General features: G+C 38.1%; 1 protein-coding gene across 3 annotated transcripts; it reads left to right on the forward strand.

Annotated features, from left to right (window-relative positions):
- Nucleotides 1–19,181: 19,181 nt before the first annotated feature.
- pik3r1 (phosphoinositide-3-kinase, regulatory subunit 1 (alpha)) lies at nucleotides 19,182–46,806 on the forward strand. Of its 3 annotated transcripts, XM_059357591.1 has the most exons (15): nucleotides 19,182–19,385; nucleotides 20,575–21,207; nucleotides 34,126–34,218; nucleotides 34,405–34,479; nucleotides 35,406–35,537; nucleotides 36,051–36,252; nucleotides 36,583–36,665; nucleotides 41,880–42,081; nucleotides 42,174–42,354; nucleotides 42,447–42,572; nucleotides 42,660–42,802; nucleotides 42,899–43,075; nucleotides 43,182–43,256; nucleotides 43,340–43,510; nucleotides 44,041–46,806. In XM_059357591.1, exons 2-15 carry the CDS (start codon nucleotides 20,871–20,873, stop codon nucleotides 44,228–44,230), a joined length of 2,187 nt encoding a protein of 728 aa, XP_059213574.1. In that variant the 5' UTR covers nucleotides 19,182–19,385; nucleotides 20,575–20,870; the 3' UTR covers nucleotides 44,231–46,806. The 3 variants fall into 3 exon arrangements, with proteins under 3 accessions (XP_059213574.1, XP_059213575.1, XP_059213576.1); XM_059357592.1 differs by lacking the exons at nucleotides 19,182–19,385; nucleotides 20,575–21,207; nucleotides 34,126–34,218; ... (2 more) ...; nucleotides 36,051–36,252; nucleotides 36,583–36,665 and adding an exon at nucleotides 38,691–38,933 and having other exon boundaries at nucleotides 44,041–46,735; XM_059357593.1 differs by lacking the exons at nucleotides 19,182–19,385; nucleotides 20,575–21,207; nucleotides 34,126–34,218; ... (2 more) ...; nucleotides 36,051–36,252; nucleotides 36,583–36,665 and adding an exon at nucleotides 39,778–40,053 and having other exon boundaries at nucleotides 44,041–46,735.
- The last annotated feature ends 9,408 nt before the right edge of the window (nucleotides 46,807–56,214 follow it).

Genomic DNA, 56,214 nt, shown 5'->3' on the forward strand with positions numbered 1-56,214 from the left:
AAACACACATTGAAAGGGTCAAAGTTGTAAGACAAAAATACAGACTGCACTGATAGTGCACTGTCAGGTATCCACACCCTAAAGTATACCCTGCCTTATCATCTATTTTACTCTAAGTGGGGCCATAATTTACAAAATAAACATCATACTGTATCGAAGAAGACTGGAAACCAAAGATTGAGACCATAAACTAAGCAAAGATCTTTGTCCTTCGTCTTTGGGAGGGCAAGTTTTTTTTTACTTATGTGCAAAAGGAAGCAAATTCTAGGAATATAAGTACAGTTTTGTAAACACAGAGATAAAAGCCAACATGCAAGTGTTTCCAATGGATAACTAATACACATCTCATGGTTTTAGAATCACCAAAGACAAGCTGTCACAAGAGCCAGACAAATGGTTTTTCACAAAGATACATGATCTATTTAGATCAGAGGGAACCTCCAAGAGAATAAGGACACTTAAGGCCACCTCTGGTGCCATATGTTGGAGTAGTCATTCCAGGAAGTGGCTGGTACTTGGTGAGGGTCAATAGCTCAATATTTCAGCTGGGCACAACCTGAAAAACCAATGTTGGACCATGAGGTGCAGGCTCAGTTCTTTGCAAGCCCAAAAGAGACAGGTTAAATCCAGGGCAACTTACCATGCCATTGAAAACTGCCATCACTCAACAAAAACTAAGCGGATGTGGATTCGTCCACCTTAACGTAATCCATTGGTTTGTGGACTACCGTTTTGAAGCCTTGAGTTCCGTATTTTGGCTATGAAAATCCGTTGGGTTTTTTTAGCCAGAAGTAACCATATTTGGATGACAGAGTAGCTGACTGTTTTATTAATAAGTTGTGAGCATGGTCTATAGGATAATAGTAGGATTGGACAATATTTACTGTGATGTCAATCACTGGTTTGTGGACTGCCGTTTTGAAGCCTCGAGTTTGGCATCTTGGCCCCATCTTGGTTTAAGGTCATCGATGCATTGTTTTTTTTGCAACAGGGACATGCACAGAATGGTTCAGGGAATCCGGAATAAAGCTATGTCTTCTGCTAACCCTAGTGCCAGCTACCTGGCTTAATTAGCAAGGGCTAATAGTTCTTCTAAATGAACAGCCGACTCCTTAGAGTGTCCTTTAGTCCAAAGACACTGAACAACCAAAATCTTAAAAGTTACTTTGATGAAGTGAAAACACACATTGAAAGGGTCAAAGTTCTAAGATAAAAACACAGAGTGCACTGATAGTGACCTCAATCATAAGGTATCCACACCCTAAAGTATACCCTGCCTTATCATCTATTTTACTCTAAGTGTGGCCATAATTTACAAAATAAACATCATACTGTATTGAAGAAGACTGGAAACCAGAGATGGAGACCATAAACTAAGCAAAGATCTTTGTCCTTCGTCTTTGGGAGGGCAAGTTTTTTTTAACTTATGTGCAAAAGGAAGCAAATTCTAGGAATATAAGTACGGTTTTGTAAACACAGAAATAAAAGCAAACATGCAAGTGTTTCCAATGGATCACTAATACACATCTTATGCTTGTAGACTCACCAAAGGCAAGCTGTCACAAGAGCCAGAGAAATGGTTTTTCACAAAGATACATAATCTATTTAGATCAGAGGGAACCTCCCAGAGAATAAGGACACTGAAGTACTACACTTCAGTATTTCAATTCCTCAAGAGGACTATTATTATGATAGATGGTCAGTTAATGGCTGAGCATGTGACACTGGAATACAGCCAAAGCAAATTTGGAGGTCACACAATAGAGCACATTATAAACCAAATTAGCTGGAAGTATATCTAAATACTTTATGCAAGGTCACTTTCCTGAGCTATTATTGGGGACAGGAAAAAGCATAATATTTTTTATTTTACATGGAATGGAAAGAAAGCTTATGTACAGGGCAGATGTGTTTATGTTTTACCACTGAAGCTTTTAATTAAAAAGCTTGCATTGAAAGCCTTGGATGGATAGTAAAGCTAACATCTGTTATGCCACAGTCTATTTTAAAATTCTCCCTCAGATCACAGGAAGCACTCTTCTTTAATGGATGACTCATGCTGCTACTTGTTGACAAGAACATGGTCAATGTTCCCAGAGGAGTTGTACTGAAAAGCCTCCCACTCACAAAACCGTTTTAGGGTTCAATCAAGGACCAGGTAATAAAATGAGGTAAATGCCAAACTTTCCCTCAGGCACACATGCTCATTTTGTTACATGTTTTATTTTAAGAGGTACATCATGGATTCAAAAACCACACTGCAATGTGTTATCTGGGAAACAGCACACGATAAATATGTAAAGATTGATTTAGGCTTTAGGCCAGAATCATTCAGAACTATGCTAATCAGATTTTACATGGAGGCATCACTCAATGATGGTACTGGTTTTATTGATACCAACATGGACAAGCAGTCAGTAAAATACAAGGCTGCATAATACAAGACTAATACTGAAGCATTTTACACAGATGGATGCATGAAATCAGCTACAATTAACTGATTCTTTTGCTCAGCATTCCAATTAGCTGGAAAAAGAAGACACAGTTTGTTTCAGTTTGTGACAACAAAGGGTGTCTGTGTAGATTTTATGCCATTGATTTTAGAGTTGAGCCTAATCCATGGTCAGACTTATTCAATTAAATAACCCTTTATCACAAACAAAGAACTGTACTTTACTTGAGTATTTCTTTGTCATGCAATTTACATTTAGCAGATACTTTTATCTGCGACTTACAGAAAAAGGGAAACAATCAAGGACTAGTGCAATAAGAGGCGTTAGTGCAGCAATAAGTGCTAATGAGAATTCTTTAAAGAGTAGAGTTTCTGAAGAGCTGGGTCTTCAGGATTTTTTAAAGTTAGAGAGGGACGCCCCTGCTCTGGTAGGAACTGATAGTGTGTTCCAACAACAGGGAACAACAAATGCAAAGAGTTTTGATTGCCTTGAACGAACGGGTGGCAGAGCCAGGGGCCGTTCATTGGAAGAGTGCAGTGGAATCAGGGCATTTAAAGTGCAGGACCGGAGACAACTTTGTAGGCCAGCATTAGAGATTTGAATTTGATGCAGGCTTCAACAGGTATCCAGTGGAGCTCGATGAGCAGCAGTGTGTGACATGTGACTTTTTTGGCTGGTTGTAGACCAGGCGCGCCGCCGCGTTCTGGATCAACTGAAGGGGTTTCACTGTGCAGTCTGGTGGCCCGTCAGGGCATTACGAGTAGTCAAGTTTTGAGATGACGACAGCTTATGTCAGGAGTTGAGTAGTATGTTGATTTAGGTAAGGTCTGATTTTTCTGATGTTGTAAAGTGCAAAGCGGCGTGACTGGGCAACAGAGGCGACATGACTGGAAAAGGTGAGTTGGTCATCAATCATCACCCCTAAATTTCTCACCGCCCTGGTGGTGGCAAGACACAGGGAGTCAATTTTGATGTTGATGTCATGGTGTATTGTAGGTTTAGCAGGGAGGACCAGCAGTTCAGTTTTTGAGAATTTTATACCTAAACTCCAGTAGAAATATTTATTTCCTGAGAGAAATGCACAAATCACAAATATGCATGAAACAGGTGGATGAAAATGCACTCATTGAAATATTATCACCCTGTAATCTGCTATGTCATTTAGTGTCTTGTTCTATGATCATCATAGATTGTCAGTCCAATATTGACTCTCTATTTTGACTCTGCTTGGGTCTCCACCAACTACTAAGGGAAATGTCTGTCTCTTTAACTGTGTCTGTCTGCTGTTCGCTGCTAAGGAGGTAGTGTACATTGAGAGATTTAGAGTTATTTTGCTGAAAACAGCTGCCTGCTGCATCTGGAAATGCCTCTGATCAGAGCAGTGACAGTAAACCAAAACAGTGAAGTTTTTATTTGTATTTTTATAGACATAATTAGGCCTGAAACGAACATCAATATGTAGCTTTTGAAAGCTGTGTGGTTCAAAAGTTTATTAGACTGAATGTTTTGCTAAGATCAAATAACAGAGCACAGTTCAAGAGTAGAGATACATTATAATCTAGCTCCTAATATTAGAAAGGAGTTTCTTAATGAGTTTGGCAGAGAAAGAGAGTTGGAGAGATAGGATGTCTGATTCTAAACAGGGACTGGGACCCTCTAACAAACTATTACCACACTGAATCAGATACGGTACTGTCCCAAGAGGGGACCAAATCAAAGTCATTAACATCACCATGGGTCATTTAAAAGTGGACTTCATAAGGGTTTCAGGAAATAACAACATTTATAATTTGAATCTATTTATTACAAGTAATTAAATAAAGCTATATAAAGAAAAAGGATTAACCATCAAAATATGTGAAAGTTTTAAAGATTGGCCGATTTACACTTGGAAAACAGATTATATTCTGAAGTAAATGTCGCAATACCACACTCTGAAAATACTCCCTTTTAAGCAAAAAGTGCTGCATTGCATGTATTAATAGGTACAAGGCTTTTAGAAGTATACAGTAGCATAAAATGGAAGTACTCAAATGAAGTACAAGTACCTAAAATTTTTATTTAAGCATGTTTGGAAATGTGGTGGGCCAAACATGAGAAACACCTTTCACTGTACTGTAGTCTAGTTCAACACCTCAGTGCCAATCAATTCTGAACATTATTATCTTTGTGAGGCTTTAATCTATGGATGTACCTAATAAAAGTGAGTTGAGTGATTCCCAATTGCTCAGAATGATGCACTTCTATCTCATTATGCGGTGCAGATTAACACATGTAATTTCCTGCCCTGCAGTGGTCTCAGAGGCCTAAACTCTCCTGGGGAGATGTGAAATTGGTGTCGTGATCAGACTGGGAGAGTGAGCTGCAGTATTTTTTATATCACTTCCTAGAGTGATAAAATGCCTCCGAGCGATGTTCGTAAATGTCACTCATTCCCTTGCAGAGGACTGCACTGCTGAATTAATATTATGTCAAACAATGCCAGATCCAATTTTATGGGTTTGCACAGTCAGTCTGAGCCTCCAGTCATGGGGACCTGTCCTGACCTGATGCTGAAGCAAGAATACACAATAAGTGAGCCATCTAGCATTAGATATTTAGTGCATCTATTTTAGTTCAGACAATGTTTAATGGATCGCATTACTAATGCTTGAAATTTTGTCCAGAGAGCACAATGTTTTTGCAAATTATTTGTCTTTATTTCATGGAAAAACCTTAGTTCTCCTACAGACCACCAAAAAAACAACGAAACAGCTATAAATGTTGTTTGTGCAGACAGGTAATTACAACCCATATTTATGTTTCATGTTAGGCTGCAACCTCTAGTAACCAAAGCAGTTATGACATGAGCAAATGAAGAAGTTAGGTAACGTTGTAAAAAAAACAAACCCAACCGTGACAAAGTACGCTTAGGACTTTAATCCAGGAGACCCCTGTTCTCATATTTCTCTGAATTATTTAATTTACGTACGCAAGTTAACTTACACATACTTAAAAGAGCTTAACTTGTATGTAACTTTAGTTAAGTGACAAATTTAGCCATGTGTTTAAAACTGCAGTCATGACATTTTCGTATGAGGCAAGCTCTCCTGTAGGTCGTATTAGAGTGTAGGAACAAACCACCTATGTGTTCGTATGGGTTGGAGGATTTGTTAATTACTTTTATTATTGATTAATTTGTCGTTTATTTTTATTTAAAAAAAAGGGAAAATTACTCTAATGTCTGACAAACAGTCCAAAACACTAAGATATTCAGTTTACATACAATATACAAGCAGTGATTTAAAAAAAATAGTCAAAAATTGAAAAAAATTGTATTTCCAGCAGTACTATTTTTTTCTTGTTAAACAACGTAAATATAAATTAACTGATTGTTAAAGTTGTTGGTGGTTAATTTTTCTTTTCTAATCAGCACTTGAAATTCTGTTTTCAGTTTTTATGCTAAGTTAAGCAAACTAACTGACTTCATATTGGACAAATATGAGATTGCTATCAATCTTCTTGTCTAACTCTCTGTGAAAAAGGCAAATATGTGTATTTACCATAATGTTGAACTATTCCTTAAAGGTTTGGGGTCATAGTGAGGAAACAGATCGTGTTCTAGGATTCATTATATATATATATATATATATATATATATATATATATATATATATATATATATATATATATATATATATATATATATATATATATATGTGTATATATATATATATATATATATATATATATATATATATATATATATATATATATTATATATTATATTCTATAATTAGAAAGGTAACCTCTAATATGCACCTGTTCGTATCAACAGGGTAAAAAGAAAGGTAAAATACGAAAATAAAAGTCTAATATTAAAAAAAATATGCTTCCTCTGACAGAAATTGCTGTTGAACCAAACCCACAAGTCAATCTTGACAACTTCTATTCAACATCGCTTGTGTTTGTCTCGTGTGATGGACACTCCGTGGGGCCTCTCTGCTCCATGCTTTTTTTATGATGCCAGATGGTCGGCCTTATACACAAAGCAGCACTCTCTCCATCATCTTGTCCTGCACACAGATACCTAAGCTTGTGTGGTGGGAACTGGATGTGCAGTCCAGATGAAAGTAGCAGGTCATTGCTCAGACTGTTGCTTTAACTGGTCTCTAGAGTCCAGAGCCTCTCTTTCAGCACTGCATTCAAAGACTAGCTTCTCTGTTCAGTTGTCCTTCTGCCATCTTCTCGAGGTGTTTTGATTCTCTTGCCATCTGCTGTTAGTCAAGCCAAATGTATGGTGGAGCCCTTTTTTGCTTTCTCGTATCATAAAATCTTGGACTGTATAATGAAAGAAGTTATATTCCTTTAAAAAGAGGATATTATGCATTAAACCTCTTAAAACCCACCTGTGTCTTGTATATAGTTACACTATACCCAGAGTTGTGTAATATCGGATTACATGTAATCCTGATGACTTAATCAGATTACAAAAAATGAGTAACTATAATCAACCCAGATTATAGAGATTAAGATATGCATTTAAATTGCAGTTATATTGTCAGTATGGCAGTTTTAAAATTATGATTTGTTTTTTCATGATAACCTATGTAATTATAACTCGTACTGGCAGCAACAGACACAGTATACCTGTAGTTTGTGCCAGTAATATGTTTATAAGGATTCATTCATTGATTTGACGAGCTGTATGTACTGCTTTTCATTTGCACTTTAAATGTTTTGAGATGAAGCCTCATACATGCAGACCTTACAGTTCTTCTGTTCTTCATAAGCTTTTCATTTTGGGATGCCAAATAGCCACAAAATCTTCCCCCCTAAATGTGTGGGTGTTAAAAGGATAAAAGTTGACAAATACTACGCTTATCTCTGACCTTGGACTTCAACCATAACACTGCACTTCTCCCCACATGCAGGAATCTAACTGTTTATCTTTCTTGTCTTCTTTCTTGAAACACTCAAGCAGCAAGATGACATCCTACTTAATATGTTAAGATCATATGAAGACCACTGGGTTTCTCCTTTATCAGATATGAATGCATTTTTAGATGTGTTTGCTTTAATTTGATTGCATCATATGATGCAAATTTCTGATTAAACACTAACTGTTAATGTGAAATCTGTGTTTGGGATGAGTGGTAAAGGACTGTTTTGCAATACTGATAAAGACTGACTGTGCTCCAGAGAGATTTACCCATTCTTAATTCCTCTTATCAGCATATGTCTCTGAATTTTCTTCACTTCCAAAAAGATTTTATATTATGTGTGACATTCTACTGACTAATTAATGCTGTGTATGACTCACAGATTCTACTGGCTAATTAAATATTCCATTTAAATCACCTTTGAATTGACCAGAGCAATTTATCAGCTGAACATAATACCATGTTCGTTGTTGCATATGCTACTATTTTCTGATATTTTCATCTATCAATAGATCTGTCTTTTGTAACAATAAGTTCCGCTTCGCAGAAGATATTAGACTGGCAGGCATTGATTTCATGATACATTTGAATATATAAAGAACTAAACACGTGTATACAGTTAAAAAGGCTGCAGAATAGAGTCTCTCCAACAACGTATCTCACAATCTGATTGAAAATGTAACAGTGGAGCTGCAGTGCCAGTGACAGTGTAATGGATGAGTATCTACCAGGAAATTCAATTTGCAGCCAGATCTTATAGCCTGCCTCATGTAATTCAAATCGACACTTTGAGGCGCTCGCTGTGTGTTGATGACGTATTTGAAAAGCAGGTGAGAAATAGCTGGACAGATCCTCTGAGAAAAGAGCAGGACAGTGTGTGGGCCTGTGCTGAGCACTGAGGACGTCCTGGGACTATCAATTGCTATGTTTATTAGCACTCTTGTTCTTTATGGAGTATTAAATGCAACACATATCATCCACATTTTGCTCCATATGTTTCTTAACTGCAAAGAAATCCACAAAGCTAAAGGGCCAAATTCCCCAACATATTTCCAATAATGTTGTGCTTTAAACACTTGTCCTGAGGCTAACTGGCACTTACAGAAGCTAATATAGATGTCATAAGATAGATTTATGTCTGTGAGGCTGTATAGAGTAATGCTGTCTTGCCCACAAATTGAACAGCGTAGGTTGCTTCACCTGTTGTCAGACTATTGAATCTGCATTTTTCAGCATTTTTTATCATCACTTAAGTATGGACTAGTAGTACTCTTCCTTCTAGCAGGTTGTTAGGGTATTATCTGTCCATTCAATGGCCGCTTGCTTTTTTGTTACATTTTGCTTTCACTTTTGTTAAAAAAAAGGCAGCTGTTTTGTTTGGTTTAGGCCCCAAAACAACTTAAGGACTAAAAGTTCCTGGTTAGGCATTATAAATGATAGTTTAAAAAGTAAAATAAATGCATGTAAATACCAAAATTTAAGTAGTTCCGACTTAGTTATATGTAAAGATGTGAGGCACTGAAGGTAAGTGACGTTACTTCACATAACAGTGTGGCTTTTGGTTCCACACATGAACGCTGATAGTCTGGGTGAAAGTCCTGGCTTTGTTTGACCCATCCATCTTCCCTTTCGCCCACCCTTAAAATATTTTTTTCTGTTTTATATTAAGTTCCCTTACTTCCATCTTTGCCATCTTTGGATCTTTGTTATCCTGTATTTCTTTTCTTTCATCCCTGTCTCCCTGTCCTGTCCACTTCTTTGTCATATTGTATGTGTATTAAGTATATATAATATGATATGTTTGGACAGGTTGATGGTTAATTTCATTGTCCAAGTACTTGTTACTCTGTGCAATGACAATAAAGGCGATTCTTAGCCTTGGTATATATGTGGGTTTGGCATTTATCTACAGACTGTGAGTTTAAAAGCTTAGGTGTTTATTCCATTTGTAAGAGGCTTTTTGATTTTTTGGTAATGACTTATTGATAACAAAGCTAATTACGAGTCTACCCATTATCTTTTTTCGTCTCATAATATGTCCTTGGATGCAAGGGGCACCTGTTTTTTGATACCTGTATTTGTAAAGTAACACTCCTCAGCCAACATTCTGGCATCTGCTTTCTACATCTTGGCTACAAATCAGAGGTGAATGATTTCAACATATTGACCCAGGGGGAAATACTGTAAATGAACATTTGACCTGTAGGATAAAAACATTGCTGAGAACATAAAACCCCTTTGAAAGGTCTCCTTAATGAGTCATGTTAAGAGGATATTGCACTGGAGAACAGAGGACCCTGGGAACGTACGGATATGCTCCCACGTCTGCTAATTGGCATTAAACACAAAGCTCAGTTGAGGCTCATGGGAATGCCGTTAGTTTTGCAGGTATTGCATGATAAACTAAAGTATTCTAAAGAATTGATTCTATAGGTTTATGTTATGACCACTACTTCTAATTATTTCAAGAAACAATGATTTGTCTCCAATTTTGGCATGGTGAACAGCTCTAAGTACTACATTACCCATGAGTCTTTGTCCCAGTTGCTGTGAAAAGGACGCCAGTCAGATGTGTGATGCCAGAGCTGTAGTTGTCATTACAATTAAAAGCAAAAGATGGCAGCATGGTTTCTGGGTTGCCCCATAATTTAGGAGTGAATTGATTGAAGATGCAGATTGTGTTTTCAGTTTTCTTGGCACTATTATCTTTTAATGTATTCTTATGAATGACCATGTTGACTATGTCTTGATCGCTGTTTTTAACATCACTTTTGCTATTTTAAACATGTTATTAATGCGGAATAACAGTTTAGTCCCACAAACACTTCTTTAGAGTTAGGGAACAAAACTGCCATGCTAAGACTGGGAAAAAGAACAGTGTTTGGCTTAGGTAAAAGTACAAAAGAACCGGCATCAAAATGTACCTAAAGTATCAAAAGTAAAAGTACTCATTATGCAGAATGGCCCCACCCAGATTATTATATTCAGTAGTGTGCAAAAGTTTTAGGCGGGTGTAAAATATATATATTGAAAATAAGAATGCTTTCAAAAGTATAATTGTTACTAGTTTATTTTTTTTTATCAATTAACAAATGCAAAGTGAGTGAAGAGAAGAAAATTCTCAATCAAATCAATATTTGGTGTGACCACCCTTTGCTTTCAAACCAGAATCAATTCTGCTAGGCATTTTTTCCACACCTGCCTAAGGCCTGACTAAGCTGTCAGCTAAATGTATTGTAGAAGAAGTTTAAAGTTACATAACATAGAAATACTCAAGTAAAGTACAAGTACCTCAGAATTGAACTTGAAAATGTATGAAGTTACATTCCACCACTCAAAACAGTTAATAGAAAATAGTCTGGACAGTGCACAGAATTCAACCCTGCCATTGCTGGCCAAATAAATCCCCACTGAACAAAAACAATAAGTGTGGAAATATATCTTGAGGCCAAGTCAACCATATGAAATTGTCATCCGTAGTGGTTTTATAACTGTATTATTAATGTCAAAAGGAAAAGCTCATACTGCGACAAAACGTCTCTCCCGTCCTCTGACTGATGGTATGACAGGGTAACGCAGTGGGCTCGCTCTCCTCGGCCCTTTATCCATCCAATCTCTGTGAATTATTTCCTCCCTCACAGGGAGAGCGTCGTGGCAAACACATCAAACAAGATTACACTTATAGAGCAAGGGTATATTTACTCTCCTCTGAGACATATTTAATTTGCCTTGTTGCCCCGGTAACGTGAATCTCACAAAGAGTGGCTGTGGCGTTGCCTGTAATTACAGAACAGGCCTCTTCATCAGAGGCTTTAATCTGAAAAATGAATACACTCAGGCTGTCAGGCAGGCCCTGTGGCAACTCACACATGGCCTTGGACACCATGAAATAGCAGTCATAGGAATAAGGACTCATTATTGCTCTTGAACCTGTGAACTTGTGAATTGGGCATCTATGATTTTAGGCCATAAGGCAATTGATGTCACTATAGTGTAACATTAAAAGAAGACATATATTTTGACAAGAGAAAAGAAAATGAGCAGCTGAAGGGTTGCTGGGTTTACTGGTCGAGTGCTGTAGGTCAGCTTTGAAAAGCAGCCAGATGCATTTGTCTCACATTGGAGGGAAAATAAATAATTCAAAGCAGGAGAGGCATTCCCTGTACAGGCACTTAAGAAAACTACCATGAAGAAACTGAATATAGTGTGTTGCACAAAGAGGAGTGAGTCTAACTTTTAATTTTTTGTAAATTTTACAAATAAAAATTTTACAAAAATACAAAGTAGACTCCTGACACTCTAACTTGCAAGACATAGATTTATGGTTACATTTCAGGTGCTAGATCTTAATCAGGCAAAATGGAATTTTGCCCGCTCAAGTTGGACAGAGTCTTCTTTGTATTTTTGATCTACTCATCCCTCTCCTACGCACCTCTCTATGAATTAGATATGCAAAGTTTTTCCTGTTCTAAATAGGTGTTATGTCAATTCCCCCCTCACAGATAATCATTTTATGGATGTTGGAAGAGACTGATTTCATCGAGCCTAAAGTCTTATAATACAAAAATGCAAAATACTGAAGACATTCTGAGAATTGAACAAGTAGCATTGCTACAAATGTAAGCAAGCTACACACAGAGACATAGACACAGAGAAAGCAGGAGAAGACACCGGGGCTGGTATGAAGGAGAAGTATTCAGGTTCCACCCAGCAAGAATCATGTCTCGTCTCTTGGAATGGCTTCAAGCCCAAGTGCTCCAAATGAGAGGGCCCTGGAGCAAGGTTTCAATCTCTGCTCGTGAAATCACTGGCCTGTGCTCATCAGCCATAAACATGTCACTGCCGAACTAGGTCACTGTTCTCTGTGCGCGCACATCAAACAGGGGGGCCCTCCAGTGCAGCGTTAGCTGGCACCGCCACTTCTTCTGTGCTGTACCTCCACATGATGTGGCCCATTTTTTTCCACCCTTCTTTTGTTTATGTGACATGTCACCGCCTCCTGCTCCCACAGCGTGTGGTAAAGATGGGGGAGACATGGACTGAAAAGCTTTCCAGACAGGCAAGCGTTAACAAGGGAGGGGAAGAGGTAAAAAAAAATAGAGAGAGTAAAAGAGAAAGAGAGGAAGTGTGTGTGCACATAGATGTAGGAGGTGATGGCAAGAATAAAAAGAGAAGTTCAGAGGAACTGCAATAGGAAGTCTTGGGGTTTTAATGGTAGCCCTACATGAAAAATTAATGAAATGAAAGTCAGGTAGTCTGCAACATAAACCTGTTTCAAATGATAAACTAAATCAATCGATCTTTTCATTAAAGAGTGGCATCTGTTAACAGAAAACTACACTGCTTCAAATGTTTAAGAAGAGAAAAAAAAAAAGAAAGACAGGATAAGAGATGGAAAATCCGTCCAAACATTCACTTGAGATGACAGTTCAGGTTTTTATCTGTGTCACTGATTTCCCAGAAGTCTCCACTACAGCTTGCCAACATTATTCATTAATCACCTAGCAGTGCTTTGTTCCAAGGCGTCTTGTTAATGCAAGGCAGAAGTTGCTGGATTTGTGAAGCTGCAGACATGTGGTAGTTACTCCTTTTTTGTTTTTTTAATTCTTTGCATTAATATTGAATGTTTAAGTTGTGCATGTAAGATCGATGCATTTCTTTAACACATTTTACACACAAAGGCAATGCAGATTGCTTTGCATAAGCATGCAAAACAAATAAAACAATTCAAAGTCTAACATTCCTTTTAAGCTTTGTGAACATTAAAAAAATGTTTGACACAATAACATACTGCACTGCAACACTGCAGCGTGTCAACCTTTGGAATCATTGCAGTACATTTACTGTGTGTGCTGCAGGCCGTCACACAATCTTTGACTTAACGACTATCACAGCACACCTCAAGTGTACCATTATCACCACGTACTGCATCCTTAGTGTTCTATTACTTTTACAGTATCAAAAATATTATGGTAAGTATGACGGTGCATCAAAGACAAACATGCAGGAATAGCAGCTTTATGCTTCAAAGATATAAGAAGATTTAACTAGTCAAATAACAGATTTGTTCTGAGAACTTGCCACATTCACCAGTTTTCTCATATTCCAAATTTTCTCTTTGGCATGAACATAATTTATGAGTGGTTCAGACCTGTTTTAGGAGTTGTTTGCAGTTTTTTCATTCATGGAATGCATATTTCATTACTTTGAAGCGATTTTGAGATCCTATAGAAATGATAAAGTAAGACGACGAAAGTAAGGACTACAATATGAACATTTTCTTGCATGAGGTCCATTTTGTTGTATTTTAGTTTATTATATATCTTTTATCATAATATATCTTCAAAATCTTCATATTGCCCAATGTTTTTAAACAATGTCTGTATCAATACGAGTAAAAATGTTTGCTATAGAGAGCATTTAAACAAGATAAAAACAAAATACAAACAGCCACCAACAGAACGCTGTGTTGATTTACTGGTCAGTATGAACATGTCAGAATTATTTAGTTTTAATTTCATTTTCTTCACCACTTTTGTTTATTTAGTCAGTTAAAGCTGCTATAATCAGTGTTTTAATATTAACATAGATGTGTATTATAAAGATAAGTATAAACCCAACTCTGCAGTTTGTCTCAGCTCCACAGAGCGCTTCAGTGTCTTTCAATCCATAGTTTTGTTTTTACAGCCCATAACTTTACTGTTTTGGTTCACTTTCAAAGCAAAAAGCTCTAAAAAAAAACCCTGCTATGTGCTTGGCACCAAAATCCAAACACAGGGGTGCATTTAGCTGCAACAGGAATTCTTCTCAAAAATTAGCTAAAATTTGTGAAAATTGGAGTTATGTTCATTCGGTGGCCATTAATGAATGCTAATGTTGCTCTATGTCTGCTGGATGTTTAAATGGGCAACTCTTGGCTAAAATGTTTACTGTATCAGCTTGGGGATGTTGTGGCCAGTTGATAACGGATGATGGCTTGCACCATGATTAGCACTTATCATATTTAGTTGGACTGCAGATATATTGACATCATTAGTAAAAAATAATCTTCCTCATTCACAAGCACATGCAGCTCCTGTGAAAACTTTACAATTTTACAGCATGTCTTTAAAGAGTGTTGTAATTCTTGGTCCAGAAAAACACTTAAGCTGTGGCTAATATTGAAAATGAATGATTTATGGACTTGTCCAGAGAAGGAGGTCATTGTCTGCCACATCTGATGAGTTGACGGTTGAGTAGAGAGAAGTGTTTCTTCACATCGGAATAATGTTGTTAGTGACAAGCAGAGGAATCAGCAGAGGATTTCTTAGAAATGCAGGATTTGGAATTAGCTGCAGAAAATCATGAAGTAGAAAGAAATGCTGCACTAATTAACACATTACAGACAATGTGAATTACTCTTAGTGAGTCAGGAGGGGTGGCAAGTTGGAATAATTTTAGTATGTCATATCAAAAGCTACAAAAGTACTATTCTTCCATATGTAGTGGTGGAAGAAGTATTCAGATCATTGAGTGAAGTAAACTACTAATACCACACTGTAAAATACTCCACTATGAGTGAAAGTCCTGCATTCAACGCCTTATTTACTTAAAAAAAAAAGCAAAAACATATTTCAAGTATCAAAGTAAAAGTACTCATGGAGCCATAAAATGTTCCCTGTCAATGTTTTATTAATATGCTGATGTTTTTGGATTAATATTACCGTTGCATTAATGTCTATTTTGCATTTTACTGATTTAGATGTTTCTGGTTGTGCTATTTTTAACTCTTGATTTACTGGTGGGTAGTTTAATCTATAGAAATGCATCATATTCTATAAGATCGGCATATGTTTGGGAGAGGCTGTCCTGTGAAAACCATGTATCTCCAAAAGTCAAGTTTTCAGCTCTGTTTTCAGCTTCGTGACAATGCATTTTTCACTTGATCCAGGAGTGCTTTTAGAGAGTTTATTTAGCTTTAAAAGAAGGGGAATTTTCTCAACCAGGCTCTTCCCATTCACTGTTTGTAGTTAAACTGACTAAAAGTCATGCACTGTAATGGGGAAAGTACCAGTAAAAGATCAGCACTTGGCCCTCCTTCATTACAACCACTTTGAGCAAGTTGTTTACTGTGATTGCTTTTTTGTTTTTTTTGTAAAAAACACAAAATGCCTCTTGCATTTAGGTGAAGAAAAGAAAAAAATTAGTTGACATAAAAAATACTCTGGAACCTTTACAGCAATATACACAGACAAACAGATTTGTCTTTCAAACGTAGTGAAGTAAAAGAAAAAACTATAGTACTATACTCAAAAAACATACTTATGTGTAGAACTCAAGTAAATGTATCTTGGTACTGTTTGATCCTGGTTTTTGTGAGATATCATATGAACTCTTCATGAGAATATGTTCCTCAAAAACATAAGGGGAACTGAATTGAAAATCTTTCAATAATTTGTTTGGTTTCCATTTGACAGGAAGGGGATGAAAAATCTGAATAGTATCTAAAGCTGTCAGACAAATGTAGTGGAGTAAAAAGGACAATATTTGCCTCTGAGATGTATAGTGAAGTGAAACTATAAAGCTACATAAAAGGGAAACACTCAACACTAAATTTCACATACTTTGAATTTGTACTTAAACAGAACTTGACTAAATGTACCACTGGAAGCAGAACTTGTGAACAGCTCCTAATGTCTAAATTGCTTTTTCACAAAATGAAAGTCTGACTTTATGTTATTATAAGATGGTATTGAGAATGTTTTGACAAATTCCAGTTATAGGGTAATTGGCACTTGAGTATAAAAGCATAATGAAACACTGAACAAGCAAATGCACTATTATGGCAGAACTGGGTTTATTCCTGTGGTGATGGGGAACCAAAGCATAAGGAGGAAGTATTTTTCTTTTTTTTGTTTTGGTTTGATAAGCGTTGGTGGGTGATGCATTTCACAAGTTCATCTCATGTTAGTGAGCATTATGGGGTTACCCATGTGAGAATTCTCAGCTTGCTCACAAAAGTAAAAGAATCAGTGAATGAGAGAGGGTGGGGGGATAAAAAGCTGGGAGCCTCAGAGCTCTAACACACTAAAGTTAGCCATTATTAAAGCCCTGAAAACATTGCATAGATTAATGGTTTAAGGGGCCCAATCCACATAGAATGAATTCTTTAAAAAAGCAGAACTTGAAAGGAACCCTCAGCCAGGTACCTGAAGCTTTATTCAGTGTCTAAGAGCACACACACCACCCTACTGCCCCAAGCACAATCTATTGACAGAATTTTTTCTTTATTTTTAGTTTTATTTTCACTATAATTTACTTTACTTTAAATATTTCACATTCTCAAAGACCTTCTGGTGAAATGAATACATGCTGAAATAATCTTTCTGCATGCATATCCATATAAAGAAATAGTGCTCACATTAGATTTCTGTGTTTGCACTCATGTAACCCTGGTATATTTACGTTTCTGCATATATTATTCAACTTTATGCTAGATTTGAAATACATTTGCAATATTTTTCTGGATTGTTGACCTATTTCCGACTGCTCTGGAACGCAGTAGCACAGTAGGTGGTCTGAGAGCACTTCACACTTTGAAAATTAGCATAACAAAAGACGAGAAGGTCTGACAGTATGGTGGATCATAAGGACCGTTCAACACCACTGGCCATTTGGTATTGAACAGCTGAGGAGGCCCCCGTTCAGAAGGTGCTAGTCGAAGGCTTATTCACAACCGACTAAGAATGTTTAAGAGATTATTTTTCATTTGCAAAGCTTTTCACATGTTCAGTTGTCAGCTGCTGCTCATGCATACTATGTCATCCTTTTGTACAGCATTTTTAAAAAAATCTTGCTTTAAGACCTTAAGTGATGGAGATCAAATTCATCTATCTACTGTGCTGCATGGAAAGAGTGTTAGTCTTGTTATGTTTGTTGTTCAGTGCTCATAGTGAGCGCTTCTAAACTGCTGTTGAAGAGTGCTCAAACATAAATGCAACTTAAGGCAATAGTTTCACATTTTTTGGAATTATTTTACCAAGAGTTGGATGAGAATACCGCTCTTATATCTCTCCAAGAAATCTGAAAATGTATGTCTAGTTGTGAAATGCATACAGAAACAGAAGTGCCAGGCTAGAAGTTTTCTTCAGAAAGGTACAAAATATTCTTTGCATAAAAAAAATCCAGTGTGTTATCACTCAGAATTCAGTACAATAAAAGGCCAGTATTGTGGATGGTAGTTTATTTTCCATGGAGAGCCTCTTGGCTTAGCATGAAATATGCAAATGCTTTCTAAGTAAGAATAGAATGCTAGAAGTGCAGCCCGAAGACAAATAATTTATGATCTTGAAATGAAATCTTGAAATCTTAAAAATAGTAAGAAATACCGTATTATAAACAACTGATTCAGGACTCATCAAAATACAGGGTGCTAAATTTAGAGTCGCACTTGCTATATATATATATAAAAAAGGAACACTTAATGAGTAACTTTCTGATTGAAGAACAACCACTTTCTTTCAACTCAACAAGTATTGACACAACTTTTTTGTTTGTGCAGTCATCTACTGTGCAAACATGGGAAGTTTGATGTACTTTTGTTATTATGTCTTTTAAAAAATATGAACAAAGTCCAATCAAATAAATGTTGGGTGTGGGCAGAGTGAGAGATCCTAACAGAGGTGTAGTTTGGATGTCTGCAGGGCAGCAGATGGGTCACCAGAGCCTTGCTATTTAATCAGGGGGGTGAGGTGTGGTGCTGGCAGAGCGGGGTGGATTATATGGTCTGGCGGTTTAAATATGAATTTCCATCATCTGCAGCAGTATTAATAATCCTGACTGTTATATCCAGTGGCTTTGCTGGAAACGCATAAGTGGAGTGATCACAGAAAATGTAAGACAAAAGTTGCAACATTTGTGCTTTTTTGCAGCAAGAAATATTAAAGAGAAACGTCAAGTGTAGTTTCATTGACGTTTCCCAATGCCACAGCTGTGTGAAGTTCCTAGTAATTGTTGGTTTCAACACAACATATTCTCCTGTCTTCTCTACTTCTTCCTCTTTTTCTCTGTGGTAATGGTGGCCACTGATGCCTCTCCTGACTGCACAGGGGCCTACCCTTGCTTGTACAAAGCTGCTTATAGCCTCCTTTTAGCACAGCCGGCTGGGACAGTGGGGTTTATACTTGATAGGGGATTTCTGCAAGCAGCCAGCCCTCTTTCCCCAACCATAATTAGGCCACCCACATTCACGGTCATGCGCTTCAGCTAGTGACTCTGTAAGTTTTCTGGGACCTTTCATGCTGAGAACATGTAATGATTTATAAGGAAGAAACCAGAAAAGGGAAAACTTTTGGCTAAATATATAACCTGGAGCATGGTTAAGTGCTATCCTTTTGTAATGTTTTTTGTGTTGTGTTGTGCTATGCATATTTTGTTATTGCACACATAATTTAATAGGCCTAGTAGTCGAAAACTAACACGAGGATAAGGCTATTCCAGTAGTTTTCCTCTGGAGTGCATTTGTAGGGCATCTAGTGTAAAGTGATATCTTTACATTACTTTTTCCTGTATGAGAACATTTGCTGAAAAAAAACACCGGGATTTTGGTTAACATTTGGATTGCGTGCAGAAAATTATGTAATTTCCATAGGCGTTTCATGTTGCGTGCAGGAGGCAGGAGTACATGAGCGGGGGAGTGTCACCTGAGTGCGAGAATCTTATTGGTCTAACGGAGTGACACTAATGATTGACAGCGACAAGGGCCAATGAGCGGCCGTGCTTTGTCTTGCCCCTTGTTGGCCACAGAGGCGACGCTGAAGGGAGCATTTTGTTCAGGACGGAGGAGCCGTGCCGTTATGTCGACCAGCCGTCGTTGTAACAGTTTGTAGTGCCCGTTAAACCGGATTTAAACGCCAGTGGATTTTTTTTGTTTTTAATCGTGCTAGTAAAGGATCTGTTTAGATTCGCGTTTTGTTCGCAGCTGTGAAGTTTAACGAAGTAGAAGAGGTTTCGGTGGATCCATGCAGACTCGGTATGTAACGTTCAAGCTAGCTAGTAAATGTTAAAAAAAAGTGAATAATTCAACAAATTATGCTGTTTGTTTGGTCGCTACGACTTCCTAAAGTTAGTTAAATTAAATTCAAGCTACTTTCTAACGTTAGCGTTGCGATAACTTGCACATCTTTTTTTCCTTTAAAGTTTTTCTGATATGATCTTAAACTAGTTTGTTGTGTTGTCTGCATCGGTGTATAAAAGGCAACACAAAACGGCAACTTTTAGCTAACTCTTGTCGTAATTTCTTCCAGCAGATAGCTAATTAACGCTAGCAGATAATGTTAGCAAGCTGACGTTTACTAGTAGGCTAACTAAGCTAACCATCCTGGCTCCTCCACATTTTTCTTGTAACGTTGCTGCGTTGGACTTGTTACAAAAACTTTACCAGAACATCTTGCAACGACAAAAATCTACAAATTGCTGGCAACACGTTTTGCAAACATATCAAAAGCTTGCATTTTTATTGAATTGTATAACAATTGAAGCGTTGTGGATTAAAGCTGTCACGGATAATGCTACTGGTAGCCATCAGATGCTGGCTGAGCAGCACTAAAGCTGACCCAGTGTGCTAGAAACCATTTAAAGGTTAGGTTTACCATTTAAATTGACCGTATTACTTGCCTAAGGAATTATTTCACTGTTGTGACAGTTCTTTTTCCACAATTTCATGCAAAGAGAGAGTGGTGCAATAGGCCAATAAACAATTTGATTGTAGAAAGGGATTTAATGTTACAGTTCATTCATAAAGTATGCAAATGTTTCAAAGGAATCATTTCAAATCATTTCAAAGGAAATGTGATCTGCTACCAACTGGCCATGTGGCATTATAGTGTTTTAGATGTAGTATTAGGTAATAATATACTTTAAAGTAAGTGCTTGAAAACTAAAAAAGAAAATAAAATAAAAATGTCTGTGTGCTGTAAATAACTGAGTTAGGCCAAGTATTAAGTAGGCTTAGTATTTTTTGTAATGTAAACATTAATATAAATTCTTCCCATACTGTAAAAAAGCAACAGTGGCTTTTTCTCTGATCCATCACTCAGCCTTAAATGTTTTATACAAGATCTTATTTAGTAAATTTTAGTTCACATCTGAGATTGTATGTGAGTTGTGTTGTAATTGTCTTATGCAATGTGTTGCAAATGGCCTCATCTCTCATCTTACAGGTCTGGATAGCATTCTCAAGATCGCAGCTGCAGGCCATTTACTGATGGGTACATACTGTGAGGCGACACACCAACAGACCTGCAAATCACTCGGAAGAGACAGAAACTGTAAAAGAATGAAGACGAGCTAGATAGAGTTGTCTTCTAAGAACTGCAGAAGGTGTTCTTGGCAGTATACACATACAGTTATTTGAACTAGCAAATGTGTACCTGGACTTGACACATAATCAGAGAAACCTGAAAAGTAACTTTGGTTTGAGTTTTCGAAAGAACACAAAAGTGACAAAGTGATCAATATGAGTGCTGAAGGATATCAGTACAGAGCGCTTTATGACTATAAGAAGGAGAGGGAGGAGGACATCGATCTGCATGTGGGGGATATACTGTTGGTAAGCAAAGGAGCTCTGGTGGCTCTCGGGTACACTGACGGACTGGAACAGAGGCCAGATGAGATTGGCTGGCTGCCAGGCTTCAATGAAACCACTCAGGAAAAAGGGGACTTCCCTGGGACATATGTCGAGTTCATCGCGAAGAAGTGGATCTCTCCTCCCACACCCAAGCCAAGGCCCCTCAGACCCTTACCTGTAGCTCCAGGTGTCTTCAGGGGGGAGACAGACTCCGACTCAGAGCAAGGTGAGCTTAACAACACTTCACAGCAAACTGTATAACGAGTAGAGCTTGTTATTTTGATACTGGTCTATATCAGGGTTCAGCTTTAATGGGTGATTTTTTTTTTACTTGCCCAGTCAGACAACTGGTTCAGAAATCTACTTGCCCAAAGTTTGTTTTTACTTGCCCGTATAGAAAATTACATATCAAATAACAACAAAGACTAAAGTGAATTGCCAGGTTTAATCTTTAAGTAAATAATCAGAACAAGGACATGGTGTATCAAAGATGCAAAACAAGAAACATGATCAATCAATTGGTTAGCTGGTATTTATTTATTTTCTTCACGCCATTTTTTTTTCTTCATGGGTTTCAGATTTCTTCAATATTATAGATGCAAAGGAAGCACTAAGTCAGATTTCTTGCGGAATAATTGTATAACATGACATGTACACTTTAACTTTTTAGACAAGTATGTTTTAGGGCTTTTTACCAATAATGTTGTTTAGTTGATTCGTAGCCAGTGTCTTTTTTCCCCCACATTCTTCACCTATTCAAACACTTCAGTGACTACTTTGAAACACACAAAGTACTGCGTGCTACGTAGTTAATGTTGTGGTTATTGCCAGTCTACTCCACTACTGTAAACATTACACAACTTCCTCAGGTAATAGTTTTAGCGAAAGCTCTTTAGTTTCAAATGTTTGTTGTGACTAGTGCATTATTGTTCTTCTCTATGCCAAGATGTGAACAAAACATGATGACTTTTTAATTTTAATAGTTAATTAATCGTTTTATTGCAAGGTCCCTTCACTTGCACTTATTGTGAAATCTATACTTATCCAATATGCTATTTAGTCAGCTAAAATGAAATGTACATTTTTTTAATATGTCTGAAACCTTTGTATGAAACCAATTATATATTAGTTGCTTGGTGTTTGTGATAAAGTATTACAGTATGTAAACACTGGACACTACACTGGCAGAAATTTCCCATTATGCAATGTGGTAGGGACAACAATGTTCAACAGCCAATTAAGGACAGTTCTATAACATCGATAAAGCTTCAAAACCAAAAGTTCTAGAAGTTTATCATACTTTGTGGCAGCAACTGCAGAATCCGGTAGAGCTGAGGTTAGTATGTGTTGCCATTAAGATTCTCCAACAGGCCAGGAGACCTAAAAGATTCTGAGCACTGCTTATTAGTGATAAAGTGCATTGAATGCTTGGTTTATCCTGAACTTTCATACATCCTGTGGCTTTGATCAGTGAGTTGAGTTTCCTCTGTTGTCATGAAGATTTTTTTAGTTTTTATCATCCAACTTAAGTGGAATTTTGCTCACGTGATAATGGCTTGTGTAGGGAGAGCCGCTGAGGTCCACTCAACCTCTAAAAACATAAATAACTCACAGATTTGGATTCAGGCTTATAAAAAGTGTGAGAAAATTGCTGATTTTGCAGAACAGTTGCGGTCTTTGACAACAAGTGGCTCTGCCCTGAGCCATACAGCTGCACTGGATGTGAACCAAGCTCAGTCCCACAGGACAAAGCTGGCGTTTATCCAAGCTATAGTACACCAGAGCATATCGGACCAGCCATATGTTACCCGTGGATATCATCTATGTTTCTCAACAAAGCCACATCTTAAGGGAACATATTTCCCTTGTCAGTGTTGAAGAAGGTGATTAGATCACTGTATAGTGGTCATTTAGGCAAATTGCTCTGAAAGCTTGGGGGCAACAGTTAGGCTAGTTCCATTAGAGCAGGGAAAAAAAGGCCTTCCCACATTATTAAAGCTGTCTTATTTTCTTGTTTTAGATTGTTAGCTGGTCATCAACATCTTCTGTTTGTTATTTTGCTGCGATCAGCAGCGGATCTCAGACTATATTCAGTGGTTGAAAACGCTGGCTTTAGCCAGATGCTAAAGGTAATTGAGCCCCGTTATGAAGTACCCTCGCATCCGCACTTCAGCAAAAAAATAATTCCAGACCTGTATGAGCAAGCTAAATCTATTGATAACGAAGACTTGTCAAAGGCATGTGCAGTAGCACTCACGAAAGATGGATGGACATCCAGAGCTAACGAGAGCTACATTACTGTGACTGCCCATCACATCACCCCGCAGTGCTGCTGCACTTTACTTGTTCAAGGGTTTTGTTAAAAGCTGTTAAGCTTTGAGGAAGTTATTTTTTTTATAGTATTTAATACATTTTTTGTTTATTTGAGAATATTGTATTTATTGAAAAGCTTATTTTATATATATTTTGTTTACTTGAGAACATTTTATTTAAATTATCACCAGGCAGAACTTTGCAATTGTATTCTATTTTTTATTTTATTTTCATATTTGTGTAATATCACGATAACTTGTTGGTTTGCAAGCAAAATATATTTGTTGTTTATTATTTATAAGCACGCAAATAAAAAACAAGCAAATTTTGGTTTTGCATTTTGTTTCCATACTGTACTGAAAATTAACCGAACCATGACCTCAAAACCGAGGTACGTATCGAACCAGGATTTTTGTGTATCGTTAGACCCCTAGTGGATGCATGAATGTACCTGGTCGCAGCTTTTGCAAATTCACCTTGATTTGTCATGATAATGCACTTCATGCAAAAACCACTCGTATGAACATGTGATTTAGGAGAACTTGATGTGTCCACCAATTTTCTTGTATTTTATATTTCTCTTAGGCACAAATGCAAATTTAGTGGGTAGTGGAGTTGTGTGCATTTTTTTACTAACAAGTTGCATATTGAGCTACTTTGGTATATTTATCTAAGCTTTCTCCTTTTATATAACTTTTTCAAATTGCTTCAAAGTATTCTTACATGAGGCTCAGTGTTACAACTAGCTTAGCAGCAGTGTAACCCCACTTTTGTGCACAGTGAAGCGGATAAAAATAGATTAAATCAATTCTTTATTTAACTTAAAGTGAGATTGTGAATAAGTTTAAACTTGGACCGTTCCTTTAATGCAAGTACGATAAGTTGCTAAAATATTTAGTGCCATCTAGAAGCAATAAAAGTGAAGCCTTACTGTATTTATAGCTTCTTGTTATACTTTTTTTAAGCCAGTGATGTGAGGAAAGCTGTGTTTAGCATGTTACGGTGACTTTCAACATGGTTGCATATACAACGATGACGCTTTTGAAATTGCAATGAGTGTTACTGCTGAGCCGCAACCATGAACTGCAATTAAAACTTGCATCTTTTTAAAGACACTGCGGCTTTGCACCAGTGTGCGCTTAAGGCTTTTCTGCTCACCTAAAGAGCAGCTGTAGCTGCCAGGTTTCTCGTTTCTGCCCTTTGTGGTGCGATTGTGAAATTCTTTGCTGTGGTTTTGCAGGGCGAGCGAGGAGCTGTATGAAGGGGGCATGTGTTGAATAGCTGTGTTGTGGTTGAGTGGCAGCACTGAGCCTGGAGCGAGTATGAATGTAGCACCGGGAGAAGAAAAGTTTCTGTGTACTGGGCTGTGGGAGAGGGGGGAGAGAGAAGGGGCCCCGAGGTTGTGGGTAAGGGAGAGGGAGAGAGAGCCCCTGTGCTCGCTGAAGGGTCCGTGCAAGGGATAGTGTGCAAAGGGATCAGGACTGGAGCAGGGCTGGGGGCTTGGCAGAGGTGGCGATGCAGGCGAGGGGTGGAGGGAGGGACCCGGGCTCTGCATGCTCAAGGGGGCTTTGAAGAGGGGCTCTGCAATGGAGGCAGGGCTCTTGTTGCTCCCAGAGTGTTTGTGATTTATTGCCCACCACCAAGGGATCTCACTCCCTTCCTCCTACTCCTCAACTTTTTTTCTCCTCTGCCTCCCCCCCTCCTCCTCCCTTTTTAAAAAAAAAAATGTTTTGATAGTTCCTACAGTCAGATCTGGTAGGGGGAAAAGAGGTGGAGAATGGAGGGGCCTCTCCTCTCTGAGCCACAGGGGTTTACATGAGCGCAGCAGATGTGGAGAGGGTGAGGGAGAAATAGAAGGCAAGAGGACCGGGCTGGGAAACTATTCCGCCTCATTCCGGCGCTCAGCCTTTTTTTTTTTTAAACATTAAAGTGTTGCTCCTTTTCTGGGCCTCTCAGTTGAGAGAACATACATGTGTGAGGGCCCGCCAAGAGAAAGGAACTCAGAGATTGAAATCCCCTGAATGAAAGTCCCTCTAAAGGCTTGATTTGCCTATTTGATTGCCTATAGAGGTGGGGAATTCATTTTTAAAAGCTGTCTTTTTAAGCACTTTCATTACTCAGAGTAACAAAGTAAGAAACTTAAAGTACTTTTGCATCATTTAAATAACTATGCAAAGAAAGAAAGTGCTACAAGTTTAGTGACCTTGTGGGACATTAGATGGTTAAATGTTCACCGTTCTTTGTGTATATATATAATTGTTGATCTTCCAACAGCCACTCTTACAGGGAACATTCCTTTTTAATGTTTGAGATAAAAGTGTGAATAACTGGTTGTTACTCTGCATGCTCCCACAAGGTTCAGCCGTACATGCTCGGGCTTGTTGAAGGAAATATTTGATGCCATCGGGCTTCATCTTCTCTTCTTTCGTCTCATCATGTTTTCATGTAACATTACATGATATGAACACTTTTAATTTCACAAGAAACATATTTTAAAGCTGTCTGACTTAAGTATATTTAAAAGGCAGATTCTTTCATCTAAAATAACTGACTCATTTTGGCTTTGAGTAAATCCAAAATGTGGATTTTATGAATATATTTGTTCAAAAAATATATGGAACATGTGGGTTGAAGTAGTAGTTTGACACTCGGAAAGCAGCTTCGGAAGGAAGAGAGCCGTCTATTCAAAGGAGACAGTTGCAGAGAGAGTACTCTGCATAGCTGGAGATTGAGATAATGTAGTTCTCCTTCTCAGGGCCTCTTTCGTACTCACACTGACATCTGCTGTATTGAACACTCTGTCAGTGCTGTCGATTTTTTTTCTCTGCTAAGAATTTACTTCTCTCTCTTCAACTGGGCAGCTCAAGCTTGGGTTTCAGATTGGTGAACGTGCACTTTTTTTTCACCAGAAAGGAAAGTCACATATCACCAAATCCATCCAAGTTAGAATGAACACAGCAGCACTGAAGTTTTTGTTTTTATTTTTTATAAGTTTTTTCTTTTATTTGCTCTGATGTTCCTCTGTGGGGCTAATGGCAGCTGGGGCCAGGAATGTGTTGGCGCTTCTTTGGTGGAGGGCTGCGCACAGACTGCATGGTAGACTGATTTGTAGCTTTGTGATGAATCAGTATTGTGCTAAGTGCTGATTGCAGTAACTTGGTGCACAATGCAACTGGACAATAAATGCTTTGCACTCTGAATGGGACCCTGCCGATCGCTGTTTCACACTGTCATTGTTATCAGTGTACGTGCTGCTGGCATGTGGCTAATTTTTCTAATTTAGATTATTTAATACCAGGTTAAAATGTTCTTCTGGGGTAAAATTATTTTAGTCACATTATAGTTGCATATTATTGGCTTGTAATGTTGACAGCATTAGTTGAGAGAGGCGAGAGTGACAGAAGCAAATCCACTGGCTGCGAACGTCAGACTCAAGCTGGATTTAAATATATTTTTGGCCTCATAGTTTCCAACGCTGGACCGTGTCAAAGGGGAGCGTTATTTTAAACCTTGTCATATTTTTTTTTGTTATCCCTTGTTTAATTTACAGAATGTAAGGTGTTCTTTTTAGTTTCTTGGTGGTTGTTTTAGCAGCTTCTAAGTGCTAATATTGTCATATTAGCACACAGACTCATCCTTCTCTTACAATCCTCGTGGGGAAAAAATGAAAAGGAAAACCTTACCTTGGTTATGTCATTGGGTTTTGGACAGACATTAAAGATATTTTCAAGATATTTAAAGCTGCATCACCTTGCACTCCCAGAAATTGGGATAGACCTTTTTCGCTATTTTCTGACATTTTAAAAGACCAAATGATGAACCAGTTATAGAGAAATTAATCTGCAGATAAAATTATAGTAGTTAGTTGCACCCCTTACTTATAAACTTTTTTTTTAATATGTTGCTATTCAGTGATGTAACCAAGAAAAGGCTCAATAATAAAAGAGGGAATAGTAAAATCAACACTGTAATTAAATTGTTCTTTCTCTCCCAACTGCCTTAAGTGCATGAATCCAAGCAGGAATTGTATGCATGAAAGCGTGCATAACTGTTTCATTACTTGATTGTGTGCAGGGACTGGAGTCTGAATTGGCAAATCTTCTTTACTAGACTCAGAGCATGTCTGCCAGCAGGATTAAGAAAGAGACAGGGAGAGAGAGAGAGAGACAGGCTGATAGACTTGAAGAATTGGTGCAATAAGACGAGGTGAGATTAGAGAGAAGCACAAAGTCAAGGGGACCAAATATGTCAGGTGTTTGAAAGGGAGGGAGACAAGGTGGACGAGGTGTGTGTGTGTGTGTGTCTGTGTGTGTCTGTGTCTGTGTGTGTCTGTGTCTGTGTGTGTCTGTGTGTGTGTGTGTCTGTGTGTGTCTGTGTGTGTCTACATAATGCTTTGAACAACACAGATAGCCTCAGTTATTTTTTAACCGCAAACTTATTTTCCTAGATTGGGTCAAGTGCTGGTCAGATAAATTAAAAATAGAAGCACATACTTCACTAAAGAGCTTTCTTGTTGTATCTCAATGTGCCAAGCAAAGAAAAAGAGCAGTTGGAGCACACCCTTTCAGTGCAGAACTCCCATGACAGTCGCACAACTTTAAACAACTATCACTCCCTTCTGTCATACCAGTGGAAGTGCAAGATCAAGATGATAAACCGAAAGATATGGCCTATTAATGCCTTTCTGAGATCATCTGCATGGTCCAGTGCCTGCACTGATGAGGCCGATAAACAAAATGTGTGTACAGACATATATGGAGGCAGCCATGTCAGTGTGGCTGTGTAGCCAACATCTGAGAATCCACTTATTATGATATAAGAGTTTGATTCATTACAAGGCCATATATCATCAATTAAAAAAATAGTAGTAGTGTATAATACACACCACTTAATGCATCAAATCGCAGCAAAAAAAGCAATCAGAACAGAAAATGCATTGCTATTATGTTGGATAACTACATTTGCATTTATCCAACATAATAGCAATCCTTCCTTCAGCTACCAATTGTTGCATTTGAACTATCAAATAAAAATCTTTGGTATTTTTTGAGAAATACTAAATTATTACAAAATGGAATACTGTGATGCCAAGTTGATGCCAAATGTGTTAATTCAAAATATGTCATTGTATCAGAGAAATGGCTAAAACTATAATAAAAAATGATATGGCAGACAATTAGAAAAAAGTATTTTTTTGGGTGCATAGACCCAATGCTTCAAATTCAGTGTACTGTGAGAGGAACATTAAACTTGAAATGTGACATTTTCATTAAAATGATATGTTGTGTACTTGATGGTGTGCAGCCTGATGTAATCCCAATTCACAGTTACTTGTACATCAGGAAACTTTGTTTTTTTTGTGTAGGTGTTTCAGGTGATTCACTGACAGTCTGCTCTTTATAGGGTTAAATGTCCAGCTGTAGCAACAGTCTCTTCATTGGCTGTTGCTTAACTTTTGCACTGCATCTTCCACCCTGCAGGAGGAGACATTGCCTGCCCTTTTTTTAACTTCCTTCAGCTCAAAGCTTCTATCAGTCATTGGCTTCTAGTGAAAGCATGTTAAAGCATGTTTTACTTGGAAATGTTAATGAAAAATCTTGGCTTATCTGTATGTTATTAAAGGTATGAGTAATTCTTGAGCTTATCAGCTGCACCCTTTTCTTGTTGCTGCTGTAAAGGCAATCCACCTTAGCATTATAATGTGTAATATATATATTTTTTATTAGAATGCACTTATTGCTCAATAATGTGCAGTCATGTGTGGTGTGGTGTGATATGCATTCCCTGGGTTATTAGTTTTTACAGGCGTGCCTCAGCTAGACTTTTTTCCAGACGAGAAGAAATGGTACAACCTGAAAATGCTGGTTACTTGAGTAGACCCTCTAAATTTATCTGAAGTGTGTGCTATCTTTAGTGTGTCGGTGGTGCCCCACGCCTGTCCTGCCCGCAGTCTGCAGTTTGTACGGTTCAGACATACCGTTTTCAGCCGGGGAGATTGTCCCCCCCCATCACCACAGCAGCACCAGTGGCAGCTGCATCGACTTCCTCGACCTGCGGCTGACTAACTGACTGTCTGTCTGAGGCCTTTTGGGATATCATGAGAAGGTCTGCCAAACATGCAGGCATGTAGAGACAAGTTCAAGGGGCCCCTGTCTCCGTACTCTCTTTCCTCAAATTGCCACAGAAACCAATTTGCAATTTGTGATGCGTGTAGACCCTCGGCTGTTCTAAACAGAGCAACACAATGGTAATACATTGTGTTATTACAATAGGAGCACTGAAGTAATACAAAGATAATTGTTTAGTGTGTTTGTTGCATTGATTATAATTTGGCTACTAATTCAGGTGTGTCTGAACGGTCACATCCCTCCAGAGTAGTGCCATCAAAAAATCTCCATTTCAATATATACTTAAACCCCCCCCCACAAAAAAAACAAAAACATTTGAATATAAAAAATGTTTATTCAATTATGGGTGGAAAAGCATCACTACTGGGGTTGTCTACCTTGTGCATTCTGGGTTAAAAGTCTTAAAAGTTTGGACACTTGATACACTTATCATTAATACATGATAAGTGTGTATACACTTGAATACACATGAATACACTTGAATTTGAAAATACTCCTGGAAAAGTTTTTGATTTTCAACATCTGGTATTTCATGTAGTTTCCCTCCTAAAAACCAAAAATCTTAGTATTACTAAGTACACATAACTTTAAATATATCTATCTATGAGTGTTAAGTGAACACAAGACAAGACTTTGTCTTGTTTTAATCCCTTACTCTGGAAATTGGCAAGCATTAAAATATCAAAACATAAAATCAAAGTTAATTTGGTCAGCTAGTAAATTAAACAAATCATCAATATACCATTATTGCTGTAGGTATACATTAAATCTGATCCATAGTTTCAGCTACACTTAAGTACTTAAAGGGAATAAATCCCATACACCGTTTATAAATAGCTATGAAAGATGTGGTTACCTGTTGGCTCCACAGCAACAAACAGTCTATTATCATTGCTTAAATGAGCTTAGCAGATGTTTCTGAATTATTTATGTGTTTATATGTACATGTTTCCATGGTTATTGGCTCTTGCCAGCAGGGGCATGTTGACCGCTTGATCTTGTGCCAAGGCATCTCAGAAATCATCACTGATGGCTCCAAACATGTCTGCCATATTTCGTCTGCCACTTGATACAATTCCATTGGTGCCGAAACTATCACATCGTTGACAGTACCAAGAAGCAACTCTATCTCCAGGCTGACCTGTGCCACTCATAGGTTAGCTGCAGATAGAGTTAATAAATACACAAAAACCTTTGGATAACTTTGAGGGGTTTTCTTTTCATGGCAGTTGTCACCACGCTACTGGAGATATGCTATGCAGATGACTCTTTATTGTTGCGTGTGTTGCTCTACAAATGTTTCAAAGCATTAACTATTTACAAAATTCCATTTTTAAAATCTCTTACATTTGTTATATTTAACAAAACTAGCTTTGGGGTGTTGTATTTGGGCAATTTTTCATAGATATGAACATTGGATGGGCATGTTGGGGGTTTAAATTTAGACTCAGGTTGTGAATTGAGTTTCTCAGAAAAAGGTTGGCTGGAGAATGGCAGCCGTGTTGGATATCTTGTCTGGGAGAAAGGTTACACTTCCAAGGTGTGCGATGGCAGCACTGCGTGTCTCAATCTCTATTTAGGGAAACTCTGGTGTTCCATCTCAGAGTTCACTGCTTCTGAGAAAACCCCCTCCCCGCTTTGGCAGTTCCACTAATGTCTTCCAGATGACCAGTTGTCCTACATGGGGTTTTGTGTGTTCTGTGGTTAGAAGGACTTTGGTAATCCAGTTTCTTCACACGCAACATGCCAGCCTGTGTGCTGCGCTGGCCAAAAAGGATGTGGATTTGGATGAAGTGGTTCATTATTTGCTTGATTGAACACTCTGTGGTGGAAGAGGGTAGTTCCTTTGGTAATGAGCAGTGTGCATGCATCAATGGGGCCAGTAGATGCAAAAAAATTGGAATAATTTGTAAAGTAGAAAGAAAGAAAAATATGGCCACCAGAAAGGGTTCCATTCATAGTTTCTGAGCATTTTGAAAACTGCAGACTTTGGTGTTGAAACAGTTGAGCCTTTCAGAAAAGTGCCCTTTCAAAATACGCCTTTGCAAAGCCAAATAAAATCCTTGCCAACCCCTTCCTCCTTTCATGTCCACACCTGGGTGCAAAGTTCTGAAGGAAAAATTAGGAAAAAAGTCAGACCTGGCTTACCTCATATCACAGGGTATTTGCTTAGTTCCACAAAACTCCAACTTGAGTGCTCAGCACCTCCTGTTCTTGAATCAGTCTGTTGTAAATACTCACCTTTTACTTTTGAAGGAAGTCCTTTGGTCTCGTACCTGCTTCCTTTTTGAAGTTCTGAGCAGTTTATAAGTCGTGCACCTAATCAACCTTTGCTGTCTCACATGAATTGCAGGCATCACCACATTAGTGTTGATTGTGTTTGCCTTTTTTAAAATCCTGGGTCTGTAGTTAGTTTTTATCATCTTTAGTCAACTTCTTGCTATTTCTTTAAAAAGTTTAGTTTGCTAAGATGGAAGACAACCATCAAAATGGATGGAAGAATAACCAGAATGGCAAAGGCTCAGCCAATGATCAGCTCCACGATGATCAAAGACAGTCTGGAGTTACCTGTAAGTGCTGTGACAGTTAGAAGACGTGTGAAACTAATCTATTTACAAGAATCCCCCGCAAAGTCCCTCTGTTAAAAAAAAAAAAGGCATGTGCAGAAGAGGTTACAATTTGCCAAAGAACACATCAACTGGCCTAAAGAGAAATGAAGGAACATTTTGTGGACTGATGAAAGTAAAATTGTTCTTTTTGGGTCCAAGGGCCGCAGACAGTTTGTGAGACGAGCCCCAAACTCTGAATTCAAGCCACAGTACACAGTGAAGACAGTGAAGCATGGTGGTGAAGCATCATGATATGGGCATGTTTCTCCTACTATGGTGTTGGGCCTATTTATCACACACCACAAGTTGGTTGACTCCATGCCACACAGATGTGAAGCAGTTATAAAAAACTGTGGTCATACATCTATATATTAGTTTAGTCATTCACAGGATTGCTAAATCCTAGAAACAAAAAAGTTTGTACAAAATAGTTTTGTGTTTGTAAAGTCGACGGCAGACACTCCTATTTTTTTTTAACACACCCCTTTCAACTAATTGCCCAATTGCACAGCCCTAAGAGCGTGCATATAACGAATGCTGGGTCTTGTTGGTTTTCTGAGAATCTACTGCACCTACTGGTACCTTGTTTGCCATGTAGCAGTAAAAAATATACTTAAAACCTGGATTAATCTGGTTTGTCACATTGGACTGCTATTATTTTGAACACTACTGTGTTCAAGGTAAGGAATTTGCTAGAATTCAAAGTATTTTTGAAGACCATAACCCAAAATTAGAAAGTAAATGGAATTAATAGAAACGTTTGTCGGCATACATTGAGTGTTGTCAAATTAAATTGAACATTTTATTCAGTTGAGACTATCCAGCACTGAAACATTTGTCATTTTAGTCAACATTATTTCTCATAAAACATATATCTGAGGAAAAACACCGGTTGAATGATAAAGAAATCAGCTTTGGAGAAATTTCTCACCCAGACATGGATTATGTTCTGATTTGCATACTTATTTTGAAACAGCATGATTCAACAACCTCCTGATTACTCAACTTGTTCTGCCAGTGTGGTCCTGACATGGTGCACGCAGCAACTGTTGTATTAAAATAAAGTGGTCTGTAATATTCTGACCCATTTTTTCTCAACAGCAAACATATTAGGTCATCATTTTCAGTGATTAAATTAACACTGCACCACATTTCATGTCACAGGAGCATTTCATCAAAACTGATGACAAGCAGACCAATTAATTTGTGTACGTGTAACATTGACTATTTGTTGTGCTTCATCTCTGCTCCCTGATTTTGCTGATAAATCTTACCTCAACTGTGTACAATATAAGCCCAGTCATTGTCACTCCTCTTCTCCAGAAAGAATTGGGCCAAGTGAAATCCCCTCAGAGCCATTGTGTTTTCAGAACAGCCAGAAGGAAGAGACAATAGATTCTTAGTCATGATTTTATCACCGTTCAGACAAAGCTCTTCTGTTCTTCCACGCTATGGAAGTTAGGCATTTTACATGTGTGAGAAAAATTGTTCATAGGTGTGGCACAGAGACAGTATTCCCTCCTACACTGCTTGTGTTTCTATTGATGCAGCATCATTATTTGCAGTCATCCATCAAAGGAATGCTGTGAAAACTAACAGCCCTGTATTATAAACTGCTAAACAGAGAAAAACAGAAACCAATCAAAATAATTTTTCAAGCATTTTTCAAATTGTATATTGCATACTTTTAGCTTCTCAACTGTTGATTCTTGCTCAATCTAAGTAATACACAAGTATTATCCAATTGTCTATTTTCTTTATCTCGTATTATGTTTTGGTTTTGAAGGGTTGTGATTTATATTTAGGGACATTTTATTGAAAAAATTTATCAGTTAGCATAATAAGTTGCAGCCCTACTGCTTGTAACAACTTCGTATAATGAAACCTGGTGTAGGCTGCACTTGCATTACTCTCAAATGCCATGTCATTGATTTCACAAGGGAGAATGCGTTATTGTTTGCATATTATTGTATCCATCATGTGCCAGAAAAAAGGTATCACAAGACAATGCATTGACAGTGAAGAAGTACTAGGAAGCAGCATTTAGTCCTTTAAAAATCACCTTGGTTGACAGTGTGCTGTTTTCTCCTCCAGGCTGGTGTCTGCTGGACTTGACAGAGCAGTTTTCACTTCCAGAGACCAGTCCGCCCCTGATGGCCAGACTGCTGGAGGCTATTGAGAGGAAAGGTGAGCTCGACCGAGGAAACTTTCAAGTCTTTCATCTTGACATGCAACTGCACTTGCATCTTTTTTTTTTTTAAACCACATTTAACTGTGCGTATGTGCCCTGTTACTCAGAACCACATGAGCAGAGTGCTGTTAGTTTTCTCAGTCAATAGATGTAATGATTTGTGTTTCTGTGATTACTTGCAGGTCTGGATAACCCCACTTTATATCGAACATTTACTGCTGGTGGTGGACTTGAAGTCAGACAGTACTTTGATTGTGGTAAGTAGCTTTTTTTTTATAATCCTGTATGAAGCCAGAACATTTCCTGATAGCTGAGCTAGAGACAGATGAAAAAAAAGAGGAAGTCTCAAAGAGTAACAAAAAAGACTGACGTAAGTGGTGGTGGCGATGAACACAGATGAATGTGTGAGGTGACCGAAAAAAATTTGTGCCTGTGCATAAAGAACAGAATGTACTGTGGTTTCTGAGAGCTTTATTGCAACATTAATGCAGCAGAAATATTCAGTAAAACAAATACTAAGTTAAGGTTTTGAATGCAGGACATTTACTTGAGTATTTTCACAGTGTTGTATTAGTACATTTAGCGAAGCAAAGGGTCTGAATACTTCTTACACTATTTGTTGAGTACCGGAGGCAAACACTGAAGTTAATTTTATTGATGCTGTCAAAAAAAACAAGCCAATCTCTCTTCACTGCCTTACATATGAGGCACCGCTTCTCACTTAATATACTATTAACTTAATTTCCAGCATGCTAATCTACTCTAAATTGTTGCCACATACTTGCACACACTCTTTGCATTGAGTTTAAAATTATCCTCTGTGATACCTGGCCAGAACTACTGGTAATCAAGCCAAGTTGCAAGCTAGATAAGCCAGCATTACCAAAGTGACAGTGGACAGCCAGGGTCAATCAAATCAATTTGATCAATTGCAATACAATTATTAAAGGTCACACATTGCATCATGCAGGGTCGATGCAAAAGGAAACATAGTCAACTTGTATGTTGAGGTGATGAGTAAGCTGAGGCTGACCTAATTTGTTTTTATTCACTAATGTATATTTTAACCAGCATTTGGTGAGTGCTAAGTTTGGACCCTGCATGATCAAGTTCTGCAGATTGGAATTAAATATTTCACTGTGCACAAAGGAGTTTTGGTTTATTATTTATTTATGTGCTTCAGATCCCCCCTCAGGAGACCTGGATCAGTTGGAACTTCCAATCCTGTGTGATGGTCTGCGCAGGTACCTGCAGGATCTTCCTCAGCCGATCGTCCCCACTGCAATATGTGCTCAGTTGGTTCACACTGCCAAAGGTGAGAGCTGACATCATGTACCCTCTGCTATTGAACATTCAGTACTTTGAACACAAGACCTCATCAGTGGAAAAATGTCAAAATGTAAAACTTTGAGTATACTGTAGCCATAAAGTGTTTAATTGGTGTATTTTGTCACTTTCTCTTAACTTAGTTTCTGTCTTGCTTCCTCTGCAAGCAAAGACACACTTCTCACACATTCTGTTCTGTAGCACTGCATTCTCTTGCTGTCACATGGCCAGAAACAGGATATCTGTGGTTAATAGGAACTAAAACAAGCCTGAAAGTTTATCTGTAGCATCTCTAAGCAGCCAATCACCTGCCAGTGTACCTTACGCTCATTGTCAACCACACAATCTCTCTGTGGTTTCATAACCTAACTGCACATGACGCTTCTTTTTCCATCTCTTCATTGTTTAAAGAAACATCTTTCATTTTGTGCTCCGGTTCGACTCAGGCAGGAGCAGTTTTTTCACATCTGTCTAAGTGACTTCTTGGCATCTGTTTCAACAGAGGTGACAAATCCGGAGGAATGTGCCCAGCTGCTGCGTCGCATCGCCAGCACCCCAAGCCTGCCTCCCCAATACTGGCTAACCCTCCACTGTCTGCTCAGGCATTTCTCTAGAGTGTGCCAAAACAGCTCCAAGAACCTGCTCAGTGCCAGGGCCCTGGGCGAGATCTTCAGCCCTGTGTTTTTCAGACAACAGGCCACCAGGTGGGTGTTTGAGCAGCCGGATCGAGTCAAAGATAGACACTCAGGCAGCAGACAGACAAGTGTGCAGACTCAGTCATGCAACATTGAGACTCTCAAACATGCACACTTGCAGACACACACACACACGCACACACACAGGCACTCATGGGTTTTAGTTGCACACAGATATAGGTTGGAGTTTTTCTACTTACCAGCTGTGCTGTGCAATTAAAGAAGCTAAACCTGAATAACCATCAGATTGAAACCAGCACAGAGCAGCAGAGACTTCCACTTGCACTGTGAAACACAAACTTTATTGAACTTTACTTCTTCTTCTTCCCTCCCCTGCAGCTGTGAACCCAGCTTGGATGCTCACATCAAGATCATTGAGGTTCTGGTGACCAGCGAATGGAGTGAAAGTCAGGCAGCTCCTGGTAGTTAAACACAATTTTTTATACTTCCATCAATACCACTTTTCTTGAGGCAAAATATTTATTTAATAGCAAAATGCAAGACAGTTTAGAACTACATTGCTGCTGTTTGGTATGTAGTATTTGTTGTATGTTGTGCATGGACTAAAACGCTGCAGAATATGAACCGAACACCCTCAGACCTGAACTATTAATAGCTTAAAGAAAGGTGTTGAGACTTGCAACTGTTGCAGTTGTAGAGGGCCACAGGGTGCACTGTGGAGGTAAAATACTCACTTGTGGGGCAAGTTAAGACTACTTTACTATGTGCTGGTAACTGGGTGCAAGTACTTTAAATTTGTTGCAAAACGGTGGAATTTTTTGAATAAGTGCAACACCATTTCTAAAGCTTTAGCTGCAGAGGATGTCACTTTCTGGTTGTTGTTTTTTTTGGGTTTGCAAATTAACTTGTGAGAAATAGGTATTGTATTTCATATTTGCAGTACATGAAGGAGTACAAGGTTTGCACAGGAATATGTTAAATACAGATTGGTTTTGATGAGCTTGATGAAAATTATCGCTGGTGAATTTCCTTTGAACATTTCACCATGTAGGTGTGAAAACTGAAAATTGATAAAATCTTGTTTGACATTCTAGTTTTCTTCACAGGACAGATTTTTTTTTAACACAGGTTATGTTGTTAGTTGTCAAACACACAAAGTCAGTTTTCATTGGTGCAGTGGTCTGCATTGATGAAGCTCGTCTGGTCTGGTGTGTGTATGTGTTTGAGTGCATTGCATTGCGTGGCACAGTTATGTTTTTACAGTGCTAGTTAAAAGCCCGGTCCTTGGCTGGCCCAGAGGTCTGGGACTGGCTGTGGCTGTTTAAACGTTTTATTACCTGTTAGGTCTATTTATAATGTTCCCGTGCATGGGCCACTCTCAGCTGTCAGTAATTTGCACCTGCGGGAGTACTTTGGTGCTGGGGATGGATGGATGGATTGAAGGGCGGCCAGGCAGGCGGGCACCCTGAAACACTTTTTTAGTTATTTTAACACACACACACACACACACACACACACACACACACACACACACACACACACACACATATATGTAAACACAGACAGACATACGTTCAGGTGTGACAAACTGGTTTCAGTCACCTGTCTCGCACAAAAGAAGAGAGCAGAAGAATAGCCTACTTTGTAAACACACATGTACGGTGGAATTTTTTGAATAAGTGCAACACCATTTCTAAAGCTTTAGCTGCAGAGGATGTCACTTTCTGGTTTATTTTTTGGGAGTTTGCAAATTAACTTGTGAGAAATAGGTATTGTATTTCATATTTGTGTGTGTGTGTGCGTGCGTGTGCGCGTGCCTCCTCCCAGTTACTGCGTGCCTATTTTAAGTAAGCGACAAAGGCCCACTTAGATTTGGTTGGCTGGAAAGTCGGCCTGCTCCACAGAGCACTTCTTGTTAACTGAGAGCTGCTTCCAGTTTCTAGGGCCACTCTCCTCTCCCTCCTCCTCCTTCCCTCTCTCCCCTCCGTCCTCTCCCTCCGCCTGGATCTACACATGTCCTCCCTGCCTCAAAGTGCCCAGCTCAGCAAATATTTGAAACTTTGCAAGTTAATCATAAGACTGAACTCCCCCTGCCTCCTCGTTTACAAACAGAGAGGGAGAGAGGGAGTGACCAGAGAGACACGCACACACGCAGCTGGCACGAGCGGCTGCTTTTTACAACAGGCAGCACTGACACCAGATCAGCTACCGCTAATCATTAACTATCTGCCTTCATGCGAGCAGGCCTTAGCCTGAGAGAGTGAGAGAGAGAGAGAGAGAGAGAGAGAGAGAGAGAGAGAGAGAGAGAGAGAGAGAGAGAGAGAGAGAGAGAGAGAGAGAGAGAGAGAGAGAGAGAGAGAGAGAGAGAGAGAGAGAGAGAGAGAGAGAGAGAGAGAGAGAGAGAGAGAGAGAGAGAGAGAGAGAGAGAGAGAGAGAGAGAGAGAGAGAGAGAGAGAGAGAGAGAGACTTTACCACACTCTCAGTCAGTCAGCTCGACAGTCGCATGTTGCACCTGCCTCACGCAGAGCGGATTACCTGGATTTCATTAAGAAGCACATAAAGCCGTTACCTTTTTTAAGAATTAAAAAAAGAACAGCTTCTCTCAACTATGAAATGGAGCTTTACTGGAGGACTTGAAAGTATCTCTGTTGGATTTAATTTACCTTTTGGGAATAAAAGAGAAGCGACAAAGAAGAGATCGATTCACCAAATCATGCACAACTTGCAACGTAAGTTTCATGTTCTACATCCCTTTTTTTTTTTTTTTACTTTTGCCGTACAAAAGTGGAGGTGTGTGTTTCTACTGCTCCTTATGCCTTCAGGCTATAACATAAAGGGGCCCGCATGGGAAGAATCAGACACGAATACCACAGCTTAAGAAAAGAATAGAACAAGAATAAAACACTTTTGTTTCCTTGAAGTCATGGCTGTCGGCGAACAGTTTTGCCTCGGGCTGTTATTAACTATTCTCAGATTGCGGATAAAACTCTGAGGCAAGTTGATGAATCTGAAGAGCAGAATACAAATATTCTGATTTTACTCAATATTTCAAACATGTAGTGCACTGCCACAGTGGAGAAGAGAAAGTTCATATTAAATCGAATTCGTATATTAGACCTGATTATAATTCTTACATTAGATTTCATGAAGATAGATGCATTTAGGTCTCTGACTTTGACATTATACCACTTTTAAAATCACTGATTTGTAGTTTTGTTTTTTTACTTCTTAAGCACACAGACACCCAGTAACTGTTCCTCAGTTGAACTTAGCAGGACTGTGTTCCTCTTGAATCCTTATACCTTACCAAGAAACAGATCTATTTAAATTTCACTTAGGAAATCAGGGGAGTTATCTCTGTCATGCCGAGTGTCACGCTGTGGGATTACAGGCGTATTTTGGAGCTGTGGGTGCCGCTGACCGGGGACAAGCATTATACTTTAGCTGCGTACGTGCTGCTGCAGCAGAGCTGGCTTTGTCTGAGTGCCAGCAGTGGGCTGGACTAAACCTCCGCACGACACTCGCAGAGAGGAGGGGCCGAGCAACCTGCAGGAGAGCGAACAGCCGAGCTCGGCAGAGAGGGAGAGGATGACAGAGGAGGAAAGCGTGGAAACAGGCTGCAGCTCCTTTTTTTCTCTGCTTGTGGAGAGATGCTGCACATTTGCGTTTAAGAAGGATGCATACTAATGCTGGATCCTGCACAGAGAGTTTTTACCGTTTAGCTGCAGTGTTGTAAAGAATTAAAGCAGGGAGGTAAAAGGTACTGGGCTTTCAGAATGACCTCATCACTCTCAGGAAATGAAAGATGCAGGAGTGGTTGGTGACAGACCCCCCGTGTGATTGGCTGTGGTAAGTGATGTAACACGTTACTGAGCAGGCTGCTCTTAATGGCTTTTCAAATGGATGTTTAGGTGGTTGAATAAAAATCAGTTTGTACATTTTTTTAGGACATTCAAAATGCAAAGCTGCATTTCTGTAGAAATGTTTCTGCAGAGCTGTTGCTCTAAGCTTCTGTTAAGACTGGATTGTCCACATAAGGGGGTTTAAGAATTAGACATTTCTAGTAATCCATGGAGGAAATGTGATCAGATTGTGCTGAGAAGTGCAGAGGAAACAGTGAGCTGTGGTTGAGTTGGCAGGCTGCATTTTGCACAGATTGTGAAGCTTTACATTTTCTGCTATGTCACAATTGTAGCTGTCTGGAGAGTGAACGGTGCTTGTGGTCTCAATGAGCTGAGTCTTGCAAGGTCCATTGTAGCAGAAAGGGTGTTCATGCAGAGGGAGTGAACAAAGGCAGTGCAGATTTGTGGGATAAAAATAGCCCTGCTACCTTAGCTCTGCCACAGCTAGCTTCACTGTGAAACTAATGGCTTGTGAGCAGCTACTGCAGATATAAAATGTCTCTTTTTAGAGCCACAGCAGTTAAAATGTCTGATCACTTAATTATCACATGAGAATCACCATGGACACAATGCAAATCTGACTCTCTGAAATCTCAGGAAAACTGAGATTTAGTGGTCCATTTGTAAATACTGGGTCAATGATTATGATCTAACAGAATCTGGTTATTTAACATTAAAGCTTTATATTTTCTGCAGACCAAACCTTGAAGGGGAATCTATAATAGGCTGGGTGTTTAACAGTTTTGTTATTAAATGTGCTACATTAATTTTTAGCCTTTTCTCTCTGCATAAAAAAAAATCCACAATCCTGGTGGAGTAACAGTATTCATGATAGGCATGATTTTTTCTGCATGAAAATGAACATAAAAGGCCACACTGTGTGTAGTTGCAATGAGGAATATTTATAGAAAACTCCTTTTCTTGAATGAAATTCATTCTCCCTGACTCATGCTTCGTCTCCCCTCCCACTGTCTCGCTGTGACCGCCTCTCTGCTGGAGAGGGGCAGCTTTTTTTTTCTCTCATCCCCGTTCAATCAATGGAAAAAACAATGAGCGAGAAAGTCACAGAGCTTGTGTCGTTCCCAGCATCTGCAAAATGCAGGACTGAATTCAATGCATCTCAAATTTGGTATGCAGTTGAATTATCTGCAGTTTAAAAAGGGCAGATAAATGTTTTAGTGTAGATCAACAGCCTGTTAAAAAAAATTTTAATCCAGGGTGAGAACCTCTTTGTGAGAACATACAGTCTCCATTCAGTACTTTTATTTACATTTAAGATTAGCCAATTATTGGCTGCAATATTTAGCATTTTTACAATTGTCTGAGTTGTTGCTGGCTTTCATGCAGCCAGCGTTTTTTCGGTCACTTGTCACCACTCAATGTCCCGCCCATAGCACCAGGCGATTGGTTAAACCTCACAAGTGATAGCCTATAAACACCACCGAAGGATCCTGTGCTACAGATGACAAAGCTGCTCCAGTTAGTAAGCAGAGCTGTGTTTCCAATGCAAGGCAGTCGATATTGCTGAAGTTGCATGTACACACAAGTTTTGATTATCAGAGCTTGGGAAAATGCAGCAATTTTATAGACGACAAGTATATAACACGGCCTGCAGATGCCCATTCAGCCTGTGTTGGACCCTTTCATGGGAGGCATATCTCAGCTACACATCATTCCGAAAAGAAAACGTTTTTTTTTTGCAACATTTAAATAAATATATGCTGAAAAAAAGGGGGCGATCCCTAATTCTGTGTTCACTCCTTGTTCTCACAGCTCTACCTCCAAAGCCACCCAAGCCCACATCTGTGACTAACAACGGTATGAACAACAACATGGCGCTACAAGACGCTGAATGGTACTGGGGAGACATCTCGAGGGAGGAGGTCAACGAGAAACTGAGGGACACGGCCGACGGTACGTTTTTGGTGCGAGACGCCTCGACGAAAATGCACGGAGACTACACTCTAACTCTGAGGTGAGTTTGAACCAATTTCCTCTTATCAAACATCTTTTGATCTATTTTTGGCATCTGGTTTAACAGGTTTTGTTATATCTTTTTGCCTACAGGAAAGGAGGAAACAACAAACTGATCAAGATATTCCATCGGGATGGGAAGTACGGCTTCTCGGACCCACTGACCTTCAGCTCAGTTGTCGAGCTCATCAACCACTATCGCAACGAGTCATTGGCTCAGTACAACCCCAAGCTAGACGTCAAGCTGCTGTACCCCGTCTCCAAACACCAGCAGGTAAGACGGCAGCTTATAGTCTGAACTAGAAACACTTCAAATGCATGTTTAAGCAATTTAATTGTAACTTTTTGTAATAAATCTTTTCTCAGGATCAGGTGGTGAAAGAAGACAACATTGAAGCTGTGGGGAGGAAGCTCTGCGAGTACCACCAGCAGTATCAGGAGAAGAACAAAGAGTACGACCGTTTGTACGAAGAATACACCAGAACATCACAAGTAAGTACCATCACGAGTCAAACCACGATCCAGAACTTAATGTGATATTTGTACGACATGCACTCAATACCGTCTTTCGCTTTCTAGGAAATCCAAATGAAAAGGACAGCTATCGAGGCTTTCAACGAAACTATAAAGATATTTGAGGAGCAATGCCAAACACAAGAGCGGTACAGCAAGGAATATATCGAGAAGTTCAGGAGAGAAGGCAACGACAAGGAGATCCAGAGGTAAGACTGCCGTCAGTACAGTTTTTGTTTCAAAAACAAAAAGAAGCAAGATAAAAGTTTATAATGTTGAAATTAATCTTAAATGTTTGCTTTCAGGATTATGGGCAACTACGAGAAGTTGAAGTCCCGGATTAGTGAAATCGTAGACAGCAAGCGCAGACTGGAGGAGGATCTGAAGAAGCAGGCGGCAGACTACAGAGAGATCGACAAGAGGATGAACAGCATCAAGCCAGACCTCATCCAGCTCCGCAAGACCAGAGACCAGTATCTCATGTGAGCGCAGCACTCCCGGCTGATTCAGAAGCTTAAATCTCCAGCTCTCTGGAGAACATCAAATGAGATCTGGCCTGGTTTTTCTAACATTCTCTCTTTCTTGTAGGTGGCTCACCCAGAAAGGAGTCAGACAGAAGAAACTCAACGAGTGGCTCGGCATCAAGAACGAGAACACAGAAGAGTGAGTTTCCATTTCCATTTTTAACACAACACACAACAAAAATGCCTTTTCCCCCACAGCTAACATTTGTGTACTTTTTTTAGTCAATATTCTATGGTGGATGATGATGAAGACCTTCCTCATCATGACGAGCGTTCCTGGAAGCTGGGCAACATCAACCGACTACAGGCGGAGGCTCTCCTCCAGGGCAAGAGAGACGGAACATTCCTGGTTCGAGACAGCAGCAAAGCGGGATGCTACGCCTGCAGCGTTGTGTATGTATTGATTCTGTGTACTTTTATCAAACAGCTGTTAAATGATGAAGAATAGTCAGGAGCCCTTTATGAACATGAAAACAGGATTTGTTCCTCCTGCATATACCGGCCCTTCTTAATGTCAGCAAAAATACAATTTAAAGTTTATCTGAAGCTAACATGAGGCTTTAACAATCTGGAGGTAAACAAATCAAGTTGCTATCATCCAAAATTCATTACAACAACAAATCTGATACAAATGTGTTTAGGCTCTCACACTTTTATAGTAATTGACATGAAGTGTAGTCTTATCTTAATCTCTACGTTCATTAAAAATGTGTATAAAAAAGTCATAGTATGCCATAAAAACAGGAACCAGATTTTATTTGCTCTAATCATTTAGAGCAAATAAAATCTGTTTCCATGTACATTTGGCCACCTGACTGATCTTGTAATGTGGTTAAAGATGTTTTGTAATGGCGAGTGGCCATAAAGAACACTTATTGCCTGCGACCACAGAACAGCCTGTGACCATTGTCCTCTCATTACAGTGTGGACGGTGAGGTGAAGCACTGCGTCATCAACAAGACCCCCTCAGGTTTCGGCTTCGCCGAGCCCTACAACCTGTACAGCTCACTGAAAGAACTCGTACTTCACTACCAGCACACGTCTTTGGTCCAGCACAATGACTCTCTGAATGTGACGCTAGCGTACCCGGTGTACACCCAGCAGAGACGGTGAGGACCCGGATGTTTCCACATGGACACAAAGAGAAAAGGCCTCATGGAGAGTTGGAGATATATACATGTCCTCGGACTCCATGATTTTTTTTTGTTTTAAAGAAAAAGAGGCTCTGTTTGCGGAACTCAGACTTGAAGCTGGAGAAAACAACGCAATAAAGCCTGAAACATTTCAGTGACTTTGCCCGACCACGAGCCCAAGGCGAGTCTGAATGTAGATTTTATTTCTTTATTGCTTTTTGCGGGAGCACAGAATCAAGCAGAAAACTGCTTAACTCTCCTGCAGCAGAGGACATTTGAGGCCTTTTCCTAATGGTGCTTGTTCTTTTTCAAAGCTTTACCAGCCGGGAATGTCTAATCGCAACAGATGAACTCTTCAAATGGAACTGAACTCACCGGCCACAACTTCATGTTTCCACTTTTTTTTTTTTCCTTTCACGTCATCTTTGTGTGTGTGTCTGTGTTTCTGCACAAGTGTTTGTGTGTAAGTGGCTGTGAGTGAGTGAGTGAGTGTGTGTGATTGTCCATGTGACCAAAACTCATAGAATCAGGAAAATGTGTGACGTTCGGTGGGGCTGTGTAACACATTTGCTTGTGTTGACCGTTCAGTAGCAGACCACGGATCAGCTGATAAATGTAGCAAAATGGCACTTTTAAAGCAAAGTTTAATTTTTTGAGAAAGACTCCTATGGACTTTTAAAGAGAAGCGCAGAGAGGACGAGAATCCTGCCGCCTTCTTACTGTCGAGCATTATAGAGCAGAAGCAAACTTGATCTTAACTGTGGGCAGGTGAAACTATGAATGGACTCACTATTTCATGTACATATGTGAAAACGTGCAAAGTCATGAATCAAAGTGCACCATACCAAAAAGGATCAGTTCCTGTTTAGTCATATTCTGATCTGCTATGCAATTCTTTCTCCATTATTTCTTCAGAATTGTGTTTTATTCTGTTGCAACCCACGATATAAGCTTGTTTTATTGCTTGAAAAGTATCTTTTCCTGTGTAAATATCCAAGAGGATATTTTGTGTCAAAATGCCAAGATACAGTAAAAAAAGAAACTGCTTATGATTTTTTTAAAAAGATGATAATAATAGCAACATACACTTTATTATGAATTACTTCAACAACTGGTATAAAGATGGAAAAGATGAGTATTTTAATAGTCTTTTTTTTTCGCTTCAAACTAATGTTCTTCTCAGGCAGAGCCTTTTGAGTATTTGAGCTGCTTCAGTCACAAGTACTATTTCTTACAGAGCTACATGCAGTTCTTTGTTGAGACGGACAAAGAAAGCACTCAGAGAACAGGATGATGGGATTGTACAACCCTTCTTACTCATCACCACGAAAAAACAACAGTATAGATTTATTTTGTTATAAAATATATATGTTCCCACATGAGAATATATTAAAGCAGACTGGTGTTTTCAGCCATTGGATATTGTTATTAAAAGATCAATATACATTGTCCACTTAGTATTTTTCTGTATCAGAAAATCACTGTGTTTACATGGGTGGATCAGCTCATTTCAGATAGTCTTTAATTTCATATTTCAGAAAAGGACAAAATGTGCCAGTGGAATCCTTGACAGAGAGAAATTAGCCACAGCTCAACTGCTTTTTCTTTCCACATTATCTTTATTCTAGCTTTTTAAAAATCCAAGTGATCGGTACGTCTGTAAACCCAGTGGACTGGTAATATATAGATTTTTTTTTTTTTTAATGAAGTCACCAGAACTACCAAATTGTCACCCTTGACACGTCTAACAAATGTGAAAACGTACAATTTAAAGACAAAATGTCATAATCATATATATTTTGCGATCACACATAGATGTGATATTTTTATCCCCCAACCTAAAATGTACTCATGCTCAGCACAGCTGTCAATTTAAACTGTTTATAATATATATTTGTGTAACAAATTAGTTGTAAAAACAATAAAAATAAAAAACCTTAACCTAATGTAATGTTGATTATTGCTTATCAAATTTGACTCTTTGGCACAGAAAAAGAGAAGCCTCCACTTGTGTCACTTCCTGTCAAAATGAAATGAAAACAAATTAAGAAATTTGTCAGCATGGAAACATTTTATAATTTTGTTCGATGCATATTATTCTCCCCTCATGGCAGAACTGTTGTACAGCTTGACCAAGCTACTAAAATTTGTTTTAGATGTAACTGCCCAGATTGCTCATCCAAGATTAAATTGTTAGCACATTGGTAGTAACTGTCATTTATTCTAGGTTTTATTGGTTCTCTAAAGACATTTATTTTACTAGAAAATGTTATTTTCCTCCCCAACAGCTGCTGGCATGAACTTTTTGTTTCTTATTCTCAAAGCTATTTTCTTTTTTTTAATAGTTCTTGGACAAAATGCACCGATATTTTCTTTGCCCCAATTCTGGGTTGTATGATTACTTTAGGTGTCTTTTTTTATTTGAAGCTCATCTTTATGTGGTTGTCCCAGACATGATGATTGGATTGAGATTTACCAGTGTTCCCCAAGTTTTGCTTCAAATCTGTATTGGGCTTTGTTCAAAAGGAAATAAAACACTTCTTATAAAGAAAAATCTCTCTCTTGTTTCAGTCTTGTTATTGTAGCTACTATTGAAAGGATTACGGTTTATTTTTGTATTCTGGAGGAAATTAATCAAAATATAATTTGTAGACCAAAGAAATTCATGAAAAAATGTCATTCCAGCATAATATGTCCAGAAATATTTTTTTAAACATACACCATATTTTAAGATGTCCAGAAAAAAGTCATACTATAGCATGTAGAAATTCTTCATGAAAAAGTCTTAAATTTTTTAAATGACCCGATATTCTCAAAATGGTCGTATTATAGTCTGTTGATACATGTAGTAGGGTGTTTTTTCCAGAAATTAAAAAGAAAAACATCCTTTTGAGATGTCCAGAATTTGAAAAAAACGAATTACTTTATATAGCAGGTTGAAATTTCAGTCATAACATTTTTAAATGCCCCGATATTCTCAAAATGGTCTTGTTATAGTCTGTTGATACATGTAGTTCAGCTGGTCCAAAAATCTCAGAAAAACACCATATTATGGGATGTCCAAAGATTGATAAAGAAAGAAATAAGTCAATTGCATCTTAATTTTTGTCAAAAATGTCAAATTTTAAAATGCCCCGAAATGCTTAAAATAGTCTTATATCCTGTTGATACATGATAATATGGTGTTTTTTTTTCACAAACTATACGACTGTATAGTTTGTGAAAAAATGTCAGAAAAACACCATATTATGGGTTGTCCAAAACTATACAAAAAAGTCATAGTGCGTATGTCGATATTTGGCAAAATTTTTAAAATGCTTAAAATAGCCCAATTATGGTCTGTTGGTACATATTATAGCATAATATGGCTAGAAATGTTGAAAAGCACCATATTAAGAGATGTCCAGAAATTAAAAAACAAAAAACCCCCACCAAAAATCAAAGGGAATAAAAAGTAAAAAAACAATCAATGTAGTGTATCATCACATAAATCACATAAAAATGTCACAGTATATTATGCTTTAAAAATATGATAAAAAATTGTTTTATAATATTGTATGCCATAAAAATATAATAAAAAATGTATAGTATAGTAAGTAAGTAAGTATTTTTTTATTTATTAAGCGCTTTTCACAGGCAAAAAGTCATGAAGTGCATAAAAAGGCCATAAAACAACATACAGGCAAACACAGAAATACACAATACAACAGGAAAACACAATTAAAACCTAGACGTCTAGTTGACCATATACATACAGTCAACGCAATGCTCGTCTATACAGATATGTCTTAATCTGACATTTAAAAGAATCCACAGACAACGCAGACCGTAAGGGTGCAGTACAAAGTTTGGGTGCTATGGATTCAAAGGCTCACAAATGCCAGGGCCAGATCGTGCATAGTATGCCATGAAGAAATGGGAGAAAAAAAATACTTTTTCTGCACAGTGGAACAAATAGTACCATATTTCCCCTTTGAAATGTTGTTGTGTCCCCCCCCCCCCCCCCCCCCCCCCCCCCCCCCGAATTGTTTGGCAGCTGTCACTTGCAATTATTGTATGTTTCAGTGTTAATGCAATAATAAAATGCTTTAAATAGCAAGTTTGCTCCTCTTCAACCCACTACAACACTAATTGCTTGAGGTGCATTTCCTTCCACTGGGTTAATGAAGCAATACGAGTTGTGCAAGGATGAAAGACGTCATGAGGAAACCACAGCTGCTCTGAACTTGTTTCTGCTCAAAAGTGACTTTCGGTGTCAATAAATACAATGTAGAGCAACCACTGCCCTCATATATATTTTTAAAAAGAAAGCATCATCATGACGTAGTTCTTTGTGTGCTATTATTATTACAGGCTACTTTACAGTTAGATTAGATTCTATGTGGGTATTTTACAGCTCCTATAGCTGTGATTAATGGTCATAATCTGTAGGGAATAGAGTGGATTAAAGTCTATGAACAGATACATTGGGTTGAGATATTATACAACAAATCATGCATAAAATAACACTATACTTCATCTTAAATAAGCCAGCTTGCTTGAAGCAATTACAGTAAATACTTCTCTTTTTCTTGTCAGAAATTGTAATAAATTAAAAAAGTATGTGTGCACCACAAGTTTATTTTTGGTAACATTTGAAATGAGACATGTAGAATAAAGTGTTCTTTAAGAAATATTACAATTTTCAGGGTTCTTTTTGGTTGCTTTTTTCTTTTTAATTGAAGAAAAAAACAACGGCATACTATAAATGGCAAAACATTTTTTTAAAGTGGGCAAAGTGTACATTGTCCAGAAATACCTAAAACCTTAGAACAGTAGGTTGACCAATACTGTAGTATGTCCAAAATTATCAAGACAAAAAACAGATCATAGTATGTCCAAAAATACATTTAAAAAAGTCATAAAATTCTAAAATGCAGAAAAATGCTAAAAAAACTGTTTTATATTTTAGTTTTTATAACCAGTAAAACATTTAAGAGAAACACCATATTATAGGATGTAAAAAGAAAAAAAACGTCATAATATAGTATGTCCAAAATTTTGGGGAAAAAAGTTATACCATAGTATGATTTTTGTCATAAATGGTCAAATTTCGAAATGCCTAAAAAATGCTTAAAATTAATTAAAATTAATTAAAATTGCCCAATTATACTCGGTTGATATATGTTATAGTATAGTTTTGGTATAGTCCAAAAATGTCAGAGAAATACTATATTATGAGATAATATTGAAAATTGAAAAAAAGTCATACTATTGTGTGTCGAAATTTTTTAAAGCAAAAGGTAAAAAAATTGAAAATGCCCAAAAATGCTTAAAATTGCCCAATTATAATGTGTACTACATGTCGTAGTAATGTAATGTGAAAATACGTCATACTTATGTAGTTTTTTGTCAAAAAATGTAAAATGTAAAAAAAACGCTTAAAATGGCCCAATTATAGTCCGTTGATACATATTCTATATAATATCTCAACACACTGTATCTGTTCTTACATAAACTGGAACCCTTTTGATGCCTCTCAAAATGTGTAAATTACAGTAAAAAAACAAATATTTTTTACCATTCTAGTAAATTTACTTTTGACGTGACTTTCTTTTAGTCTCTGGCGCTTTAAGAAGACGAATTCCTTGTCTTTTAGGTCAGATGCACAGACTGTAATGCAGCCACACCGGTTACAGAGCTGTAAAGGATGAGGTTTAAAGATAAGGCAACGGGTTCAGACGGCTTATCTTTAAAAAACCCTGATAGAGGGAGCACAGGCTCTGGCATTGTACAGCACCCTGTTAATATTTTACAGATATATCTGCAGCGCCTCTCAGAAAGAGATCTCAGGGAAGTAATTGGGGCCCAAAGTCCATCAATCATTGCCCTACAAAGTATTAAAAAGCCTGACACGATAACACGCAATAAGCTGCATTTACAGTACGAAAAAGTCATCAAGATGTTTTTTCTGTCATGTGTTCTTGAGCTAATTTGTGCCTTTAAACAGTCATGATGAATCAGAATAATCCCCTTTTCACTGAGGCATGAAACCCAATTTTTTTAGAAGAGATACAATCGAATCTGTTCCGGGAAGTCGGGTCATTGAGTTATCGAAATATCTTTGATGAGTAACAAAACAGGAGCCACTGAAAAAAAAACTCTTGCTGGGTTAGATCTCAGGAAACCTGCTTCCCAGAATAAAGCCGAGCAACCTTTAAGTAAAGACTTTAGCTTCGACTGAAGGCAATTACAGTGAAAACAAACTGGAAATGTCAGTTTTGTCCTCAGTTAAAACATCCATCCCCAGTCAACTGCTCCAAAAATACATTACAGGGCAGACTCAGACCAGCATGTGGTCACACTGAAGCCTCCAGGTGTGCAGCTGTGTGAATATCTGACCCCTGAGAGGAACCATAAACAACCTCCACATTTATGTCTCAAATAAAAAAAGATGACTTTAGCACCAAGTCGCTTGCTGCTGAGTCCATCCTGTGCACCTTGTGGCAGCCCTGCAGAAGTGTGCACACTGTAAATACTCAGATTGTTAATCAATAATCCAGGCCATTATCCTGACTAAGCAGCTCTTGCCGGGGCAATATGTGGTGTCTGGCAGATATGAAAGCATTTAGCCTATCTTGATTGCAATCATTTTAACTGGTCATAGAGGTGACTGCAGGTCCTTGAACTCCAGCAGACAGGTCAAAACCTTCATACAAGTCTGAGCAACATAGAAAAAATGCTTATAGGAAGTTAGGAACTCAGGAAGTTTGCGCATTGTGTTTTAAAACACCTAAATACAAGTTACTTAGTTATTCAGAACTTCCCAAAGAATTATCATGTTTTTAAACTTTCTTCAGAATCAAAGTAATCCAGTGATAGTTGTCTTGACATCCAAGGTTAAACTGTAACCAGGATTGCAATAGCTAATTAGACATATTTTTTTCATAATTTTTTTTTAGATGGTGCTAATTTGCCAAAAATGTAACAAAATAAAGGCTTAATATAGGGGGCTCAGACTCAAGACAATGCAAAAGTACGACATATAACTCCAATTAAAAAATCTATACTATCCCTTATAATACCTACTCTCATGCTAATTTCTATTTTTTTGACATTTTACTCACTGTCGCCTAATGTTTCACTGTAATATATAAAATTTATATAAGTCCTGCAGCTCTATGGGATCAGCACAATCATGGCTAGAAGTGGTAACAACTCAAAAATGACTTTTGTGCAGAATATCATAATTATAATGACATAAAGAAAAAAGAAAAAGAAAAAGCACTAGTTGAATTTCTCTAAATTATTTTTTTGAAAATTGAATAAAATAGAGTCTATATATTCACACAAAACTTTCCAGAGTGCCCACATTCATGAATGAATAAAAAAAGTACCATTATTATAATGCACTTATTTTATTTATCAATTATTTTAGAAGGTTGGAAAATTAGTTAAATTAAGTTTTAAATGATGCATGTAGAATAAAGTGATTTTTATGAAATATTACGATTTTAAGCTTCGTTTTAGGTTCCTTTTTCTAGTGGAAGGTTCAAGGACTGTCGGAAGTTAAAACCCCACGATTAATTTATTTTTTACTTAATGTTTGTTATTATTAATTATTTTATATTATCATATTATTATTTCTTGCCGTTTGTTATTTAAACATGGAAAACACAGGAGGCATAAATGTAAATATGTCTGTATAAATGCTGAAACTGCAATAAAAAAACGACGATACTGCTTGTTTTCCAAGGTTCTTTCCATGATATGTGTATTTTTATTTACTTATCACGTTAAACACACAATTCAATTTTGCTGTTCGTTTTTGGGGTTACTGCTTATTTAATGTTAAATAGTAGAGTTTTGAAGTGACGTTTTAGAGACTTTAAACCTATAAAAAGGTTTCAGACTGAGTGGAATGTAAATCCATACTGCTGTCTCCGGACGATGTTCAAAGATCATGCTTGGGGCGATTATCTAATATGGGTCTCTCAATAATTGACGAGGCTGGGTCCACCCAGCTGCGATGACATCAGCTCTGATTAGCAGGAGTGTGTGGATGGAAGACAAAGTGCTGAGAGCAGAGCCAGCCGTAAATCCTGTTTCCATTACGGCTTCATTTAGTCTGTCAGGTCAACACAAACAGCAAGAACAACAGAAACTAAGATTCAACTTTACTGTAAGACATTAATAAGTCTGTCTTGCTCCGTCTTCAAAGCTGTCCCTAAGGCATTAAAGATGAATAAATTACTTTAAATCCTTATTATTTTCACTTTAGTGTCAGAAGTTGGTCCGTTATTTCAGGTTTGACACAAGCTTAATCAACAGGAAACAGGATCTAACCAACAATTAAACACAAGCTACATATACAGTACCATGTGGTGGAAGACGTACTCAGACATATTTCTAATATTATATTATTTATGTTATTAGGGCCTCGGGGCAATCGCACCGAGCACTGGTCCCATAGAGCAATAGCTGTAGGGACCAGTGCTCGGGGCGAAAAGAACAATAATTGGAGATTTTTAAACGTCTACTCTCTGGCATAATTTCACCTAGAGACTCCATTTTAAACAGTTGACACAAGTCTTGTGTATCGGTGTGTTAATCCACGTTTCGATGGGTCATATAGTTCAATGACCATGATAATTTTTGGAGAAGTTCTGAGATTATAATGGACACCCATTACAAATTATTCTGTAGTCATTTCATCCGTAATGCACGGAATGTTCGTGTCACAGTGTGTGACATCATCGCCAGAGTGTAGAGGGAGAGAAAAAATTGTCAAAAAATAAATCTGAAAACTGCGCTCCATGCCGCAAATTCCACTCTACAGATATAATTTATACATAGAAATGTAGGAAAATTTGTCTTCTCACTCACAATCCTCTGGTAAAGCTGTCAGAGTTATAGTTTGGGCGTTGGACGCACAGATGCGCCACCAACACGCACCAACAGCGCACACTCCTCACACATGCATACATATGCTTAACCACACACACGCACAATCACATAAAGTTACCTGTGTGTGTACACACAGGTAACAATAATAGAGTTGGTAAAGAAGAACATATTGTATATGTCTAGGGCTTTTAATTTGAAAGGGAAGAAGGGAAGTAGTGGATGTGGTACGAGGCGCCTTCGTCAAGAATGAAAGAAGACATAAAGTTTGGCGTCTTGGTTCTAATTTTCCTAATTACACAGCTTGTTGTCTTTATTTGTGGGGCAAAAGTTCAGAGAAATCAAGCTAATTTTGAAGAAAAATGATTAAATAACGATCAATGCTTTTTCACCTGGTAATATTTTTATGTGAAAGTAATCATGACAAAAAAAACGTGTAAAAAAAAATGCCCATTTATCGCACAAAAAAAGCTTATTTCTGATATAAACTACACACTGTGACCTTTCAGGCAGCGTGATGGAAACCTCTCGTTGCGTTGCTTAACTGTCACAGATAAACTGAGCTGGACGAGAAACTCTTTTTTCTCTCCTTCATTACAGCGGCCTTAAAGGAGACATGTAAGCCACAAACTGCTCCTCGGGGGCCAGCGTCAGGTTTGTACAGTTTCACAGAGGAAATATGTCAACATGGAGGATGGTTGTGACTATTAATGTTCAGTTTTCTCCTCTTCAACCTTCAATCTGCTCGTTTTCTGTTATTTACTGCTAACATCACATTAAGATTCAATAAAACTTCATTCTTTCGCCATTTGTTCTTTTGGAAATGTTCATCCTGCCATCTGGACTACCTACTCTGTTTTATTCATTCATTCATTACCATTAACCGCTTATCCGCAATCGGGTCGCGGGGGGCTGGAGCCTATCCCAGCTGTCATTGGGCGAGAGGCGGGGTACACCCTGGACAGGACGCCAGACTATCGCACATAGAGACAGACAATCACACTCTCATTCACACCTATGGGCAATTTAGAGTCACCAATTAAACCTAAGTGCATGTGTGGGAGGAAGCCGGAGTACCCGGTGAGAACCCACGCTGACACGGGGAGAACATGCAAACTCCACACAGAAGAGCCGCAGGCGGGAGGCGAACCGGCGACCCTCTAGCTGTGAGGCGAGAGCGCTAACCACCTAAACCACCGTGTAGCCCTACTCTGTTTTAGTTATATAAATATATATATATATATATGTGTGTGTGTGTGTGTGTGTATATATATATATATATATATATGTGTGTGTGTGTGTGTGTGTATATATATATATATATATATACATATATATATATATATATATATATATATATACACACACACATTTCATTCTCATCCTCTGCTGACCTTTGACCCTTTGGTTTTAAGGCCTAGTTCAAGGCTTTTCAAGGCTTTTTTAAAATTTAGATAACAGGGAAAAAAACATTCCAATCAACTGATTTCTTGATACTTTATTTTATTTACAATGTTGAATAAATACGGGACCATAAATAATACTTACTTACCCAAGTCAATCAAAAATGTAATATTATTTTTTATTTTAGATTGTTTTTAAGGTCTTTAACTGATTTTTTTTTTTATTCTTGGAAAGCACAACCATATAACTCAACAACTCGACCCCCTGCAGTTTGCATACAAACAACACACTGGAGTGAACGATGCTGTCCTCTACATGCTGCACCGTGCCCTTGCTCATCTGGAGGAAACTGGTGCTTATGTGAGAATCATGTTCTTTGATTTTTCAAGCACATTCAACACCATCCAACCCAACATACTCAAAAACAAGCTCACAGAGATGGGAGTGGATCTTTTCTTCATCTCCTGGATCACAGATTACCTGACAGGAAGACCACAGTATGTCAGGTTGGGGAACTGTGTTTCTGTGACATTAATGAGCAGCACAGGGGCTCCACAAGGCACTGCTCTGGCTCCATTCCTGTTCACACTGTACACAGCGGACTTCAAATACAACTCTGAGTCCTGCCACATCCAGAAGTACTCCGACGACACTGCTTTTGTGAATGGACAGGAATCTGAATATAGGGATCTGATAAGCCTTCAGTGACTGGACTCACAAGACTCTCCTACTCTACTGAACACCTCCAAGACTAAAGAAATGATCATAGATTTCCACAGACTCAAGCCCCCTCTTCAGCCAGTGAATACCTGTGGGGTGGACATTGAGGTGGAATTGAGGTGGTGCTGGCTAGGTGTATACCTGGATACTAAGTTGGACTGGTCCCTAAACACTCTCTCTACGCTCTCTACAAAAAGGGGTAGAACCACCTCTTTTTCTTAAAAGCTCAGATCTCTCGACATCTGTAGTAAGATGCTGCAGATGTTTTATCAGTCTGTGGTGGCAAGTGTGTTGTTTTATGCTGTAGTCTGCAAAAGAAAAGAAAAGAAAAGAAAAGAAAAGAAAATATTTTTTTTCTTTTCTTTGTTAAAAACAAACATATTAAAATTTTAACATGTTAAAATCATGTTTCCGTATCAGCTAAGGACAATAATTAAAATGAAATATTATTTATTTTGAAATGAAAATGTATTTAGAGCTTTAAATAACTAAAGAAATAAAAAAATATATAAAGGCTTACTTTAACTGGAAAAGCTTCGGTATTTTCATATCTTCTTTATTGTTTTACTGTTTTATTCTGTGGTTACTTTTTAAAATGTTCTAGTTGTCTCATTAAATCAGCATTTTTATTTCATTTTTACTTTGTTTTAGTGTTAAGATCTTTGTTACTGTAAAGTGCTCAATAAAGTTATTGTTATTGATATATTTATACTGCTACTATTATTATTTCAGTTATTAATATTGTATTATTATTATTATTATTATCATTATTATCTTTATTATTATTATTATTATTATTATTATTATATAGTAAATTATTACTATATAATAATAATAAAAATAATAATACAATTCATTAACTCCATATTTTTAGCAAATTGTTTCTACTGTTTATAGATTTTTAATATATGATTTTTTTAAAAAATTTAAATATTGTTAGTATGTTAACTTTTCTAT

Source organism: Centropristis striata, chromosome 19 (genome assembly GCF_030273125.1).
Source record: "Centropristis striata isolate RG_2023a ecotype Rhode Island chromosome 19, C.striata_1.0, whole genome shotgun sequence".
NCBI classification, from domain to species: Eukaryota; Metazoa; Chordata; class Actinopteri; order Perciformes; family Serranidae; genus Centropristis; species Centropristis striata.

Excerpts from the sequence above, each read along its gene's own strand:
- pik3r1 (XM_059357591.1), top strand. The coding sequence starts at position 20,871 with ATGAGTGCTGAAGGATATCAGTACAGAGCGCTTTATGACTATAAGAAG. Across the intron at positions 34,219-34,404 it reads GGAGGCTATTGAGAGGAAAG|GTCTGGATAACCCCACTTTA; the intron begins GTGAGCTCGACC and ends GATTACTTGCAG. Across the intron at positions 43,257-43,339 it reads AAGAACGAGAACACAGAAGA|TCAATATTCTATGGTGGATG; the intron begins GTGAGTTTCCAT and ends TACTTTTTTTAG.